Source organism: Hemicordylus capensis, chromosome 3, assembly GCF_027244095.1.
Source record: "Hemicordylus capensis ecotype Gifberg chromosome 3, rHemCap1.1.pri, whole genome shotgun sequence".
Taxonomy (NCBI): Eukaryota; Metazoa; Chordata; class Lepidosauria; order Squamata; family Cordylidae; genus Hemicordylus; species Hemicordylus capensis.
This window is the reverse complement of record NC_069659.1, coordinates 109,246,836-109,318,924: the sequence shown is the minus strand read 5'-3', so window position 1 is coordinate 109,318,924 and position 72,089 is coordinate 109,246,836. Positions and strand designations below refer to the sequence as shown.

Below are 72,089 nucleotides of genomic sequence, written 5' to 3'. Positions count from 1 at the left end.
TGTAAAGGGGAATCCAGTGAGGATTTCCTTTTACAAACAAAGTGGTGGAGGAATCCTTGAAAAGTATATTAAAGGGCAGGAGGGGGGCAGTGAGAGAAACAGATTCTTACTGGCCTGGTGGTGGCAGCTAGCACCATCGCTTACACCCCCCCGCCGACCCGGTGCAGCCCACACATGTAATGTTCCCTCTCCAGCAACCTGTCCATGCATCGGCAGCTGCGCAGTTCAGCCTCCACAGATGCGCGACAAGAACTTTAATCTACTTTTCTCATTACCCCCAGCCATCCTTTAGAACACTTTTAAAGGATTTCCCCACCCCTTTGCTCGTAAAGGGGAATCCTCACTGGATTCCCCTTTAAAAGTATAGCCCCTCAAACCGACAAACCAGTTTGGTCTAGTGGACCAGACCAGTCATTGGTTTGACCAAACTGGTTCAGGGACCAGTGGTTCATTTTGATTCGGTCTGAATTTGAACCAAACTACAATTTTCGGTTTGTGCACACCCCTGGAGCCTTTTCTTTTTGGAAGAATAATGCCATGCCTCCTTCTTTCCTTTTCTCTTTTGGACTGTTAACACAGCTGATAAAACAGAAGGAAGTAAATGTGGATGTATTCCTAAGCAGAGGAATATAGTACAATCAAGTTTAAATATGTAAAGCTTGTGTCTTGTCAGAATATCACAACAGTGTGACATTATAGATTGAGGTTTTATTGCTATATAGATGTGCTTGCTAGTTCAGTCAGTCTATCCATCTATCACTTTTATTCTCATTCATGCATTCGGCTATCTAGCTGTTTAACTTTTGTATGACAGATGCTGGGACATTTACACAACCTACCGGGAGGGCAGGGGGAAGGCTTTGCAAAACTTGCATTTCCCCAAGACAAGCATCTTGAGCTTGGTGGGAGTGCACTCTGTGCCCCCACACAATCCCCACTACTCTGAACGTCATGGAGCAGGGCAGATCCCTCTGGGGCTGTGACTCATTTTCATGGCTTCTGGGTATCCCGCAGTGCACCATGTGCCAAGTGCGGTACACTGGGGGATTCCCCCAGGGGATGGGTGCTCTGGGTGCTGGTCTCTGTGTCAGCATGAACTACAAGTATTCTGCACTAACACATGATCCTGGAAGCTGGGTTAAGGGAGTGTTTGCACCCTGAATCCCAACTAATTGTCGGGCTTTGGCAATAGGTTTGGCTGCCAAGCACACTACACTGGGGAATTTCCCCAGGGGTCAGGTACTCTAGGTGCTGGTCTCTGTGTCAGCACATTTGTGCCCTGGACCACGGCTAAGAGCTGGGCTTTGGTGCTGGGTTTGGCTGCTGAGTGCAGTGCACTGGGAGATTCCCCCAAGGAATGGGTGCTCTAGGAACCCGTCTCTGTGTCAGCGCAAGCTACAAGTAGCCTGCACTGACACACAATACCAGCAGTTGGCTTAAAGGCACATTTGCACCCCTAACCTGGGTGATAGATTTGGTGCTATGGCACCGCCAGGACCAAAAGGCTCCACATGGATCTTGGTTGGTTCTCACAGGTGGCCAATCCTAGGCTTGGTGCCTAAGCCTGGTCTTGGCTGCTCATGAGAACAGACTCACTGTGTTGCTTTCTATGCCCTATATTTTATATCCTGGCTAGTAAGATTGCAGTGGGAAAATAGGTCCCTGATTGTAGCAGTTGCCTATGTGGTCTTGTAATATAACAGATCACAAAGGCATCAAATCTGAGTTCAGGTTTTGGTTCTAAAATGCTGATTTTTATATGGGCATGCCACTTCTTTCTGCTCTAATATGTGGAATGTAGTGAGATCCTAACTGCAGTAAGATCTAGGAGTTTCACTTCACATTTTATGGAAGAGAGGCAAGAACATTTACAGGACTTGTACACTGCCTTTTCCTATATAGTTTTAGGCAACAACATTTACAGGACTTGTACATTGCCTTTTCCTATATAGTTTTAGTATAGTGGTCAACATGCTCCTTTATGTGCAGCAATGATCCTTAAATTCATGCCTGTGAAGAGTAGTGGACTTGATAATGAACTAAATTTAGTTCATTAAATTTAAAGGGGGTGTGGAGTGGCTGTGGTCCATAAGAATACCATTTCCCTTACTAGGGCCCTGTGAGACAGTTGACTTACATTGAGTGTGTATTTTTGAGGCTGGGTACTAGGGAAAGATTGGGGATTCTGTTGGTGTACTGTCCACCCCATTGCCCAACTGACTCCCTTACTGAGCTGATGGATCTGGTCGCCGAGTTGGTTCATGATCAAACTGTACCAAGCCTGAGTACCGGGTCTCCTAGACTTTTGGTGCTGGGGGACTTCAATATAAACTTTGGGGCTGGCTTGTATGGTGCGACTCAACAGTTCATAGTGGCCATGACAATTATGGGCCTATCCCAATTAGTTTCAGGACCAACTCATGTTGCTGGCCATATACTCGATTTGGTCTTTTGTTTGGATCAGGGGGGTGTTCTGTTGGTGGGGGATCCTGTGGATTCCCCCATTGTCATGGATTGACCACTACCTGGTTAAGGATGGTTCCACAGCTACAACCCAGCCCTGCTGAGTGCTGAGTGTTATCACTGTGTTGATGACACCCAAATCTACTTCTCCTTTTCATCTTATTCATCAGGAAATGGGGTTAATTCCCTAAATGCCTGCCTACAGGCAGTAGTGAGCTGGACGAGGGATAACCCCTGCTAACTGGGCAAAGAGGCCAAACCCCTGCTAGATAACCCCTGCTAACTGGGCAAAGAGGCACCTATTACTGTGGTGATTCTCTTTATTTAGCAGGGGGAGAGTAACTGGCCCTATCCACCCCTAGCACAGTACTTCCACTGACTGGTGCTGGTGTGTGTCTTATGTTTCTTTTTAGAATGTGAGCCCTTTGGGGACAGGGAGCCATCTTATTTATTATTTCTCTTTGTAGACCGCCCTGAGCCATTTTTGGAAGGGCGGTATAGAAATCAAATTATTATTTCTTGTTTACACAGTCAGACAGGTGTTATTGACTGTTTTGTTTTATCCAGACATTGAGTCCTTCCCAAGGACCTGGGATGGCTGAATTTTATTGTCAATTGTTATAGATATCGTCGCAGAATATAGGCTGTTCCCAGTAAAGCTGTTTTTTGTAACTGGCTGATGGTGATTTCTGTGGCCCCTATGGTGTTGAGGTGCTCTTCAAGGTCTTTTGGAACTGCACCCAGGGCGCCAATTACCACTGGGATTATTTGGGTCTTTTTCTGCCACAGCCTTTCAATTTCAATTTGTAGATCTTTGTATTTTGTGATTTCTTCTATTTCTTTTTCTTCTATTCTGCTATCCCCTGTATTGCTATGTCGATTATTTTAACTTGTTTTTCTTTCTTCTCGACTACAGTGATATCTGGTGTATTGTGTGGCAGATGTTTGTCTGTTTGTAGTCGGAAGTCCCATAATATTTTTACATCTTCATTTTCTTCAACTGTTTCAATTTTATGGTCCCACCAATTCTTGGCTACAGGTAGTTTGTATTTTTTGCAGATGTTCCAGTATATCATCCCTGCTACCTTGTCATGCCTTTGTTTGTAGTCAGTCTGTGCGATCTTTATTGTTAAAATCAATAAAGTTTTAAAATGCAAGAAGAGTTATTTTCTAAGTAGACTCACTATCCCCTCTGTTGTTTGTAATCGCCATGACCCCGCTTTCACAAATACTAAACAAAACAGGCCTCGGATACCAAACATCTAAAACATCAAGTAAAATAAACCATCTGCTCTTTATGGACAATTTGATGTTGTATGGAAAGTCCCAATCAGAAATTGAATCACAGCTACTCTGTCCGTATATTCAGTAGCGATATAGCAGTGGAGTTTGGACTACATAAGTGTGCTGCATTAATAATGAACAGAGGGAAAATAACAAAAAGAGAAGGAATAGAACTGCCCAATGGAAGCAACATCAAGAACCTGGAAGAGAAAGAACATTACAAATACTTGGGCATTCTCCAGGCTGATAACATCGCACACACTGAAGTTAAAAGAAAAATTGGAAGTGAACACATAAGGAGAGTTAGAAAAATCCTAAAGTCCAAACTCAATGGCGGGAACACCATACAAGCCATAAACACCTGGGCTATACCTGTTATCAGATACACTGCAGGAATAATAGACTGGACCCAGGCAGAGCTAGAGACGCTAGATCGTAAGACCAGGAAAATCATGACCATCAATCATGCTCTGAACCCCCACAGTGATGTAGATAGGCTATACTTCCCTCGCAGCTCAGGTAGAAGAGGAATGCTGCAAGTCCATCAAACAGTAGAGGAGGAGAAAAGAGGCCTTGGCGAATATATCAAGGACAGTGAAGAAGATGCACTTCAAATGGTCAATAATGCGAAACTATTCAACACCAATGAAACAAAGCAGGCCTACAAGAAAGAACAAGTCAAGAACCGAGCAGAAAAATGGAGAAATAAGCCCCTGCATGGTCAATATTTGCACAATATAAGTGGAAAATCAGACATCACCAAGACCTGGCAATGGCTTAAGAATGGCAACTTGAAGAAAGAAATAGAGGGTTTAATACTGGCTGCACAAGAATAGGCACTAAGAACAAATGCAATAAGAGCAAAGTCGAAAAATCAACCACAAACAGCAAGTGCCGTCTTTGAAAAGAAGCAGATGAAACCGTGGACCACCTAATCAGCTGTTGTAAAAAGGTCGCACAGACTGACTACAAACAAAGGCATGACAAAGTAGCAGGGATGATACACTGGAACATCTGCAAAAAATACAAACTACCTGTTGCCAAAAATTGGTCCCAGGTCCTTGGGAAGGACTCGATGTCTGGATAAAACAAACCAGTCAATAACACCTGTCTGACTGTGTAAACAAGAAATAATAATAAATAATAATTAATAAAGATAGGCGTTACTCTGCTTTAGATTCCATACTGAGTTTAAGCTTTTTATGTCAGAACATTATGGAACGCCCATGAGAGTGACATATTGCATGGCTGCCTTTTTGCTGTCTTTTCACTGACAGGTCAAGACTCTTGTTTCAAGGATTTTGGACCATTCATTTATTGATTCTACTACTCTATTGTTTTTATTCGCTATATTTGAAATGGGTTTGACTGGTTTTATGTGTTGTAACTGAGGTTCAAACCACACATAATGCTAAAGAGATCATTAAAGTGTCTGTCTTTTTAAAAACATTAAAAGAATTCAAGGGAATCTGTATCAGGGCTGTGGCAGATGGAGTAGGGTTATTTAACCTTTCCTCCTTACGCTGCTTCTTAGCCAGTGGGAAATTCCCTCCCATGATATAGCAGGTTTGCTCCTGTAAGATCCATAGCACAAGGGGAAAGAGTTAAATCCTCCTCATGCGCCTCCATGGTCCCAGTCTGGATCACCCCTGCAACTCCTACGAGAGAAAGAGAGAGTGGGGGAGGGAGAGAGAGAGAGCAAGCACATGTATGCTTCTAATGACTATCTTAGCATCACATGCTGTTAGCTCTTAGCTTTGCTGCATACCCTGTTCAGAGTATCTTTTGAATAATATAATATACATTAAAAACAAATAAATATAATAAAACACATATCAAATCCTTTCCCCTTGCATTTCAATCCACACACACAGACTAAGAAAGAAAAACCACTTCAAATAGCCTTCATCTGAAGCTTCCCTTCAGCTGGGATTTCCAGGAGGGTGAGAATACATCATTAGCAGAAGCAGCTGATAGGACCAACCTTCAGGGGACCCTTCCAATCATTTACACTTGACTTGTTCTCCTAAGTACAGGCGTGATGGCATTTTATTTTACCTTCACACTACCAGTGGTTGTGAGGCTCAATGAGCCATACCTTAATTCTGGCTCATTCTTTTTGCTTCTGGCAAACAAGATGGAGACTGATAGAGGAATTACAATGTGTAAATTAAATCGTTCTCTGCTTGAAAGTGAAAAATATATTGCCCATGCTCATATAAACCGTTTAAGGAAATATTATTCAGCTATTCTGAGTGTTTTCTAAAATCAGATTTTTATTATACTAAAGCAGGCTGCACAACAATGCCAGGGAGCCAACTGCAGCCCCCTCCCTTTCTATTGGCAGCCTAGCCCCCTAGGGGAGCGCCAAATGTTAATTGTTTGCTGTCTTTCCCACTTCTTTGTGGGATCATCTAAGGCCCAGACCATCAAATGTGAATGTGGGGATGGAAACATACCTGTTTCATAGCTGCATAGTTTCTTCTGTCTCTAGATTCAGAGGCTGAACATAGTTGAACTGACAATTATGACAGAGAGAATTCCCCCAGCCTGCTTTGGAAAAATGGAAAAAATTCAGAACAAATTAGGTTGACAGTTTGGTTGATTCCCAGTTTGAAATGTTATGGCTCCCCTAATGTTATTGGGAGTGTGACAGGGTCCAATACCTCCCTCAGCTTCACCCCCCCGGCCTGGCAATCTATATAACCTCTCATTTCCAAACACAGCCCTTTAACTGCTTGTCACCCAGCCACTTACCTTTTGTGCTTCTTTGGGGTGGCAGCAGTTGAATGGAAGCAGGGAAGTGTTCCTTCCCCCACTTCCTCTCTCTGACCTTGGCATACCACTATGGCTGTCAGGGGCAGATTAACCCTTTTGCCGCCCATAGGCAAAAAGGCTTTTGCCACCCTTTAAAAAAAGCTCTGGAAAGGGGCGGGGAGGGATAAGTCCACCCTTTTACTTAAAGTTTTTAAAAAGCCACAACAGCAACCGTAGCTCAGGGGAGGGGCAAGTTCCCCCCTTTACTTTGATTTTTAAAAAAGTGGTGGCAGCAGTAGCTGCGGGGGGGGGGGGGGGTGTGTGACCGGGAGAAAGGAAAGTTTACCTCACCCAGTAGCCACCTCCCCGCAGCTATTGCCACTGCAGCAGCTTTTAAAAAATCAAAGTAAAAAGGGGGAATTTTCCCCTTGCCCCCCTCCCTGCAGCCACTGCTGCCACCATGGCTTTTTAAAAAATCAAAGTAAAAGGGGGAACTTTCTCCTTGCCCCCACTCCCCAGAGCTATTGCTGCTGCCGCTCCTCAGATTTTGCCACTGTAGGGAGATGCCTCCTCTGCCTCTGCATTAATCCATGCCTGATGGCTGTGTGCCAGGTGTTCAGGGGGAAATTAATTTCCCCAGAATTCCTGGCACCAGGCATCCAATTATAGCAGTGTGCCAAGAATAGGAGATTATAGGGAGGACAGTGGCCTCCTTTCTTTCCTCCATTCAATTTCTGGTAGAGCAGCAATCAGGGTAAGTAGGAGTAAGGAGAGAGAGGGAAGGGATTTTGGAGGTGAATGGGATGGAAGAAGAGAAGGGGGACTGAAGGTCTTCTATGGCCTGGATAAAAATTCAAGCCAGAGAAGAATGTTTGGCACCATAATGCTACCCTCATATTGAGGCAAGTAGTCAGCCAAATTTGAATTTCTGATCCTGGAATTACAAATTTGGGTATCCTAACTAGTTTTTCTAACCTACTGCAGTCAGACATTCATGCTTTAGGGCCCATCTGTTACAAAGACTCTTGCAACTGGAAGCATTGTTGGGAGAGTGAAAACCTTCCATGCTGTTGTTGCTGAACTTAATGAGAATGGATAGAGATGTGGCAGGGTGGTGCTACAGAAACTTTATCAAAATATTGACTGAAGGAATAAAAGAGGGAGAACTAAGAGATGGGATACAGAGAAACATCTGGGGTTGGAGAAAGACACAGGGGGCGATAGATGAAGCTGGAGATGCAAATAGATGTGTCTGCTGAGGAAAAAGGGAAAGAGAGATTGAAAGTTATTTATAGTAGTGAAAATAACAGTTAATGCTATTTGGTGCAAAGTGAAAAAGAGATGATAAGTGATAATGAAATTACAGAGTTTACTGAGTGATGAACCAGGAGAAGAGGCAGGGAGCTGGGAGACAGAGGGTCAAACCAATGTGATGCTGATGCTGAATGCTAATGGACACTTCACTTTATTAGGGTATAGCAGCTTTAAGGTAAAGGTAAAGTGTGCCGTTGAGTCAGTGTCGACTCCTGGTGACCATAGAGCCCTATGGTTGTCTTTGGTAGAATACAGGAAGGGGTTGCCATTGCCATCTCCTGTGCAGTATGAGATGATGCCTTTCAGCATCTTCCTATATTGCTGCTGCCAGATATAGGTATTTCCCATAGTCTGGGAAACATACTAGTGGGAATTCGAACCAGCAACCTCTGGCTTGCTAGTCAAGTCATTTCCCTGCAGGAAGTACATTTCCCCTGTACTTATAATGGTGGCACAAGAAGAAAGGGCTAATGCCCTCTCTCTCTGCATCATGGTCCATTCTGATTAGCCCCCATGGCTGCTATTTCTGTTGTAAACAAGTTGTTCCAGTAAGAACCAATCTGTCTGTTTTCCTTCCACTATCCCTACAACTGGACTAAATTTGGACCAGATTGGTTAGGCAGTTCATAAGTTAGCCCACTAGGGCCTCATATCTACACACATCCTGAACATTTAATGCATCTTGAATTAGGGTGGATGACATTATCATAAACTATGCCATTGAGGTGTCACTATGTGCAGGCCAGTCATTAAGGTGGGGCAGCTGGTGTGATCGCCCTGGGCCCTGCATTTGGAGGGACCCACAGTGGTGGTGGCCAGCGATCAACGAGCAGCCTGCTCGGCTCAGCAAGGCTGCCTGCACACCTGCCTCAGCTCCTGGCAGTGTGACATGTGTGCTGAGGAGGGGAGGACAGTGCGGCGGTGGCCAGCATGTGGCGAACAGCCTGCTCTGCTTGGCGAGGCTACCTGTGCTCCCAGTGTAGGAAATAGAGGATGCCACTGTTGCCGAACTGTTTCAAAATCAAAACCAGGCAACCTCCCCTTTGCCTTCACCTCAAAAATCCAAATGTCATTTAACAGAAAAGCAACAAGAACTAAAGCAAAAAATAACTAAGCACATGAACCAAACAACCACCAAGGTTTGACTTCCAGCTCTAAAAACAGTTGCCAAAAAACAACTTGCTCAGATATTAAAAGATGTCAATGCTGCACTTGCAGAAATAACAACCAATAATTTGCAAGAAACAAACCAACTAATGTACAGTGCAGCAACAATAACAACACAAGAGCTCGGATATAAGATCAGTGGACCTGTAAAAAAAGAAAGCAGTACATCACCTAAATGGAAGATTCAATTAGAAAATAAAATCTCCAGGCTCAGATCAGATGCTAGTAAATTGAAAGATATGAAAGACAAGAAGCTGAAGAATGAAAACACCAAACAGCATCTGATCCAAAAATATCATCTAGACTCAAGGAAAATTAGAGAAGTCCTGGAAATAATGAAACAGGAAATAACAGCAGTGTCAAAGAAGATTAGCAGGTATGAAGCCAGAATTACACAACACAGGCAGAATCTCCAATTCCATTTGAATCAGAATCCAAAGCATAGAAGGAGAAACTGCAAGAAACATAGAAACACCAAATAAAGAAGAAGTAGTGTAATTCTGGGGGAAATTATGGGACAATCCAATAGATTATAATAAAAAGGCAGGCTGGGTGAAAGAGGTCGAAAAATGTAACCAACAAATGCAAGATCTAATAATAAAACCAGAATTAATAAGTGAAAGAGCAAGAAAATTAAAAATTGGACTGCACCAGGAGACGATGAACTGCATGGCTTTTGGCTTAAACACCTAACAAGTCTTCATAAACAACTATCAAAACAGATCAATCACATTTTGCAAGGAGGTGAAATTGAACAATGGCTAACAACTGGGAAAAATCATCTCATAACGAAAGACCCAGCAAAAGGTGCAGTTCCAAGTAATTATAGACCGATAACCTGCCTGCCAACCATGTTCAAATTATTAACTGGAATAATAGCAGATGAAGTAATGCAACACTTATTAACTAACAAACAGCTTCCAGTTGAACAGAAAGGAAATTGCCCGAACACTAGAGGCACAAAAGATCAGCTGCTGATTGACAAAATGAGTTTAGAAAATTGCAAGAGAAGAAAAACAAATCTAAGTGTTGCATGGATTGACTAGAAGAAGGCCTCTGACTCATTGCCTCACACATGGATACTAAAATGTTTAGAAACAACTGGTGTCAGCAAAAACATTCAGATATTTATTTTAAAAAGCAATGAGCATGTGGAGTACACAATTAACAATCAATAGCAAGACACTTGGACGGGTTTGCATTAGAAGAGATATTTCCCAAGGGGACTCACTATCCCATCTGTTGTTTGTATTCTCCATGACACCACTTTCACAACTACTAAACAAAACAGGCCTCGGATACCAAACATCTAAAACATCTAGTAAAATCAACCATTTGCTGTATATGGACGATCTGAAGTTGTATGGAAAGTCCCAGTCAGAAATTGAATCACTGCTAAACACTGTCCATATATTCAGTAGCAATATGGCAATGGAGTTTGGACTAGACAAGTGTTCTGCATTAATAATGAACAGAGGGAAAATAAGAAAAACAGAAGGAATAGAACTGCCCAATGGAAGCAACATCAAGAACCTGGAAGAGAAAGGACATTACAAATACTTGGGCATTCTCCAGGCTGGTAACATCGCACACACTGAAGTTAAAAGAAAAATTGGAAGTGAATATATCAGGAGAATTAGAAAAACCCTGAAGTCCAAACTCAATGGCGGGAACACCATACAAGCCATAAACACCTGGGCTATACCTGTTATCAGATACACTACAGGAATAATAGACTGGACCCAGGCAGAGCTAGAGACGCTAGATCGTAAGACCAGGAAAATCATGACCGTCAATCATGCTCTGCACCCCCGCAGTGATGTAGATAGGCTATACCTCCCTCGCAGCTCAGGTGGATGCTGCAAATGCATCAAACAGTAGAGGACAAAAGAGGACTTGAAGAATATATAAAGGACAGTAAAGAAGATGCACTTAAAATGGTCAATAACACAAAACTATTCAACACCAATGAAGCAAAGCAGGCCTACAGGAAAGAACAAGTCAAGAACCGAGCAGAAAAATGGAAAAATAAGCCACTGCATGGTCAATAATTGCACAATATAAGTGGAAAATCAGACATCACCAAGACCTGGCAATGGCTTAAGAATGGCAACTTGAAGAAAGAAATAGAGGGTTTAATACTGGCTGCACAAGAACAGGCACTAAGAACAAATGCAATAAGAGCAAAAGTAGAAAAGTCAACAACAAACAGCAAGTGCTGCCTTTGTCAAGAAGCAGATGAAACAGTGGACCACCTAATCAGCTGCTGTAAAAAGATCACACAGACTGACTACAAACAAAGGCATGGCAAGGTAGCAGAGATAATACACTGGAACATCTCCCAAAAATACAAGCTACCTGTAGCCAAAGATTGGTGGGACCATAAAATTGAAAAGGTTGTAGAAAATGAAGATGTAAAAATGTTATGGGACTTCCGACTAGAAACAGACAAACACCTGCCACACAATACACCAGATATCACTGTAGTCGAGAAGAAAGAAAAACAAGTCAAAATAATCGACATAGCAATACCAGGTGATAGCAGAACAGAAGAAAAAGAAATAGAAAAAAAATAACAAAACACAAAGATCTACAAATTGAAATTGAAAGGCTGTGGCAGAAGAAGACCAGAATAATCCCAGTAGTAATTGGTGCCTTAGGTGCAATTCCAAAAGACCTTGAAGAGCACCTCAACACCATAGAGGCCACAGAAATCACCATCAGCCAATTACAAAAAGCAACTTTACTGGGAACAGCCTATATTCTGTAACGATATCTATAATATTGATAACAAAATCCAGCCATTCCAGGTCCTTGGGAAGGACTTGATGTCTGGATAAAACAAACCAGTCAATAATACCTGTCTGACTGTGTAAACAACAACAACAACAATAATTGTTATTGGTATCGTTCACTGCCTAGAGTCTTTGGAGGAGGTGGTATATCAGAAAATTTTAATAAGTAAATAAACAAAAATAAATTCAAGCCAATCTATCAGTTCCATCTTTGGTTTGCCAGCCACTTCCTGGACACTTTAATGCAATGAACATTTGCATTACTTAGTATTTTTATGAGCTTTTGTCAGCCATTTGGTAGTAGAACAAAGACAGCTGATTGCAAATGGACTAGACTCACACATTTTCTCCTCTGCACCCTTTAGTGCATCATGCTAGATAGGATGCAAGCCATGAGCTTTTAAATTATACTTGTGTGCTGTGCTGTGCGGGGGAGGGAGCGGAGGTGGCTTGCAAGTGGCGAGCCGCCTGCTCTGCTCGGCAAGGTTGCCTGTGCGCCCGCCTTGGCTCCTGGCGGTGTGGCAGCTGGCCCAGCCACCATGTGTGGGCTGTGGGGGGAGTGGTGGTGGACAAGGCAGTGAGGCCTCGCAGATTCTGATTCACTCCCAGCCCTAAACCCTCCCCCCCCCCGGGATGGTCCTGCCTATGTGTAACTCATGACAACTGTATCAATTTTGGTTCAAATAGGTTAGATGGTCTGCAAGGTAGCTCACTTGTGCCTCAAATGTTCACACGTCTGCCATCTTGAATTTGGGTGGCTAAGTGATATGGTTTGCATTCAGAGTGGGGGAAAGAGATAACTGATAGGACTGCAGAGAAACCAATGAGGAGGGAAACACAAAAAAGGGGATAGATAAGAGATGAAGGTGTAGACCTGTTGTGAATTTGGTTTAGACAATACTTTCTGATGCAACTTTGAACCCCCTCCATAATTAGTGGTTGCATTGCTTACATCCTGCCTTCATCTTGGATATTTTTGGTAGGTGTGAGTGTGCTCAAACTATCCCCTCACATGTGACTTAATTTAGGGATGTGAACTATGAGTGCAGAAGCAAAAAAGGAGCTAGGTGAGCATGGGTTAAAAAAGAAAGAACTGAATTAAAATCATAAGACAAATGCCTTTCCATGGTTATTATAGTGATATGGCCCTCTTAAGAAGCTAGTAAACAAATATGGCCCTTGGAATGAATAGTGCATCTCTAGAGTGTATATTAGCTACCATAGCTACCCACTGAAATTTCAGTAACCCAAATAGAGGCAAATGGGGTGGGGGTGGGGGATTGGGATCACCAAAAAGGGGGGGCAACCTGCTCATACCTACATTTCTTAGCACTAAACTATCTATATATTTATTTTTCTAAGACGTACCTGTGGCTAATCCTATGTGTGGTAGCTCTTGCAAGAGTTCATGAGCAGCTGCCAATTAGCCATGGGGATGGGGGGAAAATCATGATGGCAACAGCTGGCCAGCAAAAAAAAAAAGGTGGTGGAGGCCGGCAGGTGGAAGGAGGCAGCGGAAGAGGGGAGGAGGCAGCCGCGGACAGCAAGTGGCGGCCAGGCTGGCCAGCCAGCCTTTGGGGGAGAATGAGTGGGTGGGGGGAGGGAGAATGAACTGGGGCTGGGGGGAGAAGAATGAAACGTGGCTGAAGGGAGACAGGGAGAACTTGGGCGCAGATGCTGTGCGCCAGGTCAGCTAGTATGCATTAAACATGTAATCTCCTGAGTGGTTCCCCCCATGTCCAATTTAAAATAGTGGCAATGTGAGACCCTGATTTAGTTCAAGACCATGGGTGGAAGGGAGCTTTAAGCCTTTGAATTTGTGCTGTTTTCACATTGAGGATCATTGCCAAAGTGACTGTCTCTGAATGTTCTATTGCAGCAAACAAATGCAGCTCTGAAGACAAATTGCTCCTTTGAGGGAAGTAATTTTCAGTGGGGAAATGGTGGAGGTGTAGAGATATGTAAACTGTCATCTCCACCCATGCCACGGTCCTGCTCTAGGTCCCCCCCTCTGCAGCTGCCATTTTAAAGGAAAACACAGGAGACAATGGTGTGTTTTAACATGTGTCCAGTTTGGCCTTCAGTGCTGGTTGGCAGGCAGACTGTAAGCACTGAGAGGGGTCACCGTGGTAACCTGATGGTGAACTTTAGCAGCTGCAGATAGTGGAGGGGCCACAGCAAAGCTTGAGGCTGGGCAGAGAGTAAGGAGGCAACTTTGGTAAGGTGGTGCCCCCTTTTTTCTCTTTGGGCTCCAGCCTATCCTTTCACCTTTGAGGGGTCTTTAAAGAGTGTATAAAGATCCCTCCAAAATGCTCCCATTCACTTGGCTACTTTGAGCTCTCTGTGCAGCAACAAATCCTTCCTCTTTAGGGCACATGACAGAGGTCTTATAAAGGGACTCCCTCACTTTGCTGAGACTCACATTATTGGTTCATGACCTGCTTACAGCAGCTCATAGTTCTTGGATGCCTGAGCTGTACCTCTGAAGGCTTTGAAGCAACACACATGTGAAGCTCTATCTGAAGCACTATTTCTTTATGTTTAAAGAGACATTGCATTGTTTTCATTCCATTTGGAAGTGCAGCCTTTGAAGAAATAAAGTTGTCAACATATTTCTTAGGTCCCACTGTTTTAGATGCTAATTAATTGACCTCAAAATTGTTCTCCAAGAGCTGAGTGATGACAAATTCACAGGGGAAATAAAATTCAATGCCAAAAATTACAATGTATGCCAAATTCTAATTCAGGGTGCAAATGAAGTTACATTATTCATGTTCAGTGGAATTTTCCCATGAGATATCCAGTCCAACTATTGTCACTTTTGCCAATGAAATAACTTAGAAGTAATCTACTTCTCAATAATACAAGAATCTGTTCCTCACAGATTGCAGAGATCCCCAGAATATCAACTAAATCCTTGTGGGAGTTTAACAGTTTAACAATTCAAACAAGCTGCACTGTTTACTGTTTTGGGTGTGGAATCAATACAACTAGTCTTATTAGCGATGTTTTAGGGACTAGTCCTAGACTTTACAGTATACACAAATAAAATTGTCTGCACCAGTACAATTAATACAAAGTATATTTTGAGACAGCCTGCACCATATATGTAGGGAATGTGTTGTTTTCAGATAGATTAAACTAATGCGTGTAAATGGAGCTACTTCAAGATAATAAGCAAACAGAGCTTTTGGGTTTAAGAAATCATGGGAGCTGAAGGGGGGGAAAAACATGATTGTGAGGGTGGGTTGATCCAGCCTTGGGCACACCCACCATCATGCATAGGGCTCTGCCTCCAGACAAGCCCCCTCATAACCATAAGCAGTGGGGTGCACAGGTGACTGATATGGTAGGGAGTGGGACTTCCTCCCCTTCACTCCACTGTAGCCATGTACATAATGGCTACAGTGGATAATGTCTGAAGGGGGCTTCCATGTCTACAGAATGCAGAAGATTGGGAGCAGGAGAGTGCTAGCAAGCCATGATCCTTTGCCAGCGCTGATTGTGGGGACACCAGAGGGGTGACTGAAGAGTGTATTGCCATGATGGGGTGTGACTAGGTGCCTCTTCTTCTCTCCATGTTCAGTGAATACAATGAGAGGACCTGAGGCAGCTCTCCCATGCAGTGAACTGGGAGATGAGGAGATTGGCAGGCAGTCCTCTTGGGCCTGCCTTGGTGGGCGGTGGTGGCAGAATGTACCTGTTGTGAGCCAAGCCCGATTTGTATGCTAGATATGCTCTGGAGCTAGCATATGAAATCAGGCTTGTTTCACCAGTATCACAAAGTGACCAGTTCTTTATACAGTGACCATGTACAGTCTGGGCACGAAAGTAGGAAGAAGACTACTTTCCAACACTCTCCAATAATTCAACCTAACTGAGCAGAAGAAGAACAATCAATCAGAACTACTAATGATATTTCAATAACTATCCTAACTATTCCTAACTATCACATGTGTGTGGATGCATGTAAGGTCAGTATTAAATCTTCCTAAAACCTAACACAATTCAAATATAGAGGGAAAGAGGGAGGGGGGTAAGGAGGGCACAGGAATGGGATGGTTGGGAATCAGTAGATGGAGGAGGAAGTGGGGGAGGGAGAAGGGAAGTGGAAACAAAGGCTGTAGAAGCAGCATATTTAACAGGGTCCGACTCAGGGCAGCAATTGTACATAGCTCGAACACAAGGCTTGGGAACGATGAGGCTTCAGATGGAAAAAGCTGCCACTGGATTTCACAGATAGAATTAGCCCTTGATTCTTTGCCCCACGGCAAGAATCACAAGCAGTCTCTTGTCTGCAGGTTTCAGGCCTCTGTTATCTCCGCAGCTAGACAGCAGGCACCTGGGATGTGCACATGAGCAAAGATCTGCTGGTTAGGCAAAGTCTGCCGGCTCTCTGTCCAGTGAGTTCCCTTTTTATAGTTGTTTCATCATTGGATCTCCATAGAGTCTATTCAAAATATCAGCATCCTTCCTGGATCACAAAATTGCTGTTACCCTCTAGATCCTGTCTTCTCATTATTGATCAATTCAGGATATTAGGTCAGTCCAGGGTAAACAGGATCTGGGTTCCATCTCCTATTAACTGTTGTTGGGAAGAATATTGTTGACATTTCCAAAGCAAATCTGCATCTCTGAGCTTGCAAATGGGCATCTTCTCTTGTCCCCAGACTTTCTGGCACCTGGTTTTCAAGAATGTTTAAAGTCAAAGGTGTTAGGAAAGAAGAATCAAGGCTATATGTGTGAGACAGCAATTAAATCATTTTCTTTTGTGTACATCAACCTAGGGTGTAATTCTAAAAACAGCAAGAGGATATAAACAATGCTTCTAATTCTATATTGCAAATATCTCCTCAGAGAAAGACAGGATTATCCCCTGTCTTTTCAAGGCAATTCACTGGTTAGCAAGGCAATCACCAATTACTAGTGTAAACTTTGTGTGAGAGGAAATGCGAGTTCAGCTCCTAGCTTCCCCCAGAGACATTAACTGAGAGCAAGTTCCAGACAATTTTAGGAGTTTAATTATTTTACTCCATTGAACTCCTGTTGCAAGGAGTTCAGTGGTGCTGGCAAAGATAGCTTGGCCCACTGGACTATGAGTTCTGGTCCAACATGAATAATCTGGACAACAACATATCCAAATTGCTAGTGTGTGTAAATCTTCCTAACATACATCTGTAAAGGCATTCCACGGTGATAGCATTTGGATATGTGTGAGACAGAAAAGCAAGCCTGGCCATTGTGTCTCTTGATTACATGTTTCACAAGCATTGAGAAACAATGCTGGATTGCCCCTACCTTCACATTACCATATGTCCCAGAGGCAAGTCATGAGACCTGGGTGTCATGTCCTGGTCAGTTCATCCGAGTTCAGACATTAATTGATTTCTTAATAAAGTGGAATCAGACACAGGCCTGGATTTCACATAATTTTGGATTGGTAATTCTGGCTCTAATATGGTCGTCAAGGTTGGCCACAACATATTACACCACCCACTGTTCACCCTCTGTACTTTGGATGGGAGCCAGCACACCCCCAGCTTCCACACTCAGGTGAAACCTTCTTCTTTCTCACATGGACTGTTCACACAGTGCACAACCCATGAGCAGGTTTTGTGGAATGTGTGGGCAGGCAGCTGCCTGGCCCCTCCATTGCTGGCTGCTGTAAAAGCCAGCAGCAGTAGGCACACTAGGGGCAGCAGCAGCAGTAGTTCTTGCTCACACTGTCTCCCATTCTCTGCAGTATACAGAGAATTTTGACCCTGGAGAAAAAGAAAGACAGTGTGAGTGAGCAGAGGACAGCAGATGCTTTGTCTTTCCACCATAAAACAGAGGACAGCCAGTGTTGCCAGAGAAGTGCTGGCTCTGTCCTCTGCCCTGTGCTGGGTAGAGAGCATGAAAGATCTGGTACACAAACAGTGCCTCTTCTCTACATTTTCTTCAGAGTGCAGAGGACAGCACAGCCAATGCCACTCAACAAACACCAGCTTTCCTCTTCTCTGCACTGGGCGCTTTCCAGATTAGCCGATCAACAGCGTCAAAATGCTTCCATTCAGACAGATTGCATTCAAAATGTAAATAGCAAAGTGCCCAGCAGGGGGAGCAGTCTCGCGAAAACTAACAACCCAAAACACCAGCAACTTTTTTACGCCAGATATACAATGTTATAGCACTATATTGCAGCAATTAAATTTGAAACAAGGCATTGAAAATATGAACAGCACTCTGCTGTCAGTGTAGGGACTGTGGTGTCACAACACAGGAAGTGTGGAAGCACACTTCAGAGATTTGTCATGACCCCATTGCAGGGTCTAATCTGGAAAGTGCCCTGGAAAGGGATGGGGAAGAGCAAGCAGCCACAGATGAGGTGGAGATGGGTCCAGTAGGAGGGACTATGTCAGTGCTGGCTCTTGCCTGAGAGCTGAGCCGGTGCAGAGGTGGGTGGGCAGGTGGATGAGTGCGGGGAAGCACAGCTCATTGGAATTTTCTCCAGCTCCAGCAAGCTGGTGAGGTGATGATGCTTGTCTTGCTTCAAGTGGTGGCATGGTTTGAGCCAGCACTGGAGAGCCCATCTAAGGAGGACTGCTACTCCTCCTCCCATCAATATTTATATACTGCTCTTCAATAAAAATTCTCAAAGTGGTTTACATAGAAAAATAAGATGGTCCCCTGCCCCCAAGGGCTCTCACAGGATGTTTCAAAAGAAAAACAGGGTAGACACCAGCAACAGTCACTGGAGAGATGCTGTGTTGGTGTTGGATAGGGGCAGATGCTCTCCCCCTGCTAAATATACAGTAAGAGAATCACCACTTTAAAAGACATGTCTTTGCTCAGTTAGCAGGTGTTAGGGTCAGGGTCTGCACACCCTAGTTTAAGTGCTTCTGTGTGTGCATAGCAGTTCTACGTATTATCCTTTCTTATAGCTATTCCATGTTTTGCAAATATAGTAACACATGTTACACTGGAGGGCACTCCAGTGGGTTTCTTGGATTTGGAAGCAGCTTTTGGAGTTTGCATATGGTAGGAAGGGGACACTGTGTATGTGCAGAAGCTTCCTCTATGACCCTTAAATCCCACCCATAGCAATGTAATTAAGCATGCAATCCTGGACACACCTTCCTAGGGATATGCCCTACTGGACACAGAGGCATTTACTTCGAGCAAACATGCATGACATTGCTGCACATGAGGTAAACATATGGGACAAAATAAATCCTAAGTGATTAAAAGAACCCTTTGTTCGGGGTAGAATCTAGCATGATTTTTGAACCACAGAATCCAATCCATACCACAATTAGAAACATGTTATTACATGCATAGATTTGAGCTTCACTTTGGCCACGCTGTGGCAACTTTTGTGTGATCTACCTACACAACAACAACATTATTGGTGGGTTGGAATAGTACCAATATATACTGCACAGGGAATCTGGTGTGCATGTTCAGCACTACTTCTGGGCAATTAAAGAGCAGCAGACTATAGTGAATACATGTGAGGGCAACCCCTGAAGAGCTACAAGTTAATTTTGCTCCCATTTACTGTTAAGGCATTTCTTAGGAAACCCCCCCCCCGGTCTATTTAAAGTGTGAGAGTAATTATGCCCTTTTCTTGTGTATGTTTTCTTTTATATAATAGAGTGAGGTCTTTCACACGACCTCACGGTTGTTGCTGGGTGTGCTACAGGGAAGACAGGAACTTGCTGGCCTTCCCTGGCAGATGAGCAATGGCCTCCCTCCCCTCCGCTGTGCCACGCACCCACATGAGTGGTGGCGTGGCAACTGCAGGAGCTGGGAGCAGGAGGACTCCCCCCGTCCTGCATCCCAGGGTGTGCTGTGCTTGGCATGGCTGCTCCTTCCCCCCAGATCACTACCAGAAATGGTGGCAGGATGGCGGGGGGTGAGGAGCTGTTTAAATCAGTGGTGATAACCCAGATGGTTGCTGGCTGAGGTTAAGCAAAACCTCAGCTAAATGCTGGGTTAAAAACTTGGGCTTGGCATGGGGCCAGTGCCGGGCTTGGGCACAATCCTAGTGCTACACATGTGCAGCCTAGCCCAGGCTGGCTGCATGTGTGAACAGCCTCAGTATCTCTACACTCTACTGTAGAAGCATGGGGAAAACAGAAGTAAATTATTTCAAGGGGGAGGCTGGAAATGGTATTTCAAAAACTACTTTCAGGAATGACATGAGGGGAGGGAGATCCATTTAGTTATATATGAAGAAGAATTAGAAATTAGTAAAGGAACTGATTAGTTTGCAGACCTTGCACACTGCTACAAGTAATGCTGAAATATTATCTCTCTTGGTAACAGCAAGGGGGCAATTAAACAATACTGTGCAGAAGAACAGAATATCTCATTAAATTGGCTGGCAGCAGATTTCTTAGTAAAGCCAATAAATCAAATACAGTTTTGGAATTGCTCTTGCAATACAAGAATCCAACACTCCACAAGCACCCAACCCCAACAAAGAACCTCATTAGAAATCTTAGAGGAAAAAGAAACCACCAAATGTCTACAAAGTATAAAATTTTATGAGTTTCACTCAAGTGGTTCAAGCTGGAGTCAGAGAAGGATTGGTTTACTGTGTATACATGGGAAAGACTCCACTGCATAAAATTTACTATTAGGGAGCAGTAAAAGAGAGAGAGAGAGAGAGAGAGAGAGAGAGAGCCAATTCCCATGTACTAAGGCAGCCCTGTCTCCAAATTTGGTGTATCTGGAAGCTTGCAAAGCACTGTAATAATTACAGGATTGTTCCTCTGATTCTGTTGCAGCTACTTTTAAAGAAAATAACTAGAAGAAGATAAAGCAGTTGTATAATACCAACAATGTGGTCGGCACTGAGCAAAAGCTGGTTAGAAATGTTTTAGAAATTAATCATGACTTTGCTGCTATAGCTAAATTATATGTAATAGGGTATGCACAAACCCAGACATGCAGTTCAGTTTGAATTTGAAACAAATTAGAACCAAACAGCATTCTGCTGAACTGGTTCAGTTGAACCAACTGGTCAGTCCGGTCCATTCAATCAAACCTGTTTGGCAGTTTGAGCAGCAATACTTGTAAAGGGGGACAGAACCTAGAGAACCTAGCCTTGCTCCACTGTGATGCCAGGTCAGTTCAAAATAAGATCGAAATCATCCATGACTTGTTTATGGATGAGGGAGCCAACCTGGCTTGTATAACTGAGACCTGGCTGGGGGAGGCTAGTGGCCCAGTTTGGGTCCAGCTTCTCCCACCAGGTTACTCTGTTGTGGAGCAGGCTAGGGAAAGTGGGCGGCGGGGGTGGGGGGGGGGGTGGCTGTGGTCCATAAGAATACCATCTCCCTTTACAGGGCCCCTGTGCAACTGTCGACTTATATTGAGTGTGTATTTCTGAGGCAGGGAACTAGGGATAGACTGGGGATTCTGTTGGTGTACTGTCCGCCCTGCTGCCCAACTGACCCCCTAAGTGAGCTGACAAAGCTGGTCTTGGAGTTGGTGTTGGAGTCACCAGGCTTTTAGTGCTGGGGGACTTCAATATCCATTGTGAGGCTGACATGTCTGCTGCTGCTCAGGAGTTCATAGCGGCCATGACAACTATGGGCCTATTCCAAATAGTTTCAGGACCAACTCATGTTGCCGGCCATACACTCGGTTTGGTCTTTTGATCAGATCGGGGGGGGGGGGGTGTTTTGTGGGTGGGGGATCCTGTGGTTTTCCCAGGGTCATGGATGGACCACTACCTGGTTAAGGTTGGTTTCACAACCACAACCTAGCCCTGCAGGAGTGGAGGACCTATTAAGATGGTCCAACCAAGATGCTGTTGGATCTAGTAGGTTTCCAAAAAGCCTTGGAGGGTTTTAATGTTGGTCCTGCCAGTGATTCTGTTGATATCCTGGTGGGAAACTAGAATAGGGAACTCACCAGGGCAGTAGACACGATCACTCCTTCTGACCTGCTTTGAAAGTGGCCCCTTGGTATACAGAGGAGTTGCGGCGTATGAAGTAGCAAGGTAGGCAACTGGAGCGCAAGTGACAGGACACAGCATAGAGACCATTTGAAGATTTATGTGGAAGCGGTGCATGTGGCAAAAACCCAATTCTTGTCTGCATGTATTGCTTCTGCAGGTTCACGTTCAGCAGAGCTGTGCCGGGTTGTGAGGAGTTTGATTCAAGCTGCTTCCATTTTGAACCAGTCCCCAGGGACTTTGTTCTGCTGCGATGCTTTTAATAGGTTCTTTGCAAACAAAATCTCTTGTATTTGGGCCGGCTTGGACTCCACTGTTGTTGCAGAGTTTATTAAAGTGGTGTCCAGCAATGCCTCTTGCAGTATTAGATTGGATCAGTTTCAGTTTGTGATGCCTGAGGACATGGACAATCTGCTTGGGGCAGTGTGGCCTAACCCTTGTTCTCTGGATCCTTGTGTGAATTGGCTGATTCTATCTAGCAGGGAAATTGTTGGAGATGGCCTAGTTAATATCTTTAACTCATTGCGGAGGGAGGGTAGGATGTCTCCTTATTTGAAGGAGGTAGTGATTAAACCACTTCTTAAGAAGTTTCCCCTAGATCCCTCAGTGATGGATAGTTATAATAAGCTCATCTCCAATCTCCCATGGTTGGGCAAAGTGACTGAGAGTGTGGTGGCTAACCAGCTCCAGGCAGTTTTGACTCAACTGCAGCTGAGTCAACAGCTGCATCCATTCCTTGAAGAGAACGATCTCAAAACTGGTGCATCAGCTGGTAACCTCAGGCTTGACTATTGCAATGTGCTGTACGTGGGGCTGCCTTTGTACATAGTTTGGAAACTTCAGTTAGTTCAAAATGCGGTAGCCAGTCTGGTCTCTGCGGTAACCTGGAGAGACCATATTATGCCTGTTTTAAAACAGTTGCACTGTCTGCCAATATGTTTCCAGGCAAAATAGAAAGTGGTGGTTATTACCTTCAAAGCCCTGAACAGCTTGGGTCTAGGCTTCTTCATTCATTCATTTATTCAACAGATTTTTATACCATACAACAAAGCAAAGTAAGTGACAACAGAAAAGTTTAAAATATTAGTTAAAACAAAATAGATTACAACAGAAATGTTACAACATTAGTTAAAACAAAATAAATGACAACATAAAAAGTTAAAACATTACAATTTAAAATTTTAGAACAATATTTCAAAACTATTAAAACAATATTTAATTAAAAGCCTAGGTGAACAGATGTGTCTTTAAAGACTTTTTAAAAGTTGTCAGAGATGGGGAGGCTCTTATTTCAGCAGGGAGCACATTCCAAAGCTTCGGGGCAGCAGTGGAGAAGGCCCATCTCTGAGCAGCTACCAGAAAATGCAGTGGCAACTGCAGACGGACCTCTCCTGATTATCTCAATGGGCGGAGGGGGTCATTGCGACTTAGAGAGTGCCTTCTTCTGTATGATCCCCATTGCACTTTGAGGTCATCTGGAGAGGTCCGTCTCCAGTTACCATCGGTACGTCTGGTGGCAACTCGGAACCAGGTTTTCCCTTTAGCTACTCCTGGCCTATGGAATGCACTCTTGGCAGATATGTGCAGTTTAGGCACGATATTGGTCTTTCAGAGAGTCCTAAAAATGTACTTGTTTGGACGGGCCTTCCAAGGTTTTTAAATTGTTTTAAAGTATTTTAATTGGTTTAAATGGCTTTGAATTGTTTTTAAATTGTTTTTATATTGTTTTATGCAGTGTGGTGTAAATGGAGTTTGTTTTTATGTCTTTTTAAACTTCTTGTGCACCTCCCAGAACCTTTGGATGGGGCAATCTATACGTGTAATGTAATAAGTAAGTAAGTAAATAAAGGGGAATCCAGTGAGGATTCCCCTTTACAAGTAAAGTGGTGGAGGAATCAACCACAGGGCGGCAGGGAAGTGGCAAGAAAGATTGTCCAAGGTTCTTATCAGCTCCCCGTTACTTGCCACTCCTGCCACTCACCGCCTTCTACACCCCAATCACCTATAGAAATCATGGTTTAAATTGGCCACCTGCATGATGGCAGCATAGTTTAACGCTCCATGGATGCACAGAGGCCATTTGTATGGCTACACAGTTTGACCTCTGCGCATCCACAGAGGCCAGAACTGCACCACCACTGAGTGGGCAGCCTGTTGAAACAACTATTTCCAAAGGCAATTGAGGTGTAGGAGGTGGCAAGCAGCAGGATTGGTGAACGGTGGGGAGCTGGTAAGAACCTTAGACAGATGAAATGAAAAGACAAAAGTCCCACGGTGCTGTAAACAGGTTTATTTGAGCCCAACATGTGTCGGCCAAAGCCTTCTTCAGGGGCAAAATATTAGCCAATGTAACCCTGTTTCAAAAACACTTCTTCAAAAACAGGTAACAATATCTTAGAGTAGCCAAAGCTAATGAAGCACATTTGCTGATATCTCAGACAACCTTTCTTAGACAACCTTAGACATCTGTTTTCACCACTCCCCCACCATTGCCCCCTCCCTTCAAACTGGTTCACACCAAACCAGGCTTGGTCCGGTTCGAACCAAACCAGGCTTGGTCCGGTTCGGACCAAACCAGCTTCTGTTAGCTTCACAATCAAACATTGTGGTTCAACATCAAACAATTTGTGCACACCCCAAATATGTATTTCCCTGGATAATGTGAGCGCTCTAGAAATAATGGCTACATGATGAGCAGAGTAATATGGGTGGTTTGGAGCCCTGTGCAGCTGTAGATTTGTAAAACAATGGCCATGGTGTTTCTCATGAGCACTCTCACAGTGATACTTAAAATTGTGAAACTGTGCTTGTGCGATGATACTTCCATCATTTCCAATGAAAATATTATTGCACAAGTGTGATTGTGCAGTTTTAGGTTTTACTGCAAGAGCGTTCTTGTGCAATACTGCAGACATTGTTTTAGATGCCTGCAGGAGCATGGAAGGTTCATAATCAACCGCATTACTTTGCTCATCAAGTCAACCAACAAATATCTGTGTAAAGTCAATTCAGAGTTTGCAGAAACGTTTACAACCTCCAGATAAACTTTCCCTTTTTTACCTGTAACTTTATTTGACCTATTTCAATAAGGAAGTATTTCCTTATCAGTCACAGATTGGAATACTTTCATGTGTTCAAGAACAATGTCTTTAGGTTAAAACAACAACCAGCACCTAGTAATGCTGCATTCTTTCTAATCACGCCATGTGTCAGTAAGTAGGTTTATTATTTTTGTTCCAACTCATAAAACATCATTTAAAAATGCAGTATAATGTGAAAAATTACAACAAATGCCTCTATGGGAAGGAGCAGATTTTAGATTTAATTATCCACAAACACCAGCTTGTTTTAACATTTTATACACTGAAGGTTAATGGGTAGTTCTTTGCCTATTATCATGCAGCAACAGTCTCTCAAAGCAAATATTTGCCTAAGTCAGATTTATGGCATTTATTTTGAGGCAAAGCACTGTGATACCATAGGCGAAATCCCTTTCATCGGGCCCAATGCAGTTTATATACTTTGCTGCAGTACAGCTGGAAAAATGTTCTAGCAAGGCACGAGGTGGCTTTGAATCAATCACACTAATTTGTTTCCGCAGTTTGTGAGGCTATTGCTGTCTTCAATAGCAATTAACATGACATCTGGCAAAGTGTGGGGTTTGAACATTGATTATTCCAGTGTTGCTCATTAGTAACCATTAATAACAGATGAATAATTCAACCAATTATCAATTAACTCTTGGCTTAGGCTTTCATCCACTTTGAAAACATGTGACCATGCACACCATTTAACCCAGTTAACACTCGACACTTCTTCAGTCTGATTTGGTTTTCTTGTGTTTTTTACTTAGAAAAAATTGATACCGTCTGAGGTCACTATGGCTCAACATCAGACTGTTCTGTGTAGGGATGTGCACAGAACTGGCAGGGGCACATGTCACACACACACTCATGCACGTTGGGCACGCATGCTCTGACGTGTGCACACGTGCTCACTACTTCTGCCTACTTCCAGTCCGAAGAGCGGCCGGGCAGCAGGAAGATACACTGCCACCGCACCAGACTGGTTTTTCAGCCAGCACCAGTGGGGGAAAAGTGGAGGGGTAAGTACACTCTCCCCTGCCCTTAAATTACCCCATCCTGCCATTGAACTATGAACCGGCCAGTGCTCAAACCTGTCCAGAGGCCTGTAAAAAAAACAGGTCCATGCATATCCCTACTGTTCTGTGCCGTGCTCAGACTGCCTTATAAGTTATCTTCAACCACATCATAAAATATACATATATTCATTCTAAATTTTGATACCCAGTCTGTCAAGCATGGCAGTTCAAAACAAAAATGAGGAAATAGAATACACTGCCTTATACTGAATCAGATCATTGGTCTATGTGGCTCAGTATACACTGGACTGGGTCTCACGATCAGTGAGACCCAGTTTGGGGTGGTGAGTGGGGAGGGAGCCCTGGGTGGCCGGATTGGCTGCCTACACAATTTCCGGCTCTGTGAGGGAGCCAGTGGGGGCTGGGGGGAGCGGGGGGCCAATCGGCCCCTGTATGCTCGTGAGACCCCCGGAGCTGGGAGGTAGCTTTTCACCTTCCCTCCGGGGTCTCCATGTGATCAGCTGCGGCTACTCACGATCCAATAGCCCGGGTTTGCGGAGTGCTCGCTCCGCAAACCCGGGCTAAGGGGTGGGCTACTTGAGCGGGTTAGCCGCTCAAGAACCACCGGGCTCACAGCTGAGCCCGGTGTTTCTCACGATTGAAGAAGATCAGGCTAGCGGAGGCTAGCCCAATTTTCTTCAATCATGTGAATAGCCTCACTGACTGTTAGTGGCTCTCCAGGATTTAAGATTGGGGTCTTTTCCATTTCTACAATTCCTATCTGGAAATGCCCAAGATTAACCTGCATACAAAGCAAATGCTCAGACACTGAGCTATGGCCTCTCCCCAGGTTAAATCAGCAATATCTTCAAACTCAAAATAAAACAATCATAAAAATTATACTTTAAAATTTGGTTTAAAATAGCAGCAGAGATTCCAATCTAAAGCAGCACCACAATTTAAAAACAAAACAAAACACCTTGTTAACTGCCTGAGTGAACAGAGTAGGCAACATCATGACTATGGTTGCCTGTGCACTGTGGGAAGAAGCACTTGTCTTCTGGAAGGCTCTCTGATCCTGACTACCTATGGGTGTGCATACAGGTTCGTTATCAAACCAGCTTGATGTTGAACATGCCCAGTTCGAGGGTGCAACGTCGAGCCAGCCTCGAACTGAACCTGCCCATGTTTGTCCTGATCTTGAGCCAAACAACCTTGTGTTCAGGGGTACACACACACACACACACACACACACACACACACACACACACACACACACACTTTTTTTAAAGGTTTGAAAATCCACAGCCTCCCGCTCCAGAGGCTTCTCCACACCACAGCTGTGTGTCTGTCTCCAGAGGTTCCCCTCCCCCCCCACTGGCCTCCAGTTTGTTACAAATATGCCTGATTCGGGTGGTTTTTGACCCATTCTGGGTCGGTCCTCCATGGTGGTGGCCATTTTGGAGGCCACTGTGCATGCCCAATGGGCCACTGCATGACCTGGATCATGACAAACTGGAGGCTGGTGGGGGAGGGGGAACCTCTGAACACACACACACACACACACACACACACACACACACTCATGGCAATGGAGAAGCCCCAGGGGATGGAGGCCATGAGTTTTTGGACCTTTGAAAAAGAGTTTACAATTTTCTTTTTTAACGAAACTCCAATCCCGAAATGAACTGGGGCTTGTTCGAATATGTACAGGGATGCACAAAACTGAACATGCCTTGTCCTGTACGAGTCCAGAGTGGACCCGAACCAAACCAGGCAAACCAGTTTTGTCATACCCCTATGACTACCTCAGCACACTGTTCATGTGAGCTGTGTGTGAATACCTCTGATCTCCCCCTCCCTTGGAATTGCCCTGTGCATTCAAAAATATGTCCTTGAAGATGGTGCAGGAAGCTTCTGCTGAAAGGGAGACCAGTGAAGTGATAATCATAGCTGAGTTAGTAAAGATACCCTCTGTCGTATAGGTGCATTTCATGCCGCATACATACAGTCTTAGTTAGGATGTTGGCCAGTGTCCTCATCTGTCTTTTGAATACTGTACAGGTGTAGGCCAAACAAATAGACAAGGGAGTGAGAGCTCCACAGTCAAAAAGGCCCTGGCCTTAGTCACTACCCACTTCACCTCAGAGGGTAGAGGCACTCTGAGCAAAGTCTCTAATGAAGACCTTAGCAGTACAGCAGGTTTATTGAGAGCAGGTGATCTGGCCAGTTTGTTTTTATTTTCCCAGTAGAAAGAAACTTCTTGTCCAAGCATGAAGCTAGTTCAGGCTAATTTAATTAATGAAATTATAGCTTTACATGCCTAAAGAAGCCAATTATTGAATCCTAATAAGGTCCACATATTCACCCTGATCAAGGTTATTTAAGGTCAAAAGTAGATGTGATCCATAACTGCATCTGTGATGACTTTCTTATAAGAACATAAGAACGGCCCTGCTGGATCAGGCCCAATACCTATTTAGTCCAGCATCCTGCTTCACATAGTGACCCACCAGATGCCTCTGAGAAACCCACAGGTGAGGACATGCCCCCTCTCTCTTGTTATTGCTCCCCTGTAACTGGTATTTGGAGGCATCTTGCCTCTGAGGCTGGAGGTGGCCTATAGCCACCAGACTAGTAGCCATTCAGAGACCTGTTCTCCATGAATGTGTCTAAGCCCCTTTAAAACCATTGAAACTAGTAGCCATCACCACTAGGGTTTTGCATTTCCCCCCCTGTTTTCCCCCAAATATGAAATACCCCCATTTTGTTCTTTGTTCAAAATCAGCCAATCCAAAACACCCCAATTTTGTTCTTTGTTCGAAATTGCAAAATCCGAATCCAAAATGTTTTGGATTTTAAAAAAATGACCCAAGGCAAAACTAGCGGGTGAGGGTAGTAGTGCCCAATGGGCAAAAGCTGCCACCCAAATTTCAGAGGAATTGGGCAAAAGGCTGGTTTTTGGTGAATTTTTGAAGTTTAAGATTTTCCCCAAAGGGAATAATGGAGGTTTCAGCAAAAGTATAGCTTCACGTTGGGGGGAAAGGGGGTGGCCCAGAGCAGAGGAGGGTGGGTGATAGTGCCCAGTGGGGGCAAGGAAGCTGCCAGAATTATTTCAAAGGAATTGGGCAGAGGGCTGATTTTTAAAGATTTAATGGACTTTACGCATCTTTAAGGTTCTTCCCCATAGGGAATAATGGAGGTTTCAGTAGATCTATAACTGCACTTGGGGGGCACCAGGGTGGCCCAGAGCGTTTAGTGGTGTAGAGCACATAAGGTGCCAACCATCCCCATGGGTTGCTAATGTTGGGGGCACCCCAACATATTAGACCCAGAAGTATATGGAATTCAGGCCTGTGTCTGATTTCAGTTTATATTAAGAAATGAATTAATGCCTGGACTCAGGGTGAACTGACACCCAGACCTCATGAGGAAGAGGCGATCCAGCATTGTATTGTGAAATGGGTACTCAAGGAAGCACAAAAGCCAGACCAGAACAATCCAAATGCTAAAATGTGACTCACTATCAGATAATGTCTGTGGAAGAGGCCAGAGGCTGATCTCCCCTTTCCTGTTGCAAGAAGTCTATGTTAATCCTTGTCAATGATTGCTCTGCTATACTCAATTGCTCTCTAAAGAAATTCAACATAGGTAAATGCACACAAAAGAAAACACATATAGACTTTAATTCTTACTTTACTAACACTTTAACACCTTTTGGGACCAGGCTAGCAAATCTGGGACAAGGGAAGATGCCCATTTGCAGCTCAGAGATGCAGATTTGCCTTGGGCAATGTCCCCTCCTCAAGATAGCAGCTAACAGAAGATGAGATTGAGATCTCTCTGGACTGGCTAATATCCTGACTAATTAAAAGACATTATCCAGAAGGTAACAGCATTTTCACCCTTTTGGGGACCCAGGAAAAGATGAGGAGATTTGAATAGACTCTATGAGAGATCAAAGGAAGATACAACTATAAAGAATGGTGCTTACTGGACAGAGAGCGAGCTGTCTTGTGCCTACAAGATCTGCTCATGAGTAATCCAAGAGTTTGTTGCCCAAGCCGCAGGGCTAGAGGCAGGAACTCTTTCCATGGGAGAAGGGACTGTTTGTGACTTCTGCTGCGAAGTGAGAAGTCAAGACTTCCCCAACCATGGTGCTCTGACTCTCAGCCTTGCTCTGAGCAAACTGCATGCTTGATCTAAAAGCTCCTGTCTCCAGACAAAGCCTCTCTCCTTCAGCTGAAAGATCCACCGTTCTCAAGCCTCTGATCCGGGTAATATGCTGCCTCCACAAGCCTTGGATCCCTCCATCCTTTCCCTTCCTTCTCCTTACCTCCACCCTCTACTAATTCCTGATATCCCCAACTCATGCCAGCCCTCAGCCTTTCTTACCTCCCCCCCTTTTTCCGTCTATATCTGAATTGTATTAAGCTCTAGGAAGATTTAACACACACACACACATGTTAGTTAGGAACACTGGGTGAATATTGGTGCTGGCTAGGGTTGAAATACTGTTAGTAATCTTGATAGAATGTTCTGCTTTCTGCTCAGCTAGATTGATGTTGTTATTCTTTTATACTCAATAAAGCCCATTGAATCATTTAGGATTGGTTTGATCTCCTTTCTTCCTTGCACACAGATCCTACATGGTCACTATATAAAAGAACTTGGTCACTTGGTGACACTGATGAGACAGGCCTAATTTTGTATGCTAGCTAATGAGCATATTTAGTATACAAATCAGGCCTGAACCACAACACTAACCCATGGAGTAATGGGTTCTGTTGTTCCTGAGATGTTTTGAGTGTAGATTCTCTGGTAGCATAATGAGAGTGGTTTCATGGTTTGTTGTTTAAAATCTCATACGCTATCAGAGAATCTACAGGCTGGGCTCAGGCAGGCAACAAGGCAGGCATAGGCAATGGCATGGCATCACTCAAGGGGGTGAAAAAAAATTCTTCTGGAACAAAAAAGCAATGCAGCAGATAAATCCATTCCCAGGCTGGCATGCAGTAGCCATAGCAGGCTGGCAGGCTGGGCTCAGGCTGGCAACAAGGCAGGCAGGCATAGGCAATGGCATGGCATCATCATGGCAACTTGAGGCATGCCATGCCATGCAAACTAGTTCTCTCTTTCTCTTCAATGAGGCAGAAAAACAAATGGTGAATGAGTAACTAATATTGAATAAATTGAAAATCCCTTCAGCTCCTCGCCCCACCCTTACCCCTACTTCAACCCTTCCCCTGGCCAATGTGGGGTCAGTAAATAGTGGCAAGAGGCAAAAGAGCCAATGGGGAACAAGGAGGGAATCATCAGCGGGCCAGCCAATGTTTTAGGTCACTGATCGGAAGGCTGGAAGGGCAGGAAATTTAAAGAGATGTCAAACGCAAAATGGAGACTGACTCAGAGATCGCCACAAAATGGAGGTCTGAAACAACAAAATGTTTTTAGCTGAAAAAGGGAGGTTTTGTTTTGTGTACAATACTTTCGGATTTGGAAAATGGGTGTTTTGTTTTGTCTACAAAACACCCAAAATGTCCCGTTTCGAGTACAAAACGTTTTGTACCCAAAATGTTTCGCATATCCCTAATCACCACATCTTGTGGCAGAGAATTCTATGGATTAACTACATGTGATGTGAAAAAGTACTCCTTTTTGTTGCTCCTAAATTTCCTGGCCTTCAGTTTCATGGGATGACCCTTGGTTTTAGTGTTGTGAGAGGGAAAGATAAAAGCAGCTGTAAGTAAAGTGTGCCAACTACAAAGACAACTACAGGGCTCTATGGTTGCCAGGAGCCAACACCGACTTGACTGCACGCTTTACTTTACTGCAAATGTATAATAAATGGGCTGATATACAATGGAAGAAAAGTCCAGTTTAAAAAGTGACTTAAAATCAATGAAAAGGCAATTACACAGACCACCATGACACAAACCTTATCATTGACAAGAAGATTAGATTCTGCAAGCCATACTCAACATAGTGAGGTCGTTCTCATGACCTTTGGCACTGGGGCCGAGGAGAGCTGAAGGGAAGGCAGGAGCATGCCAACCTTTCTCCACATGACTCCTTCTGCTCCCGAGCTTTGCCACACTGTGTGTTCACATGTTCGGCACTGTGGTGAGTGACACACTGATTCAAAGGTGGGGGAAAGGATGCCCATCCGCCATTAATCCCACAATGCACCGCACAAGCTGTGTGGTATATTGGGGAACTTCCTGCTGTTGGGTAACTTCTCCTTCCTGGCTCTATTATTTCGATGGCTGCTGATGAATTGAGAGCCCACGTGACCCAGGCATTGAAGTAGGAAGTGTGCACATGTCCTACCTCACTTTTAGCCTGGGTACAGGAGCAGGTCACCTTAAGTGGCGCAGCAGAGGAAATGCTTGACTAACAAGCAGAAGGTTGCCAGTTTGAATCCCTGCTGGTACTATATTGGGCAGCAGCAATATAGGAAGATGTTGAAAGGCATCATCTCATACTGCATGGGAGGAGGCAATGATAAACCCATCCTGTATTCTATCAAAAGAAAACCACGGGGCTTTCGACTCCTGTGGGTGCCAGGAGTCGAAATCGAGATGAAGGCACACTTTACTTTACAGGAGCACAGCCACTTGGTGGAGGAGCACCATAATTAATTAATTAATTTAATTTACTGAATTGATATACTGCCTAATATAGAAATCTCTAGGTGGTGTACAGATAAAAACATAGTATAAAATATAAAACATTTGAATTCATAAAACAGATAAAAACAACAAAAGATTAATTTTTTTTTAAAAAATTAGATTTCAGTTAAAAGCCTGGGGAAATAGGTTCATCTTTAGGGTCCTACTAAAAACAAACAGAGAAGGAGATGCTCTTATTTCAGCAGGGAGCGTGTTCCAAAGCCCTGAGGCAGCCACAGAGAAGGCCCAGTCCCAAGTTGCCACCAAATGAGATGGCAGCAACCATAACTGGACCTCTCCAGATGATCTTAATTGGCGACAGGTTTCATAACAGAGAAGACGCTCTCTTAAGTATCTTGGACCTAAGCTGCTAAGGACTTTATAGGTAATAACCAGCACTTTGTATTTCATTCAGAAACTATCAGCAGCCAGTTCAGTTCTTTTAGAATTGGTGTTATATGGTCCCTTTGGGTAAACTCAGAGACCAATCTGGCTGCCACATTCTGTACTAACTGTAGTTTCTGAATTACGTACAAAGGCAGCCCCACGTAGAGAGCATTACAGCAGTCAAGCCTAGAGGTTACCAGCATATGTACCACCATTTTAAGGTCATTTGCCTCCAGAAATTGACGTATCTGGCATATCAGCTGAAGTTGATAAAAAGCGCTCCTGGCCACAGTCTCAACCTGAGAAACAAGGGAGAGTTTGGGATCCAGGAGCACTTCCAGACTATGAACCTGATCTTTTAGGGGGAGTGTAACCCCATCCAGAAAAGGCAGATCTAAACCATCTCTCAGATCCCGATCCCCTACAGACATGTACCTCCATCTTGTTTGGATTCAACTTCAGCCTGTTATCCCTCATTCAACCCAATGTCGCCTCCAGGCAGGCACTTAGGGGTGTTATGCTATTCCCTGAGTAAGTTGGTATGGAAAAATAGATTAGGGTGTCATCAGCACATTGATAGCACCCCAGACCAAACTTCCTGATGATGTCTCCCAACGGTTTAATGTAGATGTTAAAAAGCATTGGAGACAGTATGAAGCTTTGTAGAACCCCACACTTTAGCTCTTGCTTTTCAGAACAAGAATTCTGGGACACCATCTGGGATCTTCCAGAGAGGTAGGAACGGAACCACTGTAAAACAGTGCTACCCAATCCCACCTCCTTCAAGTGACCCAGCAGGATACCATGGTCAATAGTATCAAAAGCCGTCAAGAGATCCAAAGACTCCTTTTGTCAATCACCAATTGAGAACACCCATCAGGCCAACCAAGGCAGTCTCAGACCCATATCCCACTCGAAAGCCAGCTTGGAAAGGATCTAAATAATCTGTGTCATCCAAAACTGAGAAGCAACCATTCGCTCAATCACCTTGCCCAACAAAGGAAGATTAGAGAAAGGTCTGTAATTAGCTAACTCTGTAATTAGGGTTCCAATGCAGGTTTCTTCAATAAGGTCTAATAATAGCCCCCTTAAGACAAGGAGGTATCCTGCCCTCCCTCAGAGAAGCATTTATGATATTTACCAGACCCTCTCTGATAATATGACTGCCAGATGAAAACCCAGAGGTTTTCATGACCAGCCCCACCTGGACTAGGGCTGCCCTACTGAGGTATAGCTGGATATGAGAATGATCTCAGTATTTCATAGTAGAGTCATTGGTCCATCTAGCTCAGTATTGTCTTCACTGACTGGCAGAGGCACTCCAATATTCCAGGAAGGAATCTTTCCCAGTCCTGGCGATGCCAGGGATTGAACCTGGGACCCTTCTGTATGTAAAGCAGATCCTCTGCCACTGAGCTAGGGCCCCATCACCATACTCAAAAGACTACAGCTACATTCTAGTGCAAAATGCAAGGATCAACCATTGGGAACCAGGAAAACATGAAATTTCTGTAAATAACATTAGTATCTTGGTCTTTTGTATGCAGGGCCTTCTTCTGACTATGCCACTTCCTCCCTCCAAGCAGATTGCCTCTTCATTCTTAAGTTACCTCAGTAACTATGGATCAGCAGGAGATATGTGGTTTGTAGAAAACCATATTTTGAAAACTCCAAACTGAATTAGTTTACAAGCTGTTTCAGGCCTTAGAAACTGAGAAAGGGATGCTAGTCATTTTAAGTTCTATCACATTTTGACCATGAAATGCTTTGTTCAAGACCTGAGTTCATGGGAACATATCTGAGATCCTTTACCAAAATAGATTTCATTACAAAGAACAGCAGGCAGTCCTACAACCAGGAAGGGCAATTTTTCATTCATCTCTTTGTTCAGATTATGCCATATTCGTTGGAATTCAGTGTAATGTTTCTGTGTGCCATGGACAATATACTTTGATAGACTAGAGACAAAAGAAAAGCTGGATTGTTTTTATCATCAACCAGCCTTTTTCAATGTACTGTTGTGAAAATGAAATATGTTCATGTGAAAACCTATACATGCATCAATAGTAACCTCTTATGGACTACTCTTTTTAGAGGCTGGAAAAGCATTGCAAGGAATCACAATTCTAACAACAAACATGCACTATATTGGAACAGTCTACTTCCACATTAGGAAATCATTGGTAGGGGGTGCATGGTTCCCTCTGTACTATTTTATGTTCTACTCCACCAGTCCTTCAATATCCAGAGAGAATTCCCAGAAGTGATTTTCAAATTAGCACTTAAGTGGTTTTGTTTGTACTTTTTTTTTTCAGCTTTCTGTTCCTTTTATCTTTGTGAGTTTTGTGTTGTTTTTTTTAAAAAAATCTAAGGTAAGCCATCTGCACCAGTGCTAGATAACCCATAATCCATTTTGCACTGTAAAACACCTTTTATTGAGTTTCAATGTGTGCCTTATATCAGTGAAAACTGAGCAGATTTCCACTGGTTGTGTCAGAGGAATGATGCAGGGCCAGGATTATAGCATCACCTTCAGTTTTAGAACTTCCATGTTACAGCTCCAGATAACTTTGTAATCTAAATAATTTGTTCTTAGGGTAGAATACACAAGAGCTGTAGAAAGGAACTCTAATACCAACTGTGATAAGACTAAAGTGCCAGGTCCCGGTGGATAAAAAAAGTTGATATCAATCACCAAAAAAGTGGAAATAGAGGACAAATTTCACCAAAAAATCTCAAAAAGTCTCCACTTTGCATAAAATTTGCATATGTTTATTGATATTACATAAGCATATTTTGATTAAAATTGATAATATGAGAACAAATACAGTTCACCACTGTGAAGCTGATGACCAGTTGAGCGCTATGTCTGTTCAGTCTGCTGTCCAGGTACAGAGTTATCAAGACCCCTGCTTCTTAACTGCAAATTTATCTCCTGGTTAGGTTTACCACACACACAGTCCTCTGTCCTCCCCCATGGGTCACCCAGCCTGCTCTCCCCAGCCAGGCCAACAACTACAGATGTGTCTGCTGGTCTTAACACTGAGCTTGGCTCAACATTGAGCCAGCCCGATCCGGGCAGTCCAAGTTCAAATTGGACTGGCCCCCAAAGGGGTGGTGGTGCCAGTCTGAGTTCGAATCGGATGGAAGAACCAGCTCGCAGACCAGCTTGGGAGTATACTAGTCAAGGGGAATCCGGTGAAGATTCCCCATGAAATTCCCTAAAGTAAATCGGGCAGGAGGGGGGAGAGAGAGAAAAGGTAGTATCTCTAAAATTAAGGTGCTGTGTGCAGCAGGGACAGCAGAGGCAGCTGTGGCAGCAGAGACATCGGAAGTGGTGGCAGGGGCTCTTCCCACTCTGCCCCTGCTGGCCTCCCAAATGGCAGCCTGGGCCAGCTGTGGCCTGGTTCAGGTCTCTGTGCATGCATGAAGACCAGTAGAGTGACTTCTGTGCATGCACAGAGGCCATTTGTGTCTCCATTGGGTCTAATTGGGGATGATTCTATCCAAATCTGGCCCCTTTTTTCAGGATGATTCGATTCTAGGTAGAATCATCAAATGCAATAGCAATCAGTTTTTAATTATATTCTGAAATGATGTCTTTGAGATTAAGATGGGCAGTATCTTCTAAATAAACATGGCCAAAACTTTCCTCTTAGGAGGCTAAGACCTTCCCCTGAAACAAGGCAACTGTTTAACAAGAGTTAAAGCATGGATTTGATTGGGGGGGGGGGACTTTTCCTCTATTTTTTTTATTTTCTCCCTCTTTTTCCTCTAGCTATGGGCTTCAAGCTCTAGCTATAGTTTTTGTGATTTTTATTTAAATTTTCATCAGTTCTCCTGTTTGGAGTTCCAACCTTTGATTGCTGAGAATGATTTGTAGACTGATTCGGCAGGAGTGCTGAGATGCCTACTGAATTCTTTAATATGTTTAGACTTTTTAAGATTAGCTCTTCTACCCTATCCTAAATGTAACCCAAATAAAATGTTAACTTGATTTCTGGAATGTATGCTTCATTTTCGTGACAGTGGGCAAGCAGCTGGTCAGGACCCAATAACTCCATCGTTAAAATTTGGCTACTGGGGAATATTAGCAATCAAAAATGTGAGCATAGCCACACAGAAAACTAGAAGTCAGGGAGAATGTTCTAGGCTAGCCTTCTTCCTAACATGCTAGTTAAGGATGTGCACGAAAATAACATGAATCTATTCGAATTCAAATCAAATTCTACACTTTTAGATTTGAAACCATTGAACCAATTGGAGATTCATTCAAATTGATTCAAATTTGTCTGAATTTGAATCATATTTGGGTGAATTCACTCAAATTAGATTCAAATCTGGGCAGATTCTCAATGATTCAAATGAATATCCACTCTGTTCAATGGTTCCAAATTCAATCAATTTGAATTCAATTTGAATCAATTCATACGAATTTCATGCACATTCCCAATGCTAGTTTTCTATGTGCAAGTTTGTTGGTTTGTTGGTTTTTTGTATGGAGGATATTCAATAATATGAACCCTGACCTGCAAGCTGAACTGCCTCAGCTTGGCTTTACCACCTTAGCTAGGTAAAATGGAGTTATGCCGATGTATCCCTTTCTCATTCTGAACTGCCTGCCTTAATGATTTAGACCTTTTTTGATATCAGTCCAACAAAATAAAGAACTTTTATTCTTTGGGTTGGGATATACAATAGCTGTAGAAAGAAAATAAGCCTCAGAGTGGACCATTACAGCAAGATTCGGGGCACAAAAGATATACTGTATATTCTCCACAAACTTAGTTTGTTGTGGTTGAAGAACATGTGACAGTAAATTGTTTGCCCCTTACTATGTTTAGTTGTCTGCACATCTATATATATTTACCTTATAATGGCAGAAAACGTATGAGAAATACTCAAGCTTCAACCTGCCACCACCCCATGATTTCTGGTGTGAGGCTGTATACATTTTTCTGAAAGATATCCCAGCAAAATACAACTGCAAAATACAAAATGCAGATGGAGAAAAAATGGAAACCACATATCTGGAACAAAAAATGGAAACTGCCCGTGTATAGACAAATACCACAAAACAGAACACATTTTCAGAACAAAGCTATTTAGAAAGGAAGCAAGTAAATAGCCCTATTACAAAATCTAATCACAGAGCTAATGATCTGGTTCATATGCACTAACACAATGGAAATAGTACTAACAAAAGGAGCAAACACCTGAGCCAATTAAACAGCCACAGCATGTATTGTATCTAGCCATAAATCATTTATTTTATCTTTAGTTACTGATTCCAAATTTAACAATAACTCTTGATAAATCATCTCTTATTTTTACTAAAAGTAAATATTCTGTCAATTTTACATTTTGATTTCTAGGAAGGTTTCTGGGTGTATTGTCACCATAAAATTTTAACTCATACAATTATTTGTAATTCTGGTACTGATATTTGTTTGTTAATTGACAGAAACACACTTTGGTTTTTTAAATTTTTAATGCAATAAATACATTTCTGAAACATTTCAGTCTTTGCTATTGTGAATCTAATGTTATGAAACATCAGATCTTTGACATGGAAAAAATGTTCATTAAATCTAAAGTTGAATTAACTGAATGAAAATATTTCTTTCAACATCTGACTGCTTGAGGATCTCCATGAACCATTACACATTTGGCTGAAGATGTGGGATGGTGGCTAATTAGAATTAGGCTATAGTGTAAAAGATTGTGGCCTAGTCTTATTTTAGAACTAAGTTAGCATGCAGTAGTTCAAATTTGGAGGGAGGAGTCACTAAGAGCAGGTCCTGAGCTAGTTTGGATGACGTGGACTGAAGCACACCTTTCCTCTTTGCCCATGTGGCACATGGGCTTCACCTCTGCTGTCAAAACGGGGGCAGAACATCTATGTGCATAACATCTTATACACATGGTCAGAATGTTTCCCCAGGGCATTATTTTGGCTTATGCACATCAGATTTTATGTGCACTGGCTGAACTGCCTATCCTCCTGTGGATATCTGGAGCCAGTGTGCTAAATGAAGGGAGAGACCAGTATCATCTGAACTAGTCCCTTGATAGCAAGGTTGTTTAAGAGATTTGGCTTGAGGTGTCATCAATATGTAGATGACACTCAGTTGTATCTTCCTTTTTTATCAGACACAGATGAAGCGGCGACTGTCCTGAATTGGTCTTTAGATGCAGTAATGGACTGGATGAGGGTGAATAAGCTGAGACTCAATCCAGTCAAGACAGAAGTACTGTTAGTCGGTGGCTCCTCTGCCCAGGTGAATTATGTCCAGCCTGTTCTTGGTGGGGTTGCACTTCCCCTGAAGGACCAGGTTTGCAGTTTGAGGATGCTCAGTGTTCCAGCATTGTCACTAGAGGCTCAAGTGGCCTCTGTGGCTTGGAACACCTTTTATTCGCTTCATCTGATACACCAACTGAGACCTTACCTGGACAGAGATAGCTTGGCCACAGTTACCCATGCTCTGGTAACCTCTTGCTTGGATTACTGCAATGCATTGTATTGGGGCTGTGTTTGAAAATGGTCTGGAAACTGCAGCTGGTACAAAATAGGGCTGCAAGATTATTAACAGGGACTGGATGTTTTGATCATATTATGCCAGTGCTTCATCAGCTGCACTGGCTTCCAGCCCGTTTCCGGGCCCGATTCAAAGTGCTAGTTTTAACCTTTAAAACCCTAAATGGCTTGGGACTGGGTTACCTGAGAGAGCACCTTGCCACATATGTCCCTTCCCATATCTTCTTCAGAGGTGATCCTCTGGGTGCCCCTGCCAAATGAGGTGAGGTGGTTGGCTACCAGGGAGAAGACCTTTTTGGTGGTTGCACCCTGTTCTTGAATAGCCTCCCCAGTGCGGTTCACCTGGCTACATCACTTTGCTCTTTTAGATGCCAGGTAGAGACCTTTTTGTTCACCTAGATCTTTTAAATTCGGGTTTTTCAGATTTGATTCTGATTTTTAATTAATTTTAAAATGAGTTTGTAAGCTGCTTTGTATTGTACTTTGTATTTTATTTTCACCTTATTAGTTATATTATGATTTAAGATGTTATGTACTTTTATTATATGTTTTAATCATCTATTGTAAGCTGCCCAGAGAACAATTTGTTATGGAGTGGCTAACAAATAAAGTTGTTTATTATTTCTTGTTTATACAGTCAGACAGGTGTTATTGACTGGTTTGTTTTATCCAGTGATGAATCTATTCCTCCCCACACCACACCTTTCTGTTGGAAGTGGTAAAGGTAAAGTGCGCTGTTAAGTCGATTTCAACTCTGGTGCCCACAGAGCCCTGTGGTTTTCTTTGGGAGAAGTAAATACAGACACATTTGCATTTGGGAAGCTCAGTTCTACTGGAAAAACAGATTCTGGGAAACTGACAGAGCAAATTATATTCACTTTGTCCTGTTAGATATTTCAGAAGTTTTTTTGATGTCAATGATGTAAAGAAAACTGGTAGGCATTTACAAGAACACTGCTTCCAATTTTCTATTTATTTATTTATTTATTTATTTATTTATTTATTTATTTATTTCAATTTGGAATAATATAGTAACATTTTGCTGACAGCAATCAGCTTGGACTGAGCTCAGGTATCCTTTTGTGGCTTCAAAGATAACTGGAGGGTGCCAACCTCACTAAGTCTGAAGCTGGCAGTGGTGTGCAGAAGTGCCTATTACCAGCTATGGCTGGTACTCTAGCTGTGACCCTAACGAGGCAAGTTGGACCAGACACCAGTCATTCATGTTTTGGGAACATTCAGATTGGACTACTGCAATACGCTTGACGTGGGGCCGAAGATGGTCCAGAATGCTGTTGCAAGGATGCTTGTGGGCGCAAGCCGCTTCAGGAGTGTCACACTGTGTCAGCTTCACTGGTTACCAGTCTGCTTCTAGGCTAGATCCAAGGTGCTGGTCTTGATAAGGGAGGTGCATGAACCAGTTCGGTGCTCCTTTCCTGGAGCGCCAAACCAGTTCAATTAGCTGCCATTCGAACTGCTTCGAAAGGTGAGGGGGGTTGCTTTGAGGAATAGGGAAGGTGCTGCCTACCAGTCAGCTCACACCTCACCGCTTTCACTCCACCGACGCTCTCCAAAACAGCGGGTGCACTGGGCTGCAGACTTCCTGCTTGTGCCCTGATCAGTGTTGCCATGTTCTTGGCCGACGTTCACACACATGTCACGCATGCGTCCGCATGTCGGCCATAAATGTGGCAACACTGATTGGGATGCAACCAGGAATGCCGCAGCCCAGCACACCCACTGTTTTGGAGAGCGCTGGTGTGGGGAAAGTGGTGGGGCAGGGGCTGATAGGTAGGTAACACCTTCCCTGTTGCTTAAAGCAAATCCCTGCCCTTCCAGGAATGCACAAACAGTTTGTGCAAGTCCCTAGTCTTTACTTTTAAAGTTCTACAAGGCTTGGGGCCGGGATACCTGTCAGACTGCACTCGCCCATATGAACCCGCCAGGGCCCTCCGTTCATCATCTCAGGCCCTGCTCATGGCCCTGCCACTCTCAAGAGATTTTAGATTGTGAGCCCTTTGGGGACAGGGATCCATCTTATTTATTTGTTATTTCTCTGTGTAAACCGCCCTGAGCCATTTTTGGAAGGGCAGTATAGAAATCGAATAATAATAATAATAATAATGATAATCCAGTTGGTGGGGACTAGAGGGCCTTTCTGGTTGTGGCCACTCGGCTTTGGAACGCCCTCCCTAAAGAGCTTCGCCATTCTCCCTCCCTCTGTGTTTTTAAACACAACAACTAAAAATACATCTTTTTAAGGAGGCTTTTTAATGTTCCATCTTTGGTTATATCTGGTAGGTTTTTTAGTTTTTATAATTCTCAATTTTTAACTTTTTAAATAACTTGTAATTTGAAAATTAATTCTGATTGTAGTTTCAGCTTTGCCTTTTAAATTCTTTACTTAATTTGGTTAATTTTATTAGTTTTATTTTACCGTCTATCTGTTTTATTGTTGTGAGCCATCCCAAGCAGTTAGTGTACTGGAGGGGCAGGGTAGAAATATTTTAATTAAATAAATAATAAAAAATAATAAAAATGACAGCTCAAATTTTAAGAACTTAATTTTTATATATTGATGACGCAAGTATATTTTTAAAAGGTCAGGATCCTATGCTAAAGATCTTGTTAATGTGAACTCTTAAGTGCTAGAGAGGTAAAATGTACCATCTACTTCCAGGTGGTTATACAATTATAAAGGGGTTAAATGGACTTAAACTCAGAATGGTGGTGTGTGTTTTCTTTTGAGCACACCTCAGAACTGTGGTGTGTGAGAATGCAAGATGCTGCAGCTCAAATTGAAATCCACAAGGCTGTTGGAATGTTGGTATAAGAACCAAATCTATTAGAATTTTAGCGGATGAAGAATTGTGCTGAATGCAAATGAACAAAAGGTTAAACTTTGTCCCCTCTGTTGGTGATGATAGCAAAGTGTAATTCTGTACACAACAGGGAAATTTCCAATTATAACCTAGTCTAGGTCCCTATGGAAGTGACAAAAAGTGCCATCTGCTTTATGGACTCTAAGACGTTTATTATCCAAATCAGAATAAGATTTGCAAATAGGCAAGATAGATCACAAAACCAGATATAATGAAAAGACAGTAGGATAGAGAAATTACTAAAGCCTTCAGTTAAAGAAACCTTCAAGAGTGAAATGTTGCTAGGAGTTTAAGCAGTATACCAGATGCCATTTTAATGAAGACAGTGGGGCAGACATTAACCAATTTCACATTTGCTGGCATATGCAGACAAGAAACTTGCTTCATTGAGGTCTATTTATCTGAAAGTAGAAAAGAAAAGTATCAAGGCAATTCAAAGTTACAATTACTGGAATATTTAAAATTTTAAATCATAGAAATGAAGAAATGGCATCTGAATGACTTGTGTAAAAGGTGTCAGGGGTCTAAACTAGGGACTCTAGTAGCAGCACTATAATGGGTACCATCAAGGCAGTTTATAGGGAGAAGGTCGACTTGACCCGAGCCCTATGTTCCACAGTCAACAGGGGCAGGAAGGGGAATTCAGTTTGAGCTTCATGCCTATAGGAGAAAGTACTATCAGTCTTGCCTCACCAAAACCTAGGCACTAGCCTGTCAGTAGGGATGTGCACTGCAATTCAAGGACAAATAGATTCAAATCGGGTCAGTTTGAATGATTTGACCTCAAATTGAATCACCATTGATCTCGATGACTATAGAGGTTGAATCAAATTGATCCTGACTTGATTTGAATCGATTTGTCAAAGCGAACTGCTATTTTGTTTGCCCATTCTACTGGTTTTCTGTGGGGAGAGCAGGTCTACCAATAGGTTTTCTGGGAAAGCAGATCTACCATTTAACCCAATTGGTATATCAGCATTCCCCAGAAAAGCAGTAGAGTTTGAGCCCTGTTTTTCTTAGGAGAGTTAGTTTACTTAATGAGTAGACCTGCTCTCCCAGAAAACCTATTGCTAGACCAACTCTCCTTTCCAGCTGGTCTACCAATTGCTTTTCTCTGATTTCAGGTCAAATTGCTTTTCTCAATTCAATTTTTTTAATTGCTTTTATTCAATTCGAGGTAGAATAGAATCCCAAAATCTGATTGTGCACACCCCTACCTGTCAGACCATGTTTTCTGCCTCTATCCAGTGGATATCTGTTTGCATGTGCCAGAACCTTTGCATGTCCCTGTTTGCATGTCCCAGAGATGGAAGTCTACAAATCAGAAACAAACAAACAAACAAATAAATAAAATAAACCCAATTGTCATAGACTGTGTTGTCTGTCTCTGGCTCTTTGGAACGTTATTTGCCTGTTCTGAAACATGACCACTAGCCTGTTTTGACCACTCTACTTACTTCAGATCTCACTGGGCCCTAACACTGTGTCAGCCAGATTCCCTTGTTAACCCACCAATGATGCTGGGAATAAACGCTGCCCAGTGAAATGTGGAAAGTTCTGAACTGTCCGTGCTGCTGCTGCAAAAAAGATGGTGCTCATGAGCAAGAGTGCTCGCTTACAAATACTTAAAACTTCATTTTTGGCGTTCTACACTGGAAATATATTACATTAGAAATAAAGTGAGGTGCTTCACACGATCAAAGTGAAGCACCTCAAAGTGGTGTGTGGGGAGAGCGGGCTTAGCCTGCTCTCTCTGCACACGAGCAGAGCTCTCGCCCTGGGCAGCCGTATCGGCCGTCCACATGACTACCAGCTCCGTCATAGAGCCAGTTGGGGTTGCAAAGATTGGGTGCCGCCCGGCCCCCAGAAGTCCCAGGATGCCCCACACGAGTTCACAGGGCATTCTGGAAAGAACCCTGAAGCCAGGAAGCTTGTAGGAGCCTCCCAGTTGGGGGTCTCCTCGCGAGCTGCCATGGCATGAAGCATATCACGACCAGCATATCACGACCTGCAGCATATCACGACCAGGAAAACCATGTTAATGGAGCACTCGCTCTGTTAACCTGGTTTAAGGGGAGTGGGAAATAGGCAGGAAAGCCACCTTAGAAGCACCGGGATTGCCCACAAGCCCGGTGGTTCTGACACTCACTAGAAACTGGGTTGGTCTCCCTTAGCCCGGTTTCTAGTGATCGTCAGAACAGCTTCATGATGTAGCATTGCAGAAGAGCACTAACATTTTTTTTTTTAGGTAATCACAGTGGCATGGGCAGCTCAGAATCATCCATGTTTCACTGCACGGCATGTTGGCTACTGTTTCATAGATTCCCCTAACTTTAACTGGTACACTAAAGGTGAGATTTTTTAAAAAATACTATGTTTGTATGCCATCAATTCTTCAAGAAATAAACTGATTATTTTAGCCTGAACATAAGGGTGGAAGGTATGTCATGCTATGAGCTCTTTTAGAATGGGTATGCATTCAAAAATTGTATCCCCCATATACAGTGGGTTTAGCCCACTCGATTACCTCCAGTGTTCTACCACCTTATTTCCTATGTCATTTGGCACCTGTGTTGAACCAGCCATATACTTAATTATAAAAGCTGTAAACATCTCCATATTATAAATTTCATTGTTGTTTTTGGAAGGAGCAGGGCATCAGGAATACACTACAAATATATGAAGCTGCCATATGACGAGTCAGACAATTGGTCAATTCTGGTCAGTATTGCCTACACCAGGGCTGTGAAACTTTGGTCCTCCTGCAGATGTTCGATTACAACTCCCATAATTCCTGGCTATTGGTCAATGTGACTAGGGATGATAGGAATTGTAGTCCAACTACTGCTGGAGGGCTGAAGTTATACAATCCTGGTCTACACTAATGAGCAATGGCTTTCCGGGTCATCAGGCAGGAGTCTTCCTCAGCCTTGCCTGGAGATGCTAGGGAGTGAATCTGGAATATTCTGCATACAAAGTTTTTGTCTATCATTGATGTATGACCCATCTTACTTATTCTTAAAGGGAAAATTACAATTGTTTAGAAAAACCCATTAATGTTAACATTTTAGATGTTTAGTTCATAACCAGTTTCAGGCTTACTTCTGAGTTTATGAAAAGCAATATGCTTGCAAAGCTAAAAAGCAACATTGCTTGCTCTTGTATAATAAAGTTGTTTTAGACATTGTATTACAAATCGCACCTTACATTGAAATTTCATATGAATCAGAAGTTGTCAGATGACTTTGCTACAAGATTGACACTAAGCATGACAGGTTGCAGTCTGAAGGGAATTTTTTATTTAAGTTATGATTGACTGACAAAGGTTCTATTTTGAAGTGTCTTATTGAACATAACTTTGGTTTTAATACTTTAGAACTGCAGCAGCAGTAGGATCCAAAGAACTGCAATGAACCATTATTATCAGAGAACTTGAAGATACCCTAAGAGGTCATCTAGCCTGTCAGTCAATGAGGCTATTCCCACAATCCACAGAAAGCAGGCTAAGTCCCTTAGCCCGCTTTCTATGGATTGTGGGAACCACCAGGCTTGCAGGCGAGGTCGGTGCTCCCAAAGTGGCTAGCCTGCCTAAAGCACCCTCCCCTTAAATGAGGTTAATGGAGAGAGTGCTCCGTTAACTTCATTTGGTTGCTAGTGTGTTGCTGCAGCATATGGTGACACACAAGTTGACCCCTGGCCAGGAGGCTGCAAGCAGCCTCCCGGGCTCAGGGGTCTCTCCAGGATGCCCCGTGCACTCACACAGGGCATCCTGGGACTTCCGGGGGCCACATGGCAGGGACTTCCTGGGACTTCCTGGGACCAATCCTGGGACTTGCGGGGGCTGCATGAATTCTGGCGGTCGCATGGAGCCGGCCGTCCACACAGGAGGCAGTGATCGTCTGCAGGGAGGTAAGTGCTTTTGATCATGAGGATCGCTTCAATGAGTCTTACTTCTAGGTAGCAGGTTTTAGATCCAAGCATAAATCAACTTATGCTCACTTATATCACCGTGACTAAAAGATGGATTAGACGGTGTCTATTTCCATCTCCAGTTACCACCGGTTCGTCTCCAGTTACCACTGGTTGGTCTGGTGGCGACTCACAGGTGGGCCTTCTCTGTAGCTGCTCCTGGGCTATGGAATGCACTCCTGGCAGAAATCTGTAATTTGAGTTCATTACTGTCTTTCAGGAGAGCCATTAAAACCTATCTGTTTGGCCTGGTCTTCCAGGGTTTTAAAACTGTTTTAAACTGTTTTAAGTGGTTGCTCTGGTTTTCCATGAATGTTTTGAATGTTTAATTGGTTTTTTCCTGTTTTTATAGTTTTGGTTTTAATTGTTAACTGGTTTTAATTGTTTTTATCCTGTTGTAAACCGCCCTGAGCCATTTTGGAAGGGTGGTATATAAATCAAATGGCGTGCAGACCATGCAAATGACATGTGCAGAGGCCAGAAGAGCACCATTTTGGATTCCAAAATGTTGCTTGGAAAGGGTTGGAACCTTCCACCTCAGAACCGTTCATTGCGTTCTGAGTTCGAAACAGGCCCCCTTTTAAAAGAGTGTTCTGTTTTGAGCTCAAAATACTCAATATGACCCATTTCAAAGTGGAATGTCCTGACTGGAACATTCTGCACACCCCTACTTTTTAGCATTTGCTGCTTCTGTAAAATAACTGAAAATTAGATAAAATAATGTCTTAAGGCAAAGGGCAAAGCCTAGCAACCTTTATTGCAACCTTATATTTCATTATAATTTGAAATGTCTGCTTCAGTCTACCATAAATTTTGCTATGCAACTGTTATCATATATTCATTAACATATAGGATAATTGAACTATAGGTTGTGCTATCTTGTAAGTGTAAGGTATATAATGTTTTGGCAATGCCAAGGAATTCTCCAGGCATACAAGCTGGAGCTTTCAACAACTTCATCATTATGGCCTCTCTCCCCCATTTAATTATTTCTGAAACTACCGATTTTCTTCTTTAATGTCAGTGACACTTAAACAAAGAAGGTGCTACCACCTGCTACTTCCTTCGAGCTGAATGCTGGACACCTGCAGTGCTTCCTTAGGAGCTGGTTGGCAGGAGATAAAAGCAGAACTGGCATGTTTCATACTTTTGCTCCCGGAGAGGAAACCAGGGATGCAACTGCTGTGGTATGCCAACATTTCATGCCAAAGTTACTCTTAATCAAAAACCTCCTCCACAACTAAGTGAAATACTCAGAAGGCATTCAGAAGAAAGGTTGTTGCAGTCATTTGCATAGAGTTTCATTCAATAAGAAAATGTATAGACCTTGAACAAAACAATACACATATCTACAAATATATGGTCTGATGAAACTGATCCATGAATTTATAAATGCAACCCACCTGCCACCCCTTTTTTCTGCTCCCTTTTCTACTTAGATTAAAACTATTGGTTCACTCTACTTCTTTCTCTTCTTATTCTTCTGTCGCCCACTACATCTGTCAGCTAAGGGAATGTTAATAACTATGTGCCAACCTTAAAAGAGACAAGATTCACATTCAAGCTGAGTGGGGGTCTATCTTTGGATCCTGAACAGCAGCATTTTAAAGGCCATATAATTAGTGGGAAATTATCAAAAATTTGTCACTAGTGCTGTTATGTGGGTGGGGGAAAGTGCTAGCCCCTTGTGTGGGGTGGGGGGCGAGGGGGTGGGGGAAGCAAAAGCAAAGGCATACAATGTCATGCAAATTAACTACAGAGCAATACATCTGTAATTAAATGCCAATATGTAGGTGAGAAAAGCAGCATCAGAGAGTGCCTGCTGGTTGCCAGCTGATGTATCTTGGACATTGGCTATTATTTTTCAGCCATCTTTTCAATGATTGATTGACTTTTACATTTTACATTTTGACTTTATATAAAAGTTAGTTTTCCAAAGATTATCAGATGTTTCCATGGCATGCTTCCTTTTAGTTTACTTTGTTCCTTGTGATGAATTAAAAAAAACAAAAATAGATTCATTTATTTATGTGCTGGATGCTTCCAATTATGCTCTTGGAAAGTATTTTATCATCAATAAGGTCATGATAGCTCCAGGGTCAAGGTTTCTGCTAACTTGCCCAAGTTATGCAGTATCTGTTGGGCAAATACATACAATGCGTATTACCTCAACCTACCTTCCTGAAGTGATTTTTGTTATGCTCAATCAAGATGATGAAACACACACAAATGTCTGAGAGTATTTTACAAAGAGTTTGAGAAATGCAGGTTTCTGTTGTGCTTTTGAAAATTAATTCCTTAAGAAAATATGTTATTCTGATTCAATCAACACTTCAAAAATATAAAGCAAATCTTTTGTTTCCTCCCACCCTTACTTGTGACTACTCTCCTCCCCATCCCCCAGCAGTTAATGACATGTGAACAATTGTACAGCAGGAACTTGTTAAATATACAACACTAAAAGGATTTTAATGAAATATTCATTCAAATGACAACATAATCATGGGGTTAGAAGTGGCTTGAGATAAACTACTGTCACATCTAGAGTAAACAGAAGCTTACTGGGGTGCATTTAACTTAAACATTATGCCCCCCCAAATGTACACCACTGAAATGTCCACCCCTTTGCTGTATCCCTACTTATTTAAAATAACATTAGTGCTTGAAGCATTTGTATGCCACTAGGAAAATGCCATGCATGCAGCTGAGGTGACAACAACATAAAAACCTTTAAAAAGCTACTGAGCCCTTTCTCAAGTGCTTGAAGCATTTGTATGCCACTAGGAACATGCCATGCATGCAGCTGAGGTGACAACATCATAAAAACCTTTAAAAAGCCATTGAGCCCTTTCTCAAGATCAGTGATAAAGGGCTCGAGGGCATGCGGGCAGGAAGCCTTGAAAAGCTTACCTCCCTGCAGACTGTCCTCGCTCGTGGTCTGAGCGCAGAGATTGCACAGCCAGATGTGCAGCTGCCTTCTCTGGCTGCACAGAGGGTTGGGGGTTCGAACACCGAGTGCGTGGTGCATTATGGGGATTCCCCCCAACGCCAACTGGGAGCCCCACAGTCTCCCAGCCCTGGCTGCAAGCAGCCGGTCCTGGCAGACTATAGGAAAAACAGTGCTAAAGTTGTGCTTGCTCCCTTAGCCCTGTTTAAGAGGCAGGGCTCTTTAGTGGGTTTGCTGCCACACTGCTGCTGGCAGCTGCTTGGCTACTGTGGGGTCACATGCATGGGCGAGAGCAGGCTTGGCTGCCATAGCCCGCTCTTGGCTGCACGTGTGAACAGCCTCATTAGCTCTACTCATTATATATCTGTGGCATGCTTCCACAGGGAACATTCCTCGTTATTTATTTATTTTCTTTAAAATATTTATTTACTACCCCAAACTTGCGTCTCTGGACGGTTTACAGTGAAAATCATTTAACACATCAAATCAATTAACAATTAAAATCATTTAAAACATTAAAAAAAACCATTTAAAACATTTAAAACCCAGTATTAAAATTGTAAAACTATAAATCTAATTAAAAAGCCTGGGCGAATAAATGTGTCTACAGTGCCTTTTAAAAAGTTGCCAGAGATGGGGAGGAGAGCTGGTCTTGTGGTAGCAAGCATGACGTGTCCCCTTAAGCTAAACAGGATCTACCCTGGTTGCATAAAAAAGGGAGACTAGGAACATGAAAATGTTTGCACTGTAAGATATCCCCCTTAGGGGATGGAGCCGCTCTGGGAAGAGTATCTAGGTTCCAAGTTCCCTCCCTGGCATCTCCAAGAGAGAGCCGAGAGAGATTCCTGCATGCAGCCTTGGAGAAGCCACTGCCAGTCTGTGTAGACAAGTTCTCTCCTTGGCATCTCCAAGATAGGGCTGAGAGAGATTCCTGCATGCAACCTTGGAGAAGCCACCGCCAGTCTGTGTAAACAATACTGAACTAGATGGACCTATGGTTTGACTCAGTATATGGCAGCTTCCTATGTTCCTATGGGGTGGTTCTTATTTCAACAGGGAGCACATTCCAAAGTCCAGGGGCAGCAACGGAGAAGACCTGTTCCCTAGTAGCCCCCAGACGAGTGGGCGGAAACCACAGACAAACCTCTCCAGATGATCTTAGCAGGCGGTGGGGCTCATGGCGAAGAAGACACTCTCTTAAATACTCAGGGCCTAAGCTGTTTAGGTTTTTAGGTAATGGCAAGCACCTTGTATTTGGCCTGGAAACGTATTGGCAGCCAGTGTAGTTCTTTCAACACAGGATTAACTTTCAACTTTATATCTGTGGCGTGCTGCCACAGGAGCAGGGGTTTGGTGGCCTTCAGTGGGAGATACAACAATTAAACATCTCCTAAGTTATGAACCTGAGAAAGTTGCTATGGAAGTCTTGAAGAAGGCGACAACTATTTTGTCAAGCTGGCAGCAAAGTACATCTCTGATGGAGCTACTTCCCTTCTTGAACAGTAACATTTATTTAAATTCAAGCAATGTTTAAACTTACCCTCAAAGTTCAGCAGTAGTGTACCCCTGCAGCAGTACCACAGTAGTGGGAGGATGAGGGAAAAGCCTCTTTTGTACTGATCATTACCCCTTCTTACACTGCCTGCTCTGGCCTCTGGCCAGTGACCTTAATGCCTTCATGTTGGAAAAAGAGTAATACACGTTTTTGCTCTTTTTCTTATACAGGACAGGCAGCGTTAAGAAGAGGTCTGTGTCCTTGTCTACTAGGTAGTCTCTTAGTAATGGGAGGAGATATAGTTCAGCAGTAGGGCAAATTAAATGCTTGCAGAAGGTCCCTGCCCCAGGTTCAATCCTTGGCATCTCTAGAGAACTGCAGTCAGTCGGAGAAGACAATACTGACCTTGATGGATCAACTGTTTTACTTGGTATAAGGCAGCTACATACATCTTGCCCCCACACCCTGGATCATTCAGTCTACTGCCTCTTCTAAGTAGCCAAATCCTGCTGCAGAATTAACTGATGAGGAAAATTCAGATTTTTTGATTTGGATTAGAATTTTCTACAAAATAACCATGACATGTTGCATGATATCATATCTTGTTTATATGTTTCGGCAATTCATCAATACTTGTGCTAATCTATTACAATTTTTTCTTTCCACTGAGATGTCTTTCTGAGTAAATTAATCCTTAATGCATATTTGCATTCTTGTCCATTTTGTATTACTATGAATTTCTGTCAAATATCTACAGGACATCAGTGGGAGGGGAGAAAAAGCATCGAGCGCCGCCACCCAAAGGAAACAGAATAACTTGCCAATGTCTAAAATGGTGTCAATAATGTATCCTCAAAAGAATTGCTTGAGTGCTCTTTAACTTACTAACTACAATGTAGTATGTGGTATAAGGCAATGGGGACTGGTGACTCCTGGGACTGGGTGAGTGCCAGGCAGGGCAGGTGGAGGGCGGAGCCAAAGTAGGTGGTGCAGGGGCGGAGCCAACTCTGACTGGCAGCAGTGCTCTCAGATCTTGTGCAGGTTCTTCCCCAGCATTGCTGCCTAAGCACCTTTTAATTTGAGAGGCCTAGTTTGAATCCAAGAGGCTGTGCTTGCTCAATCCCTGCTGAACTGTGGCCCTAGTTTGCTTGTTTTGTAGAAACATTTTATTTATTCATATATTTTTATTTAATATAAATCTATTCTACCTTTCCAAGACATGTTCAAAGTGCCTTGATAAAACCACAAAAGCTAAAATACACTAACAAGGGGGTTCTCAACATTGGGCACCCAGACCTTGTTAGACTACAACTTTTGCGGGTAGAGAGCTGGTCTTGTGGTGGCAAGCATGATCTGCTCTTTTTCTAAATTGAGTCCACCCTGGAGACTGCACGTGTGAGCACTGTGGACAAGCACCTGCATGCTCATGAAGGAACAGAAAGGGCACACAACATGTAATACCTTAACTTACAAGGTTTTTCCTTGACTTTGTCAGCACATTTTCATATTTTATTTCTTCAAAACTATCATGGTCTGTGTTTGATTTTAGATTAAGTCCAAGAAACATGATTTTTAGATCAGTTGTATTTGCTTCTCGTTTTCTGAGCCTTGAGAAACTGTTTGGTACATATTATTAATGTCGTATCATAGTTTAAATCTATCTGGGGAGAGGGAGACGCTAGAGGAACAAACAACAACTGACTTCCCACCACCACCACTGGAGAAATATGTAATTACATTGAAGAAGTTCAGTTTTTGTTTTTATTATTTTTACTAGTAGACTAGTAACTAGTCATAGAGCTAGACTGAGCTGCTGTTCCAAGGACAGTTGATCAAAATGACAATTTCTTCTCTGTTTGCCTTGCTCAAATAGAACAGAATATGCACTCTAGCTCTTACTCTGGCTTCTCTGATTAGCTGCCAGAGCTGTCAATCAAAATGGAGGCTTTTCATGGCTGGGCGGGTTGGTCGTTCTGAGTTCTGCCCACCTTCTGGAAACAAAACCAAGCCTTTCCTTTACCTGCTGCCTCATTGATATGTTAATTATGATTGACACATGCTCAGCATTACAACGTAGCCTAGTACCATCGCCCACTTTATGAAAACATTGCAGCTTGGAGAGACAAGCTGCAGGGAAGGGCGGAAAGGGCAGTACAACCCAGGCAATGAGTTAACATGATGGTAGGTGGGTTGATATTTTTTGAGGGGGACACCACCCACTGTGCCCTTAGTGAAGAGCTTCCCTTGATATAAGGTACCTTATTTTCTGTCACTATAAGAACTTACCAGCAACATTTAGGTTTTTATATTATATGTATATTTAAAAGTAACTCATTCTGTGCCCAACTATTTGCACCAACCCCATGGATAAATCTCTATTTCTTCATATGCTTCCAGGTGGGGAAGGAAAGAAATAAGCTCAAAGGGTGGGATGCAGCATATTGGAGGTGATGCAGAGAACAAGGTAGTTTTAGTCATATGCGGCAGAAAGAAAAATACCTTCAAGAATTCAGGCAACTTATAAAGAACTAAATACTTGAAATCAAAGGGCATGAGACCTCACAACAATTTTCTGAATAAGGAGTGGAAAGAGTTGTCATTCTTTTCTCAGAAAGACTTGAGCAGGAGCTGACTTTTAGCATTAAGAACTGCATTACTCAATGGGCACAAAATACTTAAGATAGTGGAATCGTGTGGAAGCTTATGGATCATTCTGGAACTGCCAGCCATCAGCAGAAAAACTACATCTTATAAGTTGCACAATATTTTTTATAAATGTTTTTTTTAATCTTAGCAATGTGTATGTTAGGGAGAAACCTAAAGGTTGTCATTAATTTGTTGATAATTGCTATTTCTGCCTACAGTGATGATGACCTTTCTTCCTGCTTTGCACTAGCAGAAATGGTAAAGGAGGCCTTAAGCCTCTAGGTGAAATCTGTTTCTTATTATGAATCTGCCTTATTGCCAAGTCAGACATTGGTTCTCCAAGCTTTCCTGCAGAGGGATTAAGATTGGGCAGTATGTTTTAGCCTGGGACCTACGACATGTCTTCTACCAATGAGCTATGGTCTAAGGATGTGCAGAATGTTTCAATGTAGAAGCATTTTGAGTGTTTTGAGCTCGAAATAGAACATCCTTTAAATAAAGGATCTGTTTCAAGCTCGGAGGAGAACAACCCCGTTTTGAGTGAAACTTTCAACATTTCAAGCACTACTTTAGTGCACTGTGGCTGGCAGTGGATTCTGGGTCAGTAATTCTTTTTTGGCCATTTTTGGTCTGTGTTTGAAATGTGTGTGATGTGTTGGGAGAGAGAAATTCCCGTGTACTCTGTGCTTATGCAGTGTTTTTCAAGGCAGGGTTGTAAAATGCATTGCAAAGCACAATGCAAAACGTGTGTTCACTCTGTGAGTGCAACTTGTTCTGGCCATAGGAAAAAATGGGGAAACTCAAAGCACCCCATTGTTCCCCATGGGTAGTTCTGAGGGACACCATACTGTTTTGTGTGATAGGGCCTGATGGGTGCTACCTAACACTCAACCCACAAAAGAAATGGGCAAGCTGGAGATTTTTAAACAAAATTTTAACTTTCCCTTCAAGCCTCCATAGGTTCTTTTCTCTGTTTGTGGCACATGGCAACCATTTACTAAGTGGTAACTTAACAGCAGTGTGTACATAATTGGTTAAGCGGGTCATCTGCAACATCCAGCCAACTGGTGGGGAGAATTTTTGCCCACATTTGTACTACATCAGAAATACAAAGAAGCAGGGAACTGACAAAACAATTCTCCTTTGCAGAAGATGAAGCAAATAGCCATAGCAGCCGGTGAATGCGGTGCCGATGGGGACGAGGGTGATGAGAGGCACCTTTAGAAAATAAATTAATAGATGCTTACCCACATTAGGACAGTACCTGCAAGCTGCCTCAAGGAGTGGTGCTCCACCCAGGATCCTGTGCAGGGTGGCAGCACCCCATCCGGCATCTCTGCAGGGCAGCAGCATGGCCCTGGCCTCAATGCATGTGAGGAAGAAGAAAGGCAGAAGAAAAGTATTTTTCATGGGCGAGCCTACTAACTGGTGTTATTTGGCAGTATTGTCCCTTGGCAAAGAGGCTTTCCATCCCATATCACAGGGAGTGACTTTTCATGTTATGAGAAACAGAAAGAAGTAGGTGTGCAAATGATTTACTTCTAGTATGCTCAAGGAAAGAACATGCATATCCTTCCATGGTGGGAAGTACAAGCTGAAACAGAGTTCTGAGTAGGTAATGCAAGGTGTTTTCAGACTGATCAGAGTGGTCCTGTGATAAGCCACAATCATGAACAGCCTTTATACTTGGTAGAGCCTACTCACTTCAATAAGATTTATTACCATATTCTGTTGGACTTACAACTGAAATCCTCAAGTCCTCAAATTGCTTACTTCAGGGAATTCCCATTAATCATTATTATAACTGCAGAGTGGGTGGCATGAGAATGGGAACCCTACCATGTACTGCATTACACAGTAGTAGAATGTTGCTAGAGAGGAATTTAAGTCAATAATATTTGACTGTAGAAATATGGAAGGAATTCCTTAATCCAGCCATATTTATCTGTATTACCATAATACCCTTTCCCCTAGCAATTTTCTTCCACCTAATTTGTTGAAAAGTGCATCAGGCTTAACTTTATCACATGCACCGTTGCAGAAGAGGAAAGAAAGGCCCTTTCACTCCGCTTCTCTCTGTGTCTGCACATCTTCATTAGAACACTTGTCCTCTGAGCTCAGCTTGTAGTTGGTATAATGAGAGGGGAGTTACAGAAAAGATGATAATAGGATTTAGTGTAGCAGGACAAAAAATATAACAGTACGAAGAACATCTTGTGTCAGTAACTGTTAAATAAATGCTTAACTAGAAGATGTAATTACTTAGCATTATAATGTGCCAACCCAAAGGGCAACATGCCTTTCCCAGGAAATGAGAAATTCCATGCCTGCTCTAACCTTGAAAGACTTGTCTCCTAAAAATGCATTCCTGTAAAGTTTTATTTCAAAGCAGAAGCCTAAGCCTTGGCCCAGGGTATTTAAGAGAGCACTTTCTGCTTCAGGATCTCCACTGCTTATTAAGAACTTCAGGAGAGGTTCACCTGCAGTCACCACCAGCTCATCTGGTGGCAACTCAAGGTTGGGCCTTTTCCATAGCTGCCCTGAGGCTCTGGAATAAACTCCCTGTTGTAACAGCTTCACCATGGCCAGGGGCGTAGCAAGGTTGGAGTGGGCCCAGAGACAAGATTTTAAAATGGGCCCCCCCCCCAAAGTCCAGGGCCTCCGCACACCCCAGGCCCCCAAGGATTTAAGTCTGATATTCCAAAATAAGTATGCTGCCTGCAAATACATTTCACTGAATACACACACACACGTCACAATATATAGTGATATACATTGAGTACTATACATTTGTATTACTTTTAATGCCTAGAACACACTAGAAAGATGAATTATTAAAATGGGCCCCTCGCTGCAGATTAGCAAAGGAGACTTTCAACCATGCAGGGTGAACCTATGTTTGTTTTCTCAGAATTCTGAACAAATTCAGTCAAGTTTGATTCCAGGAGGTTTTTCACAGGAGGCTTTTAAAGCCCTTTAAGACACATCTCCTCTGGAATGGAGGTGCTGCATTCACATGTTGGCCAGATTTACCCTGAAGTCCCTGCAAGTTATTGGGGAGCAGTTCACACACAAGAAAAATAAAATAAAAGCACCACACATGCTTCACAGTTCTCACTCAGACCTTCTGGGTTGCAAAACAACTTGAACATAAGTGCATTTATAAATGAATGAATGAATAAATAAAATTAATAAAATACTGTTCCAGAAGTTTTTGCAATTTTCTGCCATGAAACAAGCCACTTATAGGACTTTTTAGATAGTTTTTTTTAAGTCAGCAAATTTTCCAAGCTGTTTCAAAATAAATATTCAGAGACTACTCGGTCCCTCCCCCCACCCCCATATCCAAGCCCTATGGCAAGCAGATCCCTATATATGGGGGGGCGGGGGCGGGAAAGGTAACCACAAAAAGGAGTTCACACTCTACCTGGCAAATGCTGGTCTGGGTTAAGCAGGGCAGCAAGGGGTCTTCTGCTGCAGAGAACACTCTGGCTGCCTCCTCCTTCCTGGCTTGCTTGGGCCCTACTCGAGTTCAGGCTTCACTGCGGCCTACACGGAGGCCTCCGTGGAAGCCCCACCCACCCGCCGATCAGCTGAGAGGCGGGAGAAAAGGAGCTCTTTGCAGCTTGCCTGCTGCTTCGATTGCGGGCCAGCAGAACAAGCAGGAGAGACGGCGAAGAGGGCAAGTGGCTGAGAGGCTGTGGGGCTAGGCAGGGGGCAATGGGGAGTCACATGAGGTGCCCCTGGGGTGCCCCTCCAGGCAGTGGGGCCCCCAGACAACTGTCTCCCCTTGCCCTATCATTGTTACGCGCCTGACCATGGCCCAGGTAATATGTAATGTGGAACAACTGGTCAAATAGACCCGCAGTTCCGCACCCCTTCCATCATGGTTCCCATAAGAAAGAATACTCTGTTGCTGGTGGTTGGTGACCTTTTTAATGGGAAAAGGCATAAAGACTCTGTGATTACCTACAAGTAAGAAATAATTTTGAACACAATTTGCTCAAAATGGATTCGGATCATGAGATGTTAACAACTGCAGTTTATGGGGAAATTATTCATAGATACAATAAAAGAGCCACAAAACCATAGATATTATGGGTTGCAGGAGGTGCAAAGTGGGCAAAGCTCTTTGTTGTAAGCAGATTTCTCTTGGGGTCTATGCAGTATTTGTAGCTAAATGATACAGTGGCATGTATTAGTTATAAGTGTGCATGTTTAAATTATGTGCACATTTGAAGTCCAAACAATTTATTTGAGGAAGTGTTTCTGTTATGAGAAGGGGGGAAAGGAAGACATTGCATTATAACATTCCAGCTGCATCTTAGCAGACAAATCCAAAATACCTACAGATAAAGAGGCATCTGGCTTGTTGATTTCAGGGAATGAGTCTTATTTATTTATTTACAAATTTATATCCCACCCAAAACTCATGTCTCTGGGTGGCTCACCATAAAATACAAATTACAACAAAATTAAAAAGATAAGATTCACAATAAAATACAGATTACAACAAAATAAAAAAGGACAAAATCACAATAATTTAAAATTTAAACAATGTTAAAAACTATCAAAACAGTATTTAATTAAAAGCCTGGGTGAAAAAATGTGTCTTGACTAACTTTTTAAAAGTTGTCAGAGATGAGGAGGCTCTCATTTTGTCAGGGAGTGCATTCCAGAGCCTCGGGGCAGCAACAGGAAAGGCCCGTCCTGTGTAGCCACCAGAGGAGCCGGTGGCAACTGCAGACAAACCTCCAGATGAATTTAGAGTGAAAGTGGTCCTGGGTTCAAAGTCCTGCCCAGGTAGCTAGGGTGGTTGTATCTAGGGCTGTAGTTCAGTGGTATAGTACATGCTTTCTATGCAGAAGGTCCCAGATTCATTTCCTGGTATCTCCAAGTAGGGATGGAAAATATGTCAGTGTCTCTAGTGTATTGCTCAGTGTAGATTGCTCAGTAATGACCTAAATATATTATTATTATTATTTACATTTTATATTCTGCTCTTCTTCCAAGGAGCCCAAAGTACTACAAACTTAAGTTTCCCCTCACAACAACCCTGTGAAGTAGATTAGGCTGAGAGAGAAGTGACTGGCCCAGAGTCACCCAGCAAGTATCATGGCTGAATGGGGATTTGAACTCGGGTCTCTCTGGTCCTAGTCTAACCACTACACCATGCTGGCATACATGACAGAATAACTTGAATTTTGGGGATTGTGTCTATTAGAAGGAAAAAGTCAAAAGGAAGAGCTACCTTAAAGAAAAGTGTTTATTCCAAAGAAACCAATCCGTACCCCTTCCACTATAGTTCATTTTACATGTCCCAATGTCAAACCCAGCAACTTCTCCATGGGGCTAGGAGGCATTCTTTCTTTTCCTATATCTCAGTTAACACAATTTAAGAAAATAGTTATTGGATATAATGCTATTCAAATCAGTATGATGCCTTGAATGCTCATAATGCTTTGAACTTTCTAGTCCATAAATCAGGTTAAACTGGAACTCTTAGGTTTTATTCCATTGAATTCATTGGAACTAAATAGACTTACATCCTGAAGCTTTAGCTTAACTGGATCATGCAGCAATCTAGAAACCAACAAACCAAGTAATTTGCCATTAACAATTAGAGGAATATAAATAACCTTGAAGCAACCTGTGGTGGTCCAGTGGTGTTCATTTGTAAATTTACTGGCAATTTACAGCATTACATTCCAGTATTATACAGAGAAGAAATCCTTTCCCAGTATTATACAAAGGAAAAAACTCTTCTCAGTACAAATCCTTTGGAATTTTTAAAATAATAAATCCTTTTTGATTTGCTGCCTAGCATTAAATTAGATTGAATATGCACTATCTGCATGGATTACTATAGGTTTTATTATCACATAGATTATTTTAGTATATTTTGGCATGCGTGTGTGTGTGTGTGTGTGTGTGTGTGTATCCTGTAAAACATTTAATGTTACCATATCAAATTAATATTACTAGAGGCGTGATGATCAAACAAATGCACTCTCCAAGGAACAGCAACAATCAAATGCAATTTCCTATTCAGGCCTGACCTTTGATGTGTCCTGACTGAATGCACTTTTAAATCTAAAAATAATTCAATGCTTTTGGACTTCAGAACAACTGTGTGGAATGTTGAAATGCCCCTCTTTACAGATAGGAAACCTGGACAGAGAAATAGTGACTTGGGAACTGGAATAAGGAAATGAGATAAAGAACTGAAGTTGAAGAATCCTTTTTAGGATACACATGCACAAGAGCTATTCTGCTACTGAAAAATATGTTTAATAGTGTTGTCTGAGCAAATTTATTACACAGAATATCAGGTTTTGTATTTGCTTTCTCCCAGAAAAAAAAGCAGCCTGCCACTATCAACTATTCTGTTTGAATACAATCCATTCCAGAATGAATGAGGCTGCACTCAGCGGATCACCATAGGGCCCTTGGGGCATATACATGATAGTGCACTGGCCATTGATACGAACAGGAGGATCTAGCTCTTGCTGTTTCTGCAAACAGCTGATGCTTTTCAATCCATGGGTTTGAAAAGAACTTGTCCTCTAATGGGGTTGTCAGACAGGACCTATCCTGTACCTTGGATCAGCTGGAATGTCAAGCCCTCAGAGTAAGGGAAGGGGGTTAGCAGCACCTGTGTCCTCCTACTTTGGCAGGTTTCATCAGGGGGCTGGCTCCTTACCAGGAGACTACAGCCCACTCTTTTTCTCTCTGCCGCTCATCATGGGCTGGTTTCTTGTAAGGCTGCTTCACTGTCGTAAATCTGTTAGCTCAGCTAACCCAACAGGATTTACAACCCCCTTCAGTACTCCCCCTGTGCGATAACAGAAAGCAGCAGCAAAACTGCAAGAAGGGTGGGGGGAAGGCTCACAAAGAAAATAGTAAATGAATTAAGTCCCCTGAACTGAACTAGGTACTCCCCTCTAACAATAACTGAGTAATAAGTGAAAAGAAAACACAAAGCAAGGAATGAAAAGAGCGAAGGACACCAGAACAAGGAATTAATGGAACAAAGCAGGAAAGCATAAACAAGGCAGACTGGAACTCAGAAAAGTTTGGAATTCAAATAGCACACTGTCTGCAGCCAGTGAAAGTTGCAAACAGCATCTGAGCAATTGAGAAACTGCTATATATATGGCTCAAGAGAACCAGCAGCCAATCAGGCTTCCCTGAGTCAGCACTTCTGCTTCCTCTCTTGTGATCTCCAGCACCTGCGTGACTCCCACTGAGCTTGCCTCTTGAGACGTCCGCTCAAGACAGGTGAAATCCCAGTCTTCTCTCCATCAGAAATAATGTCTGGCAGCTGTTGCGAATCCTCAGCTCCAGAGTCTGGTCTCCCTGTCAAATCCTGTTGCTGTGCCTCTGAGCCCTCACTAGCAGGTGAATCCTCCTGCTCTGACTCTTCTGAGTCAGAAGTCTGAGCCATGACATTCACAAGCTGAACACTGCCTTCTTCTTCTCTGCCTTCTTCTTTGCTGCCAACAAACAAGCCCTAAAATCATCCAGGTGAAAAACTACATGGGGTGGGGGTGGGGGTGGGGGTGGGGGGCGAAGGAAGGTGTGGGATTCATCCATCTGTGTTACCAAGTAATGAGGAAGTTGTAGCTCTGATTTGGGTGGGATACTGCTGGGGTGGAGGAATTGTGGAACTCTCTTTATCCTGATATAGCAGGAAAGTCTGGCAACTCTGAATTGGGAGGCCACTGGAGGAGAACCTCTTTTCCTACCACTGTCTCTTTCCAGGATTGCAGTTTTCAGTTAACTTTAACTTTACTTTTTATGGAAAATGGTAACAAAGCACTGATTGAATGAGGAACAGTTGAGAACACAATGAAGTGTGTAAATACCCCATTTTCTTTAAATTTCAAGTTCTAGTCCAGTCAAGACCCTGGACTGCAGAAGAAGAGCCAACTGGTGAAGGAACAAGCTTGCTTCTTATTCAGGGCGATGTCAAGTGTACTGCAGTTCACACACACCAAGAAGAGGGAGGAAGGTGAGTTAGGAACATAGGAAACTGCCATATACTGAGTCAGACTATTGGTCTATCTAGCTCAGTATTGTCTTCACAGACTGGCAGTGGCTTCTCCAAGGTTGCAGGCAGGAATCTCTCTCAGCCATATCTTGGAGAAGCCAGGGAGGAAACTTGAAACCTTCTGCTCTTCCCAGAGCGGCTTCATCCCCTGAGGGGAATATCTTGCAGTGCTCACACATCAAGTCTCCCATTCATATGCAACCAGGGCAGACCCTGCTTAGCTATGGAGACAAGTCATGCTTGCTACCACAAGACCAGCTCTCCTCTCCGTTCCATTTGGCTTTGTGGCAATCCCTCCACTTGTGCATATCTGTGCTTGTGTCAGGAGAGACTGTGTCAAGCATTCACAACATTAAATAACATCAGCAATATAAGGCAATTTTAAGGAAAATTTGATGTCAAGATGTACTAGAAATTATAAATGGATTGTTTCATATACTTCTCCCAAACACACACTCTTTTTAAACTTTTCCATAATGTTTGGATACCTACAAACAGGAGAGGCTATTAATCTATCAAGGGTTTATAAGTCTGTGGGTGAGGGACCCCCATATTGTGCTTCTGAGTCACAGAATTGAAGGTTATATCTGGAAAACTTTGGGAAAGAATTTCATATTTACTGTAGAACCAGTGTTTTATTGATATTTAAATTGTATACTCCACTTTTTTGCTGCTTGGCCCTCAAAGCAGCTTACAATAATAGATGTAAATAAAAGACAAGTAAAACATCATAAAAACAAATAATAAGACACCAAATTATATTTGGAACAACAGTAGCTCAGTAGCAATATTCTAGTTCAGTTTACAAAATAATGAGGCTATTCACACGACGGGAGAAAATCGGGCTAGTGGTGGTTCGTAAGTGGGTGACCTGCTACAGTACCCCTCCCCTTAAACCGGGTTTGTGGAGTGAGCGCTCTGCAAATCCAGTTTTTAAAATCCTGAGTAGCTGCGTGGGGAGAGCGGGCTTAGCCCGCTCTCCTCGCAAACCCTCCCCAAGCTCTTCTCACGGATCGTGAGAAGAGCCTCAGTAATTCACAGGATTCTGAAGGATGGGTGGAACCAACACATTTGATTCCCATAATATCAATGGAACAGGCATGATGGCTCCCCCCTTAAAAAATGCCACACTACTGGTGTCATCATGGAAAAAGACTTTATTTCTTGTGGCGGACAATCTCATTTCTCCTAGTGGTGGCATACAAAGCTGTTTTTACCACATGTGGAATAATATGTGGGTAGGCTTCATAAGGTAACACAATTACCTTTCATTCTGGGCTTCTGAGTTTAGCCCAAAAGTAACCTGGTATCCAACAGAGCACATGCAGGACTGGAATTACAGATGCCCAGGGCAGCCCTACACAGCAGGCCTTAGAGCAGTCCAGATACTTATTGTCAGGATTGTTTCAAAATAATCTGTATACATGTAAAGATGTCTGGTCCTTCAGGGATCAAACACATTGATAGGCCTTTTGAAGACTACAATTATAGATATTTAACATGTAATTAATGTGTCTCAGAAAGCCAAGGAGATGTAAAACCTCCTTTTAAACCCACTTTTTCATTCTGGTGGAATATCTGCACAGCTACATATGATCTGAATACTTATCATTGAAATGGAATCTTTAAAAGGAAAGATCTTAGTAGCAAGAGAAAAAAGACAGCTAATAACCCGGTTACATTATTCAGCGGAAGTCCCATTGAAATTAATAGGACAAATTAGCCATGACTAACTTGTCCTATTAATTTCAGTGGGACTTCCATTGAGTAATTTAGTCAGGATGTCAACCACCATGTATCTGATCTTCCCTCTTTAAAACATTGGCTTACTAAATCCTGAAAAACTGCCGACGTGACCAAACTGTAAGGCCATTCACACAAGCAACCTATCCACTGTAAGGCTATTCACACGAGCAGCCTAACCCAGGCCAGGGCAGCCCAGCACTCGGACCTTTAACCCCGGCGCCAGGGCTGTGTTAATACTTGGGCTGCACACCCAAGTCCAGGCCTTCAGCAATCTGTGCTGCATGGTGCAGCATGGACTCATGACAGCATGGCACACGACGGTGCACCCACAAGCACATGGTGGATTGCCTGCGGGGAAGGTAAGTGGAACCCCCCCCACCCTGCTGTCCTCTCTACCCCAGCAGGGACCATGTGCATAGCCTTAATATAGAAGAAGTGGGAGATAGAGCTTACTTAAGCTCATCTTTGTCTGCCTGGACTCCTTTCATGATTTTAATGAAAACTATATATAATTTGGATAATATGGATCCTTTCTATATTGGTTGTAGTAATTATTACTATTTGCAATATCACTTCAGTTTCCAATGTGGTGGTAAGATGCTAAATGAGGAGAGCTAGGCTTGCTATCTTTTTCTGTTTGCATATGTATTCAACTGTTCTATGACACGAAGACATTCAGCAATTTAGGCTTTCTCTACCTGCACATCTACATGTATCTGCTGACTTTCTGCCTGCCATGTATCTGCTAAAGGTACAAGATCCCTGCCTGACAGAAAAGATGGCACTTTTGTTCAGCTATCATCCATCCCCTGAAGTAATTGGAAATTCATAGTCACATACCTAGCCAGTGCAAATCTTGTATTTGAAGAAGCAAAGAGGTTTGCTTCAAGTACAAATGATAATAATAATCTCACACACACACACACACACACTTACCTACACTCAATTAATCAGGGCATGCACTGAGCAACTTGTCCTCATGATACCAATTCACAATCAGGCTAATACTTCAGGTATACCATGGAATGTAAATGGCTAAAGCTTGATCATCCAGAACAGTTCTAGACTTGCCTCTTTCTCACTTCTGTACTCCTGACTTATTGAGCATGCTTAAAGGGTTTAGTATAGAAAAGGGTTCTTGAATAATCAGAGGGCTGTGTGTTTATGTTATTACTGGCTCTGATTTTTTATTTTTATTTTCGGAAGTCTGGTTCTGTTTTACCCCAGTTGACTGGGGTAAACATGACTACATGTTTCTGCCAAATTAATTTTTCCTAGAGTATGATTACCTAAATCACAAGATTTGAGCAGATTTCTGTGCAAAAGGTGAGTCCAATCTGGCTTTTGTACAGTGAAGAACTAATAATTGTGTGCTGGAGGTGTTTAAGTAGAAGCCAAAGACAGTAAAAGCATGTTAACTAACAAGCAAGTGGTGGGCAGAGAGGAAACATGACCATTATTAATTTATGCATTTTATTGCTGTAACCACTCCCTGAATAAACAAAGGCTCATTACAATATTTTTAGAAGCTGTTCTGAACAAAAACAATTGTATCCTTCAGTAATGAGGATATAGAATTATATGCTACTAAAACTGCTTGTTAAAAGTCAGCTTTTTTTTTTCAAACGCAAAAGCTTTCCTTTGATGAGCTGATGGTTACATTATTTTGTTCTTCTACCTTCAAGAGAAGTCTCCTGTGACCATTGATTTACATCAAAGATCTGCTGACAATTCAGTATTCTCATCTTATTCTTATGATTTAGAGATGAAATGCAGTGCAGTTTAGTTTGGATTATCCACCAGAGGATTGCATAGATGAAATCCACTTGGATGAGGAAAAGAACAGGAAAGTATTTCTGTCCTACAGTTTTCACAGACTTACATAATCCTGGAATCTCAAACTCATCCAGTTTGAATGGTGCATCAGACATTTGTGGTGTGAGTGGTAAATAGTGCTGTTTGTTCCTATTTCTTTATATATGTGTTCTTGCTGATTGCTGATTGTTTGCTAATAGTTCAAGAAATATTTCTTCAATGAGAGCTAATGATGAGCTGGAGAGGAAGCTTTCCTTAGTTTTCTGCAATACCTCTTCAGCCTGTGCAAAGTGACATGCTTAAAATAGTTGGTGGGGCAGAGAAACTCTTGTCTTGAGTCTTGAGCACAGAAAGAGCTGCGAGTTTGTGGCTGAAAAATTGCGGGTGCGGCAGGGGGGAGGGGCTATAGGGATTCATGCTGTTGTTTTGGGGACTCTGATCTAGGAGCAGAGATTTTGCTGCCTGTTAAATGAGTGTGTTTGCTTCTACAATACTCTGCGTGTGCACACAGCACATACACACACAGACACGCACACACAGACAGACACACACAGATTCTGGAGACACTCTACATTTCCTATCCTACTACTAAGATAGTGCCACTCGTTGACATTTCAGTGCTCAAGGATGAGAGAACACTTAACAGTGTAGAGGCAGTATTGTCAGGTAAAAGAATGTAAGCTCCCTTAATACTTAACACACTGTACTTCATTGCAAGGCCTGCAGATAGCCCACACAGAACTCAGTGGTGGTTCCTGGCTTGCCTTTCCCCATCTTCCTGTCACCCTAGTCCCCTTGGCCACTGCAAGCACACACACACCCTCCTCTTCCTGCCCCCCTCACACACATTCTCTCTCTTTTGCCACTGCCGTGGCCACCACACTTGCACACATTCTCTCTTGCTTCCCTCCTCCTCCCCCCATACACACACTCTCTCTCTCTCTCTCTCGTTGCCACTGTGACCACTGCACTCTCTTGCTCACTCACTCCTTTCCTTCTCCTGCCATCCCATGTCCTCTCTGTCTGACACTCTCTTTCTCTCCTGCCACTATTGTGGCCGCTGCCAGTGCCCCCCTCTCTTCTTCTCCTGCCATGGCCAGCATGTGCACACACTCTCTCTCATGCTTCCCTCCACTGAATGAGCCAATTACTCTCTTAACTCCACTTGGCACCTCCAAATCCTCTTCTCACCTTCCAGCCTACCTTCAAGCCCCTTCCCTGTCCCTCCCACTTGCCCACTTTTCTTGCTTCCTGCTGCTTCTGTGGCAACAGTGGAGGTAGACACTCTCTCATCCTTTGGTGCCTGACATGCTGCTATAGATATGAATCAAACCAAGTGTGCTTCTCAGTGCTTCCCAGTTTCCCAGTATTATTGACAGAAACCAGTTTGCTGATACCAGGAAAGCTTGTTTGAGAAAGGAAGAATGGAACTGATAGAAAGGTTGGTGGCAAGTCCATTTTGAGCTGGGTCTAGACTCTCATAGGTATTCTCAAACTGTTCCTGATCTCAATTTCAAATTGTTTCTGAACCACAGTCATTCCAAACTTTATCACCATCTCATAAGAACATAAGAACAGCACTGCTGGATCAGGCCCAGTGCCCATCTAGTCCAGCATCCCATTTTGCACAATGGCCCGCCAGATGCTGCTGGAAGCCACAGGTAGGAATTGAGGGCATGCCCTCTCTCCTGCTGTTACTCCCCCGCAACTGGTACCCAGAGGCACCCCGCCCCCGAGGCTGGAGGTGGCCTACAGCCCTCCGACTAGTAGCCGTTAATAGACCTCTCCATGAAGTAGTTTGGATTACTTCCATGAAGTAATCCAAACCCCTCTTAAAGCCATCCAGGTTGTTGGCTGTCACCACATCTCGTGGCAGAGAATTCCACAAGTTGATTATGTGTTGTGTGAAAACGTACTTCCATTTGTTGGTCCTAGATTTCCCAGCAATCAATTTCATGGGATGACCCCTGGTTCTAGTGTTATGGGAGAAGGAGAAGAATTTATCTCTATCCACTTTCTCCATACCATGCATGATTTTATAGACCTCTGTCATGTCTCCCTACAGTCGTCTTTTTTTCTAAACTAAATAGCCCCAGGTGTTGTAGCTTAGCCTCACAAGAAAGGTGCTCTAGGCCCTTGATCATCTTGGTTGCCCTCTTCTGCACCTTTTCCAGTTCTACAATGTCGTTTTTTAGATGTGGTGACCAGAATTGTATGAAGTACTCCAGGTGTGGCTGCACCATAGTTTTGTATAAGGGCATTATAATATTAGCAGTTTTATTTTCAATCCCCTTCCTAATGATCCCTAGCATGGAATTGGCCTTTTTTACAGCTGCTGCACATTGAGTTGACACTTTCAATGAGCTGTCCACCAAGAACCCAAGATCCCTCTCCTGGTCAGTCAACGATAGCTCAGATCCCATCAGCACATACTTGAAGTAGGGGTTTTTCATTCCAATGTGCATCACTTTACACTTGCCAACACTGAACCGCATTTGCCACTTTGTCGCCCACTCACCCAGTTTGGAGAGATTCTTTTGGAGCTCTTAACAATCAGTTATGGATTTCACTACCCAAAAGAGTTTGGCCACCTCGCTGCTTACCCCTGCTTCTAGATCATTTATTAATAAATTAAAAAGCACTGGTCCCAGTACAGATCCCTGGGGGACCCCACTTCTTACTTCCCTCCATTGAGAAAACTCTCAGTTTATACCTACCCTCTGTTTCCTGTCTTTCAACCAGTTAGTAATCCACACATGTACTTGTCCCCTTATCACATGACTGCTAAGTTTTCTCAGGAGTCTTTGATGAGGAATTTTGTCAACAGCTTTTTGGAAGTCCAGGTATACTATGTCAAATGGATCACTTTGATCCACACACTTGTTGACACTCTCAAAGAACTCCAAAAGGTTGGTGAGGCAAGATTTACCTTTGCGGAACCCATGCTGGTTCACTCCCAGCAGGGCCTGTTCTTCTAAGTGCTTTACCATTTTATCCTTGAGGATGCTTTCCATCAATTTGCCTGGAACTGATGTTAAGCTAACCGGCCTGTAATTTCCCGGATCACCCCTGGCTCCCTTCTTGAAAATCAGTGTTACATTTGCTACTCTCCAGTCCTCTGGTACAGAACCTGATTGCAGGGATAAGTTATATATTTTAGCAAGGAGGTCAACAATTTCACATTTGAGTTCTTTGAGGACTCTCAGATGGATGCCATCCGGCCCTGGTGATTTGTTAGTTTTCAGTTTTTCCAGACAGTTTAGAACATCATCTTTCGTCACTTCTGTCTGACTCAGTTCTTTAGCCGCCATCCTTGAAAAGCCTGGTTCAGGAACAGGTATATGCTCAGTATCCTCTGCCATGAAGACAGATGCAAAGAACTCATTTAGCTTCTCTGCAACCTCTATATCCTCCTTAATAATCCTTTTCACTCCCTCATTGTCTAATGGTCCAACCACCTCCCTGGCAGGTTTCCTGCTTCTGATGTATTTAAAGAAGTTTTTGTTGTTCCCCTTGATGCTTTTAGCTAAATGTTCCTCAAACTCTCTTTTCGCCTCCCTTATTGTCGCCTTGCATTTCTTTTGCCAGAGTTTGTGTTCCTTTCTGTTCTCTTCATTTGGACAGGCCTTCCAGTTTTGGAGGGAAGTCTTCTTCCCTTTTATGGCTTCCTTGACAGTACCCATTAGCCATGCTGGCATCTTCCTGGACTTGTATCTTTCCTCTTTTTGGGTATACAATCTAATTGGGCTTCTAGTACTGTGGTTTTGAGTAAACTCCATGCACTATGGAGCGAAGTGACTCTCCTGATTTTCCCTTTCAGCTTCCTTTTCACCATACTCCTCATTTTGGAGAAGTTTCCTCTTCTGAAATTCAAAATGTCTGTGTTAGACTTCCTTGGTGATTCTCTCCCCACATGTATGCTGAATTTTATGGCACTATGGTCACTGTTCCCTAAAGGGTCAATGACACTGACATCCCGCACCAGATCCTGGGTGCCACTCAGAATTAAGTCCAAGGTTGCCTTCTCTCTGATCGGTTCCAAGACCAACTGTTCTAGGGTACAGTCATTTAGCGTATCTAGAAATTTGACCTCTTTGTCATGACCTGACTGTGAATTTACCCAGTCTATGTGTGGGTAATTGAAGTCACCCATGATTACAGCGTTGCCTCTCCTTGACGCCTCCCTGATTTCCTGCTGCAACTCCCAGTCACTGTCAGAGGTAGTATGTTCCCAGTAGCACGTTCCCTTTCAGGCCTTGTATTGTTACCCACAGGGTTTCTGTGGAGGACTCCAGTCCACCCAGGTTTTCTAGCTTGTTAGATTCTATGCCTTCTTTAACATACAGTGCTACTCCACCTCCAAGGCACCCCTCCCTGTCCTTTCTATAGAGTTTCTATCCAGGGATAACAGTGTCCCACTGGTTCTCACTGTTCCACCATGTTTCTGTTATGTCCACTATATCTATTTCTGTGTTAGCCACCAAGCACTCCAGGTCACCCATTTTGGCTCAGAGGCTTCTGGCATTGGCATATAAGCACCTATACGCTGAATCTCTCACCTGATGTATGCTATCTTTCTTTTGACTCTGACCACCTGGCACAGTCTCCCGTCTGCTCTTTATGTGGTACTGCTCTGTCCCCTTCTGTTTTATCTGAATCCTTTGCACTCTCGCACTTTAAAAGATGGTTTTTGCCAAATGGGATACTGCCCAGCTCCCATTGGCTGTTACCCAGTCATTATTTTAAAAGCTGCTCTGCAACTTTTTTTGATTTTAAGCACCAGCAGTCTGATTCCATCTTGGTTCAAGTGCAGCCCGTCCCTTTTGTACAGGCCTTGCTTACCCCAAAATGTATCCCAGTGCCTAAAAAAATCTAAACACCTCCTCCTGGCACCATCGTCTCATCCACACATTGAAACCTCTCAGCATTGCCTGTCTCACTGTACCTGCGTGTGGAACAGGTAGCATTACTGAGAATTCTGCCTTTTGGGTCCTGGACTTCAATATGCTACCTATCAGCCTAAATTTGGCTTCCAGGACCTCCCAACTACATTTCCCCACATTGTTGGTGCCGACATGCACCATGACAGCTGTCTGCTCCCCAGCACTGCCTAAGAGCCTATTTAGATGCTGCATGATGTCCGCAACCTTCGCACCAGGCAGGCAAGTCACCGTGTGGTCAACACGCGGATCACAAACCCATCTCTCTATACCTCTAATTATCGAATCACCCACTACAAGAATGCCCCCACCCCCCAGAGGAATATCCTCAGTGCGAGAGGATATGGGCTCATCATCCATGGAAGGGGTCCCTTCTAAAGGAGCATTTCCCTCTTCCTCAGACCGATGTCCTCCTTGCCTGAGACCCTCATTCTCCCTGACAGCAGAGGAGCTATCAGCCCTGGAGTGGGATGTCTCTATCACATCCCTGAAGGCCTTGTCCACATGCCCCTCTGTCTCTTTGAGCTTCTCCAGATCTGCCAACTTGGTCTCAAGGGAATGAACTTGCTCCCTGAGAGCCAGGAGCTCCTTGCACTGAGCACACAACCATGACTTCTGCCCATGGGGCAAATTGTCATACATGTGGCACTCTGTGCAATACACTGGGAAGTGTCCTCTCCCCTGCTGGCCTTCTATCTTCATACTGTTTTTGTTGGCCGTTTACAGTATTTAGAGATAGCTTTTTAGAAGAATAGGTCTCTGCTGTAATGGTCACGTATTTACTGTCCAAGCAGCCTTTCCCAAGAATATGAGGAAGGGATTTGTACTTACGTTCTCTTCTCCCCCAGTCTCCTTGTGATCACTGGGGCTTGTTCCAGGCTCCCCCACACATTTCCCACTAAACTCCTGCAAAACTCCTACGTCCTGTTTGCTATGCTCTGTTTGCTATGCTCTCAGCCCCACACCTCTTATGTAGAGAGTAGTCTTCCAACTGACACAGGATGTGAGTCAAAGGAATGTGGGGCCTCCCACAGCCCTATCTGACTCCACCCCCTCCAGGCAGGGACAATCAACAAACACTGGAGTTAGCTAACCCTTGCAAATTCTAACCCTTGCAGGGACAAACAACAAACACCAGAGTTAGCTAACCCTTGCAAATTCTAACCCTTGCAGGGACAAACAGAAAACACCGGAGTTACCTAACCCTTGCAAATTCTAACCCTTGCAATTACAAACCCACACACAGAGACTAGGACTTATCCCTTAAAGAGAAACCAGCCCCTGAAAATTTCCCTTCCTCCTGTTAGTTGGTTTGAAGGGGGGAAGGGCTAGATGCTTAGAAAAGCTTGCTCACCTCCCCAAGATGTGTCTTTTCTTCACAGAGTAGTCTTCCAACTGACACAGGATGTGAGTCAAATGAATGTGGGGCCTCCCACAGCCCTAGCTAACTCCACCCCCTCCAGGCAGGGACAATCAACAAACACTGGAGTTAGCTAACTCTTGCAACTTCTAACCCTTGCAGTGACAAACACTGGAGTTAGCTAACCCTAGCAAATTCTAACCCTTGCAGGGACAAACAAAAAACCCTTGCAAATTCTAACCCTTGCAGGGACAAACAACAAACACTGGAGTTACCTAACCCTTGAAAATTCTAACTCTTGCAATTACAAACTCACACACAGAGACTAGGACTTATCCCTTAAAGAGAAACCAGCCCCTGGAAATCTCCCCTCCTCCTGTTAGCTGGTTAGAAGGGGGGAAGGGCTAGATGTTTAGAAAAGCTTGCTCACCTCCCCAAGATGTGTCTGCTCTTCACAGAGTAGTCTTCCAACTTCCATCTCAAATCCTACAGTGTTCTTTTACATTCACGAAGACTTGTGAAAACTACAGCAACTTATACAGAGGAAAGGGTTTAATCTTAGTCAATAAATGCTTGATAGGCAGACCAGAATAAGTAGTAAACACACTTACTTGAAAATAGATTAAACTGAACTTAATATGAGGCTACCGGGTCCTGTTGCAATATTTTGCTCTGCCTTCTTAAGAAAAACAATTGTTAACTTTTTCAGTGACAGACTATTACTCAGTGAGGATGCAATACTTCACTGTCAAATATCAAATGGTAATAGCATCTGAAAATGAACATTTCAGAAGACACATTTTAAAAAA

At 43.1% G+C, this 72,089-nt stretch overlaps 1 long non-coding RNA gene across 1 annotated transcript; it reads right to left on the bottom strand.

Annotated features, from left to right (window-relative positions):
- Positions 1–42,427: 42,427 nt before the first annotated feature.
- LOC128351931 (uncharacterized) lies at positions 42,428–54,716 on the bottom strand. The gene is made up of 3 exons (XR_008320116.1): positions 54,631–54,716; positions 51,126–51,241; positions 42,428–42,710 (listed from the first exon to the last, which is right to left on the bottom strand). It is a non-coding gene; the product is annotated as an uncharacterized LOC128351931 (long non-coding RNA).
- Between the last annotated feature and the right edge of the window lie 17,373 nt (positions 54,717–72,089).